General features: G+C 46.3%; 4 protein-coding genes across 7 annotated transcripts; 3 read left to right on the top strand and 1 right to left on the bottom strand.

Annotated features, from left to right (window-relative positions):
* The first annotated feature begins 464 nt into the window (after positions 1-464).
* On the top strand, positions 465-6,315 carry LOC121535474 (titin). The gene is made up of 9 exons (XM_041842582.1): positions 465-1,239; positions 1,319-1,437; positions 1,519-4,888; positions 4,972-5,090; positions 5,175-5,278; positions 5,348-5,525; positions 5,610-5,813; positions 5,887-5,978; positions 6,048-6,315. The coding sequence occupies exons 1-9, from the start codon at positions 478-480 to the stop codon at positions 6,098-6,100; spliced, it is 5,001 nt and encodes a 1,666-aa protein (XP_041698516.1). The 5' UTR covers positions 465-477; the 3' UTR covers positions 6,101-6,315.
* A 7,317-nt stretch (positions 6,316-13,632) lies between these two features.
* On the top strand, positions 13,633-17,870 carry LOC121535476. Its single transcript, XM_041842583.1, has 9 exons — positions 13,633-14,299; positions 14,379-14,497; positions 14,579-16,604; positions 16,688-16,806; positions 16,892-16,995; positions 17,065-17,242; positions 17,327-17,530; positions 17,607-17,698; positions 17,768-17,870. The coding sequence occupies exons 1-9, from the start codon at positions 13,655-13,657 to the stop codon at positions 17,818-17,820; spliced, it is 3,540 nt and encodes a 1,179-aa protein (XP_041698517.1). The 5' UTR covers positions 13,633-13,654; the 3' UTR covers positions 17,821-17,870.
* Positions 17,871-19,214: 1,344 nt separating this feature from the next.
* On the bottom strand, positions 19,215-27,188 carry LOC121535480 (midnolin). 3 transcript variants are annotated; one of them, XM_041842600.2, is made up of 7 exons: positions 26,424-27,184; positions 25,984-26,074; positions 24,821-24,883; positions 23,809-23,957; positions 23,619-23,697; positions 22,929-23,355; positions 19,215-20,272 (listed from the first exon to the last, which is right to left on the bottom strand). In XM_041842600.2, the coding sequence occupies exons 1-7, from the start codon at positions 26,645-26,647 to the stop codon at positions 19,983-19,985; spliced, it is 1,323 nt and encodes a 440-aa protein (XP_041698534.1). In that variant the 5' UTR covers positions 26,648-27,184; the 3' UTR covers positions 19,215-19,982. The 3 variants fall into 3 exon arrangements, with proteins under 3 accessions (XP_041698534.1, XP_041698533.1, XP_041698532.1); XM_041842599.2 differs by having other exon boundaries at positions 19,215-20,269; positions 23,619-23,957; positions 26,424-27,188; XM_041842598.2 differs by having other exon boundaries at positions 23,619-23,957; positions 26,424-27,185.
* A 6,679-nt stretch (positions 27,189-33,867) lies between these two features.
* Positions 33,868-68,472, top strand: LOC121535477. Of its 2 annotated transcripts, XM_045205893.1 has the most exons (10): positions 33,868-33,993; positions 58,238-58,309; positions 62,028-62,173; positions 62,524-62,585; positions 62,834-62,996; positions 63,212-63,395; positions 63,780-63,923; positions 64,139-64,352; positions 64,642-64,846; positions 65,398-68,472. In XM_045205893.1, exons 2-10 carry the CDS (start codon positions 58,262-58,264, stop codon positions 67,718-67,720), a joined length of 3,489 nt encoding a protein of 1,162 aa, XP_045061828.1. In that variant the 5' UTR covers positions 33,868-33,993; positions 58,238-58,261; the 3' UTR covers positions 67,721-68,472. The 2 variants fall into 2 exon arrangements, with proteins under 2 accessions (XP_045061828.1, XP_041698518.2); XM_041842584.2 differs by lacking the exons at positions 33,868-33,993; positions 62,028-62,173 and having other exon boundaries at positions 58,239-58,309.
* The last annotated feature ends 1,832 nt before the right edge of the window (positions 68,473-70,304 follow it).

Below are 70,304 nucleotides of genomic sequence, written 5' to 3'. Positions count from 1 at the left end.
CAGGAATGTAAACGCCTGCTAGCTGTGCGCCCACTATCTGAGTCCTTGGATCCATCTGTGAAAATGCATAAAAACTTCTACCAATGTTGTTGTCAACCAGTTTCCCTATATCACTGACTTCTGACCAATCTTTATTTTTCTCTACCAAGGTTAGAACAATAACAGGATCTGGGAGTAACATCCACTATAGAAAAGTATGACTGTTCTACATAACACATTTCTATCAATGCTCTCTAAAGTTGAGGCCTCCTCAATAAAGCTCCAGGTGTACGTGATTTTGCCTGCACAAAGGCAACCAATGGTACGTAAATGACAATCAACTTCACATTCCTCAGCACCTGTATAATTAATCAGGTCTGGACAATAATCAAGCTGATTGCTGAAGGGGTGGGGTCTATGTCAGACATTGTGGCTATAAAATGGTTTGACAGACTCTGTGAATGTATTGACAAGAATAACTAATATCTAATTGCAGTGATGGGGTTCAGGCAAGTGTCTGCAGTGCTTCTTTTGGTCATGGCTTTTGGCTGTGTTGTTAGTGATGCTTGGGACTCTAGACGGTTTTATCCGAGATCGGGGTTTCTGCATGACGATGAAGTCCCAGCCCAGTTTGACTCTCAGAAGCCAGTGCAGGAAGAGCCTGTGGGAGAGGACCCTGTTGAGCCTGTTGTCGAGCCAGTGGGACAAGAACCTAGCGGCGAGCCAGTGGGACAGGAACCTAGTGAGCCTGTTGTCGAGCCAGTGGGACAGGACCCTAGCGGCGAGCCAGTGGGACAGGACCCTAGCGGCGAGCCAGTGGGACAGGACCCTAGCGGCGAGCCAGTGGGACAGGACCCTAGCGGCGAGCCAGTGGGACAGGAACCTAGCGGCGAGCCAGTGGAACAGGAACCTAGCGGTGAGCCAGTGGGACAGGAACCTAGCCAGGATGAGGACCCTGAGAGCTTCCAGTCCAAGCAGATCTTTGAGAACCCTCTGACTTGGCGCTATCCTAAGGTTGAAATGCATGACCGCAATTCTACTGTGTTTGAGAGTCTAAAACAAGTGGCGGTCAACAGTGTGGTAGCTCGGTGTGGGGAGAGCGTGGTCCGTGTGGAGGTGAAGCAGGATCTTCTGGGGATTGGCCGGCTCATCCAGCCAGAGCGTATCACTTTAGGAGGCTGTGCTGCCGCTGAGGAGGACTCTGAAACTCATGTGCTCACCTTTGAATCAGAGCTGCATGGCTGTGGCAGTGAGCTGACGGTATGTTACGTTGGTTAACTTCGTGAAGAATGGGACTCATTATTCTAGTCTGATACATGATTTGTGACTCTCTTCCTAGATGACGGAGGGCGTGCTGATCTACACCTTCACTCTTGTCTATGAGCCAAAACCTCTTGCTAACACTTCTATAGTGAAGACCAGTGCACCTATGGTTGACATTGAGTGCCACTACTTGAGGTAACTTGTTGCCTTTCGTCACTTTGACAACACCTATAATTCTGAGGTTTGAGTAATGCCATATTCCATGTATGTTTCTAGGAAACACGATGTGAGCAACAATGCCCTGAAGTCTGGAGTGCCTGTGGGACAGGAACCTAGCCAGGTTGTTGTGGGCCTGGAACCTAGCAAGCCTGTGGGACAGGGACCTAGCAAGCCTGTTGGAGAGCCTGTGGGCCAGGAGCCTAGCAAGCCTATTGGAGAGCCTGTAGGCCAGGAACCTAGCAAGCCTGTAGGCCAGGGAACTAGCAAGCCTGTTGGAGAGCATGTGGGCCAGGAACCTAGCAAGCCTGTAGGCCAGGGACCTAGCAAGCCTGTTGGAGAGCCTGTGGGCCAGGAGCCTAGCAAGCCTGTTGGAGAGCCTGTAGGCCAGGAACCTAGCAAGCCTGTAGGCCAGGGAACTAGCAAGCCTGTTGGAGAGCATGTGGGCCAGGAACCTAGTGTGACTGTGGGCCAGGAGCCTAGCAAGCCTGTTGGAGAGCCTGTGGGCCATGGACCTAGCGAGCATGTGGGCCAGGGAACTAGCAAGCCTGTTGGAGAGCATGTGGGCCAGGAACCTAGCGTGACTGTGGGCCAGGAGCCTAGCAAGCCTGTTGGAGTGCCTGTTGGCCAGGAACCTAGCAAGCCTGTGGGCCAGGAGCCTAGCAAGCCTGTTGGCGTGACTGTGGGCCAGGAACCTAGCGTGCCTGTGGGCCAGGAGCCTAGCAAGCCTGTTGGAGAGCCTGTGGGCCAGGAGCCTAGCAAGCCTGTTGGAGAGCCTGTTGGCCAGGAACCTAGCAAGCCCGTAGGCCAGTTGCCGAGCAAGCCTGTTGGCGTGACTGTGGGCCTGGAACATAGCGTGACTGTGGGCCCGGGACCTAGCAAGCCTGTTGGCGTGACTGTGGGCCAGGAGCCTAGCAAGCCTGTTGGAGAGCCTGTTGGCCAGGAACCTAGCAAGCCTGTTGGAGAGCCTGTAGCACAGGAACCTAGCAAGCCTTTTGGCGTGACTGTGGGCCTGGAACCTAGCAAGCCTGTAGGCCAGGGAACTAGCAAGCCTGTTGGCGTGACTGTGGGCCAGGAACCTAGCGTGACTGTGTGCCAGGAACCTAGTGTGCCTGTGGGCCAGGAGCCTAGCAAGCCTGTTGGCGTGACTGTGGGCCAGGAGCCTAGCAAGCCTGTTGGCGTGACTGTGGGCCAGGAACCTAGAAAGCCTGTTGGAGAGCCTGTGGGCCAGGAACTTAGCAAGCCTGTTGGAGAGCCTGTAGCACAGGAACCTAGCAAGCCTTTTGGCGTGACTGTGGGCCTGGAACCTAGCAAGCCTGTAGGCCAGGGAACTAGCAAGCCTGTTGGCATGACTGTGGGCCAGGAACCTAGCGTGCCTGTGGGCCAGGAGCCTAGCAAGCCTGTTGGCGTGACTGTGGGCCAGGAACCTAGCAAGCCTGTTGGAGAGCCTGTGGGCCAGGAACCTAGCAAGCCTGTTGGAGAGCCTGTAGCACAGGAACCTAGCAAGCCTGTTGGCGTGACTGTGGGCCTGGAACCTAGCAAGCCTGTAGGCCAGGGAACTAGCAAGCCTGTTGGCGTGACTGTGGGCCAGGAACCTAGCGTGACTGTGTGCCAGGAACCTAGCGTGCCTGTGGGCCAGGAGCCTAGCAAGCCTGTTGGAGAGCCTGTGGGCCAGGAACCTAGCAAGCCTGTTGGAGAGCCTGTAGCACAGGAACCTAGCAAGCCTGTTGGCGTGACTGTGGGCCTGGAACCTAGCAAGCCTGTAGGCCAGGGAACTAGCAAGCCTGTTGGCGTGACTGTGGGCCAGGAACCTAGCGTGACTGTGTGCCAGGAACCTAGTGTGCCTGTGGGCCAGGAGCCTAGCAAGCCTGTTGGAGAGCCTGTGGGCCAGGAGCCTAGCAAGCCTGTTGGCGTGACTGTGGGCCAGGAACCTAGAAAGCCTGTTGGAGAGCCTGTGGGCCAGGAACTTAGCAAGCCTGTTGGAGAGCCTGTAGCACAGGAACCTAGCAAGCCTTTTGGCGTGACTGTGGGCCTGGAACCTAGCAAGCCTGTAGGCCAGGGAACTAGCAAGCCTGTTGGCATGACTGTGGGCCAGGAACCTAAAGTGCCTGTGGGCCAGGAGCCTAGCAAGCCTGTTGGCGTGACTGTGGGCCAGGAACCTAGCAAGCCTGTTGGAGAGCCTGTGGGCCAGGAACCTAGCAAGCCTGTTGGAGAGCCTGTAGCACAGGAACCTAGCAAGCCTGTTTGCGTGACTGTGGGCCTGGAACCTAGCAAGCCTGTAGGCCAGGGAACTAGCAAGCCTGTTGGCGTGACTGTGGGCCAGGAACCTAGCGTGACTGTGTGCCAGGAACCTAGCGTGCCTGTGGGCCAGGAACCTAGCAAGCCTGTTGGAGAGCCTGTAGCACAGGAACCTAGCAAGCCTGTTGGCGTGACTGTGGGCCTGGAACCTAGCAAGCCTGTAGGCCAGGGAACTAGCAAGCCTGTTGGCGTGACTGTGTGCCAGGAACCTAGCGTGCCTGTGGGCCAGGAGCCTAGCAAGCCTGTTGGAGAGCCTGTGGGCCAGGAGCCTAGCAAGCCTGTTGGTGTGACTGTGGGCCAGGAACCTAGAAAGCCTGTTGGAGAGCCTGTGGGCCAGGAACCTAGCAAGTCTGTTGGAGAGCCTGTAGCACAGGAACCTAGCAAGCCTGTTGGCGTGACTTTGGGCCTGGAACCTAGCAAGCCTGTAGGCCAGGGAACTAGCAAGCCTGTTGGTGTGACTGTGGGCCAGGAACCTAGCGTGACTGTGTGCCAGGAACCTAGCGTGCCTGTGGGCCAGGAGCCTAGCAAGCCTGTTGGAGAGCCTGTGGGCCAGGAGCCTAGAAAGCCTGTTGGAGAGCCTGTGGGCCAGGAGCCTAGCAAGCCTGTTGGAGAGCCTGTTGGCCAGGAACCTAGAAAGCCTGTAGGCCAGGTGCCGAGCAAGCCTGTTGGAGAGCCTGTAGAACAGGAACCAAGCAAGCCTGTTGGCGTGACTCTGGGCCTGGGAACTAGCAAGCCTGTTGGCGTGCCTGTGGGCCAGGAACCTAGCAAGCCTGTGAGCCAGGTACTTTGCAAGCCTGTGGGACAGGAACCTAACCAGGCTTTAGAGTTTGAGAGCTCCCAGTCCAAGCAGACCTCTGAGAACCCTTTGACTTGGAGATTTCCTTACGTTGAAAAGCCTGAGCGCAAGTCTACTGTATTTGAGCGGCTGAAGCAGGTGGCTGCTAACAGTGTGGCGGCTTGGTGTGGGGAGAGTGTGGTCCGTGTGGAGGTGAAGCAGGACCTGCTGGGCATTGGCCGGCTCATCCAGCCAGAGCGTATCACTCTAGGAGGCTGTGCTGCCACTGAGGAGGACGCTGACGCTCATGTGCTCACCTTTGAATCAGAGCTGCATGGCTGTGGCAGTGAGCTGACGGTATGTCACTTCTGCTGTTCAACTTCCTGAAGAATGGGAATCGTTATTCTTGTCTCAGACATAATTTGTGATCCTGTTCCTAGATGACGGAGGATGTGCTGATCTACACCTTCACTCTTGTCCATGAGCCAAAACCTCTTGCTAACACTTCTATAGTGAAGACCAGTGCAGCTATGGTTGATATTGAGTGCCACTACTTGAGGTAACTATTGTTGCCATTCTTCACTTTGACAACACCTATAATTCTGAGGTTTGAGTAATGCCATATTCCATGTTTTTTTTCTAGGAATCACGATGTGAGCAGCAATGCCCTGAAGCCGACCTGGATCCCCTACACCTCCAACATGGTGGCAGAGGAGCTCCTCTACTTCTCTCTGAGGTTAATGACTGGTGGGTAAACCTGACTGGAAGCCTCTTCCTCTGTGTAAACCACCACTAACATGCTACTTGTCTTTCCAGCTGACTGGCAGTTTGAGAGGCCCTCCAACCATTACTATCTTGGTGACATCATCAACATGGAAGCTTCGGTCATGCCCTACCACCACGTTCCCCTCCGTGTCTTTGTGGACCGCTGTGTCGCCACCTTGGCGCCTGATGTCAACACTGTCCCTAGATACTCTTTCATTGAGGACCATGGGTGAGTTTAGTTGTCAGTTTGACACCTCTTATGTTACCATAAATGTGACCCCTGAAGCCTAACTTTGACCCTTGGTCTCCTCAGATGTCTGGTTGATGCCAAGCTGACCGGCTCCAGCTCCCAGTTCCTGTCCAGATCCAAGGATGACAAGATCCAGTTTCAGCTGGAGTCCTTCAGGTTCCAACCACAGAATGATTCCCAACAGCTCTACATAACATGTCATCTGAAAGCAACTGCAGCCTCTTCCCCCATTGATGCTGAGAACAAGGCCTGCTCCTTCACAGATGGGTATGTAAGCTGAGTTGTGGGAATATTACGTTTATATGCTGCTATATGAACTAACCTTCATATTTATCTGTAGGTGGAAGGCTGCAGGTGGGGATGACGAGGTTTGTGGCTGCTGTGACTCCAGCTGTGCTGCGAGCAAGGCTAGAGATCTGGACAGTAATTCAGGTAGGTGTCAATCAGAGCTTTATCTTCATCACACAGTTTTATCTTATCACTGTTCTCTACTCTCCTCAGATGTGCAGAAGGAAGGTGACGCTACCATGGGCCCTATCATAGTCCAAGAGTAATCTTGCTTTTTTAAACTTTTTTTTTGGGAGAATAAACAAATTACAATGTTCACATCTGACTGGATTTATTTAGAATGGGGTTAATTCAGGAACGCAATCAACCATTCAAATCGGAAAACGATGTGTACAGCTGATCACTCTTTATCCACAGAACTTTGTCATGAGCTACATTTCTCAGGTATTAACATTGCTACCATACTGAATTGTTACCCTGGGCCCCATACATTTCCAGGAGTGGTTTGACTTTTGGAAAATAAACATTTGAATGTGATTTTGTTTCTTCTATTTGGATTCAAGTGAGGGGAAGAGATCCACCATTTTGGGTTTCACCTGTCCAATATGTCAGATTAGGAAGGAGGCATTCTTTAATTAACAGGCCTTGGAACCATCGCAGCTATAACAGAAGCTCGGGGTGGACAAGAGACATGATGGGTAGTGTTGTGAAACGGCCTGAGCATCAATATTAGTGTAAATGTACTACGAAGTCTATGCATATTCACTAGGTCTGTAAACAGACATTGTCATCAACCGATGGATGGACACTTTCAGAGCAAAGGTAGCTCGTGAAAAATGTGGGAATCTCCCTGGGGTAGCTGTACGGACCTGAATTTTGAAAACCTACAATCCAGCTGCAGTGAAGCCGCTCAACATTTACATTACAATTCCAGTCATTTAACAGACGCTCCCATCCAGAGCAACCCACTGGCGCAATCAGGGTCAAGCTCCCGCCCGGCTTGTTAGTAGAAATGATTTATTGTGCATTGGGGGAAAATAAGCTACAGCTAGCACTAAAGTTAGCGTTCCTCAACTCTCTGACAGTCAATTACCTAGCAAGTTCATCTGAAGAGAAATATCGTAAGGGGGAAATTACTATATATAGCTGACTTTGCTATTGAATGACTACTAAATGAACGACTGACTTACCTTTCCAAGAAATTGTCGTTCTCACTTTCTCGATTAATTTGAAATGCCTTAGATTTCAGGCGGTTGACAACACCCCTCATTGAATATTCAAAGGAAGTTCAAATAAGGGTATGTATCCAAAAGGAGGAATAGGCGACGCTTGACAGCTCGCCGTTCCGAATTTGTGGGCAACAATCCCCATTGTTAGGGCGGAGACAAGACCATCTCATCATTATATAGAGTATCTCTGGTAATAGTGAGAAAGTTGTAAGAACAAAATGGTACCGACGCACTTTGCCACTAGCCAGTGACTTGATAAGCTTATTTAACTAACGTGGCCTGCCTGCCCTGGGACTAAACTCCTCCCTCTGCAACTGGAACCTAGACTTCCTGACGGGCCGCCCCCAGGTGGTGAGGGTAGACAACGCATCCGCCACGGGGGCCCCTCAAGGGTGCGTGCTTAGTCCCCTCCTGCACTCCCTGTTCACCCACGACTCCAACACCATTAAGTTTGCCGACGGTGGTAGGCCTGATCACCGACGACGATGAGACAGCGTATAGGGAGAAGGTCAGAGACCTAGCAGTGTGGTGCCAGGACAACATCCTCTCCCTCAACGTCAGTAAAACAATGCCGCTGATTGTGGACTACAGGAAACAGAAGGCCGTGCACGCCCAATTCACATCGACGGGACTGTAGTGGAGCGGGTCGAGAGCTTCAAGTTCCTCAGTGTCCACATCACTAAGGATCTATCATGGTCCAAACACACCACACAGTTGTGAAGAAAACGCCTCTTCCCACTCAGGAGGATGAAAAGATTTGGCATGGGCCCTCAGATTTTGGTAAATGTCTACAGCTGCACCATCGAGAGCATCTGGACTGGCTGCTTCACCGCTTGATATGGCAACTGCTTGGCATCTGACCGCAAGGAGCTACAGAGGGTAGTGCGTATGACCCAGTACATCACTGGGGTCGAGCTCCCTGCCATCCAGAACCTCTATACTAGGCGGTGTCAAAGGCCAGAAAATTGTCAGACTCCAGCCACCCAAGCCACAGACTGTTCTCTCTGTTACCGCACGGCAAGTGGTACCAAGTCTGGAACCAGCAGGACCATGAACAGTTTCTACATCCAAGCCATTAGACTTCTAAACAAGACTGCTAAATAGCTAATCAAATGGCTACACGGACTACCTGCATTGACCCTTTTATTGCACTAACCCACTATGCACACACACTGGACTCTACCCACACATACTTACACCCCAACACACACACACATTATATGCACACACATGCATACTGACGCCACACACGCTACTGTCTATCTATCCTGTTGCCTAGTTACTTTACCCCTACCTATATGTACAGCACATAGCTACCTCAATTAACTTGTACCCATGCACATCGACTCGGTACTGGTACTCCCTGTATGTAGCCATGTTATTTTCTACTCCCTATATATAGCCATGTTATTTTTACTCGTTATTTTTGTTATTCACTGTGTATTTATTCTTATGTCACTATTTCTATTTCTTAACTCTGCATTATTGGAAATGGACCTGTAAGTAATAATTTCACTGTTGTCTGTGAATCATACGACAAATACAATTATATATTTTTTGTTGCTATTAGCTAGCTTAATTTACAAACCCAGAGATGGAACTTAGCTAGCTAGTGATAAACCGAGTGTAGCTTGTGCTTTATTTCCAATAGTTTGACAGCTTGCTGATGAAGTTGTAGACATGTTCTCAGAAATCAGTCCTGCGCAGCAGCAGCTGACTCAATACTGTCTGCAGTGTGCTACTAGATTTCAGGCACATTTTTTTACTTGAGAAATACTGCACCAAACACCTTGACTAGATGTAAAATTGCGTGACTAAGACCTCCTTGGCAAAAACATCCAAATTACAGATTTCTTGATTTTTAAGATTAACTGACTATTGAGGGTGACATTTTGCTACCGTGACTCGAGGGACAAACAACAACTGCCAGTGTATGATATACCGAACATAACACCCCGAAGACACAAATCCGTTTTTTAAATTAGCAGCAGAAAAATATATGCGTAATTGGTGAGTTCAGCCGCTCTTGAAAGTGCACGGTCGCGTTCCCCTGCTCAGACTTTGCAAGCATCAACCAATGGTTGAATGCCACGTCATCAATTGTGCAGTCGGGACCAGGTTGCTATAACACACATGTGTTCCACGGAGGGCTGAGTGTCTGCGGGTTTTTGCTCCTCCCTTGTACTTGATTGATGAATTAAGGAAACTGATTAGTAAGGAACTACCCTCACATGGTTGTCTAGATCTTAATGGAAAGGAAAAACCAGCAGACACTAGGCCCTCCATGGAATGAGTTTGACACACCTGCTATAACATATGACGTGGTTAGCGGATACGTAACCTATCAAAGATTTGGCATTGGTCAGCAGCGACTGGGCAGTTATTCTTCTTCTGTGAGGTTTAGGTTCCGTTACCGCTCCCAACTGAAATATATTATAGATCCGTTACATTTTGTGATTTTTTTATTTATATATTTTTTCACCTTTATTTAACCAGGTAAGCCAGTTGAGAACAAGTTCTCATTTACAACTGCGACCTGGCCAAGATAAAGCAAAACAGTGCGATAAAAACAACAACACAGAGTTACATATGGGGTAAACAAAACATAAAGTCAAAAATACAACAGAAAATATATATACAGTGTGTGCGAATGTAGTAAATTATGGAGGTAAGGCAATAAATAGGCATAGTGCAAAAGAGTTACAATTTCGTATTAACACTGGAATGATAGATGTGCAAAAGATGATGTGCAAATAGAGATACTGGGGTGCGAATTAGCAAAATAAATAACAATATGGGGATGAGGTAGTTGGGTGGGCTAATTTCAGAATGGCTGTGTACAGGTGCAGTGATCGGTAAGCTGCTCTGACAACTAATGCTTAAAGTTAGTGAGGGAGCTAAGAGTCTCCAGCTTCAGAGATTTTTGCAGTTCGTTCCAGTCATTGGCAGCAGAGAATTGGAAGGAATGGCGGACAAAGGAGGTGTTGGCTTTGGGGATGACCAATGAGATATACCTGCTGGAGCGTATCCTACGGGTGGGTGTTGCTATGGTGAGCAATGAGCTAAAATAAGGCAGGGATTTGCCTAGAAGTGATTTATAGATGACCTGGAGCCAGTGGGTTTGGCGACGAATATGTAGTGAGGGCCAGCCAACGAGAGAGTACAGGTCACAATGGTGGGTAGTATATGGGGCTTTGGTGACAAAGCAGATGGCACTGTGATAGACTATGTAGTATCTGAGGTTTTCATATTGTTGGTTAGATGAACTTTACTCTGCTTTGCTGAAACATCTGGAAAGTGTTACTATAGGGCCCCCCTAAAACAGTGGAGATTTGGATATGTGGAGGCCAGGGATTGGTCTATTCAAATCACGCCATCTTATGTTACATAAAGCATAGAATATATATACCATGTTTTAACAAAAGGACAAGGAGAGCGATCATATTTGGGATTGGTTTCGTTGCTCTCCAGATTCTGCAGAGTCTGTAAATTGATGCTGAAATCTTTTATATAATAAACCTTTGTAATCAAAGTACAGTGTCAGCGGATTTCTTATCAACACATCATCGCAGCATCGTTGTTCGGACACCACAACTACATCCAATTTGCTTAGTAGAGTGTTGGAGGCTAGGATCGGTAGGATAGTCCGTTTTACGAGGGCATGTTTGGCAGCATGAGTGAAGGAGGCTTTGTTGCGAAATAGGAAGCCGTTCCTAGATCTAACTTTGGATTGGAGATGCTTAATGTGAGTCTGGAAGGAGAGTTTACAGTCTAAACCAGACACCTAGGTATTTGTAGTTGTCCACATATTCTAAGTCAGACCCACCGAGAGTAGTGATTCTAGTCGGAGGGGGCGGGTGCAAGCAGCGTTTTGGTTGAAGAGCATGCATTTAGTTTTACTAGTGTTTAAGAGCAGTTGGATGCTACGGAAGGAGTGTTGTATGGCGTTGAAGCTCGTTTGGAGGTTTGTTAACACAGTGTCCAATGAAGGGCCAGATGTATACAAAATGGTGTCGTCCGCATAGAGGTGGATCCGAGCGTCACCAGCAGCAAGAGCGACATCATTGATATACACAGAGAATAGAGTCGGCCCGAGAATTGAACCCTGTGGCACCACCATAGAGACGGCCAGAGGTCCAGACAACAGGCCCTCCGATTTGACACATTGAACTCTATCTGAGAAGTAGTTGGTGAACCAGGCGAGGCAGTCATTAGAGAAACCAAGGCTATTTAGTCTGCCAATAAGAATCCGGTGGTTGACAGAGTCGAAAGCCTTGGCCAGGTCGATGAAGATGGCTGCGCAGTACTGTCTTTTATCGATCACGGTTATAATATCGTATAGGACCTTGAGCGTGGCTGAGGTGAACCCATGACCAGCTCGGAAACCGGATTGCATAGAGGAGAAGGTACGGTGGGATTCGAAATGGTCGGTGATCTGTTTGTTAACTTGACATTCAAATACTTTCGAAAGGCAGGGCAGGATGGATATAGGTCTGTAACAGTTTGGATCTAGAGTGTCACCCCCTTTGAAGATGGGGATGACCGTGGCAGCTTTCCAATCTCTGGGGATCTCAGACGTTACGAAAGAGAGGTTGAACAGGCTAGTAATAGGGGTAGCGACAATTTCGACGGCTAATTTCAGAAAGAAAGGGTCCAGATTGTCTAGCCTAGCTGATTTGTAGGGGTCCATATTTTTCACCTCTTTCAGAACATAAGCTGTCTGAATTTGTGTGAAGGAGAAGCGGGGGGAGGGGGGCATGGGCAAGTTGCAGCGGAGGGTGCAGAGCTGGTGGCCGGGGTAGTGGTAGCCAGGTGGAAAGCATGGCCAGCCGTAGCAAAATGCTTGTTGAAATTCTCAATTATTGTAGATTTATCGGTGGTGACAGTGTTTCCTAGCCTCAGTGCAGTGGGCAGTTGGGAGGAGGTGCTCTTATTTTCCATGGACTTCACAGTGTCCCAAAACTACAGGAAATGATGTATATATATATACATATAAATACACACACACACTTTATATTACCCTACCAACTAACCCTATACTCATTAAAACCCATCACTTTATTCCACTACGTTCATCCTGTCTGATCCTACCCCAGGCCAACGACCTGAGAGGACAGGACACTATCACATAACACACGCTGTAACTCTTCTGAAGTCAAATCTCTGCTACTGCCACCACAACATCTATTTTCTGTGATTTACGTTCCAGTTCTGCAGTACAGTTGATAACCATTGCAATGAACACTAAAAAGCCAACCTTACTCAAGCATATATTCTCGCCCCTGGTGCAACACAAGGCGTGTGGTTAAATTACAATCAACTTCATTATTGTGAGCACCTGTGTGATCCTATAGCAATATAATATATAGAGCTCACATTATTACAGAAAAGAAAGTCTTCTTCTTCCTCCATGATATAATGGTGGTCCGCAAACAGATGTTAAAGGTGCATGCCGCCACCTACTGTGCTGGAGTTTGTGGGCAATCACGGTTTACAACAATAGCTCCACATTTCTAAGTCCTCCTACCTAACTCAGTATAACAACACATGCTCCACCGTTTCATCGACCATACATTCCAGACACAAACCATTGCCAACCAGATGTGATGACGAGTTCAATGTACAATGTCCTAGGCGCAATTGAGCAAACACCACCTCATCCTTCCTAATCTGATATTTGGATATTGGTCCGCCAACCTTTCTTTGGAGGGCATATAAATGCCGGCCCTTGGGCTCAGAGTCCCATCTCTTCTGCCACACATCCATCAAAATGGCTCTGATCTTACATTTGGCCTCACCTCTACCCATTGGAACATTAATATCAATTATATCTCGTTTTAAAGCTCTTTTGGCTAACTGGTCTACAATTTCATTCCCTTCCACAACCAAATAGGCTGGGACCCAGTAGAACCACAACACTGCACACTGTCTCTCAATTCTCCATAATAATATTAATACCTCCAATAGTATATCACTCCTATTAGATTAGCCAGATGATAAACTATTCAATACAGACAGGGAATCTGAACATACTATAATTCTGACAGGTTGTACGTCCTCCACCCACTGGAGGGCAACTGCTATCGCCAACAGTTCAGCTGTTAGTCTTCTACATATCTGCACATCAAATTCAGGAACGTAAACGCCTGCTAGCTGTGCGCCCACTATCTGAGTCCTTGGATCCATCTGTGAAAATGCATAAAAACTTCTACCAATTTTATTGTAAACCAGTTTCTGACCAATCTTTCTTTTTCTCTACCAAGGTTAGATCAACAACAGGATCTGGGAGTAACATCCACTATAGAAATGTATGACTGTTCTACATAACACATTTCTATCAACGCTCTCTAAAGTTGAGGCCTCCTCAATAAAGCTCCAGGTGTACGTGATTTTGCCTGCACAAAGGCAACCAATGGTACGTAAATGACAATCAACTTCACATTCCTCAGCACCTGTATAATTAATCAGGTCTGGACAATAATCAAGCTGATTGCTGAAGGGGTGGGGTCTATGGCAGACATTGTGGCTATAAAATGGTTTGACAGACTCTGTGAACGTATTGACAAGAATAACTAATATCTAATTGCAGTGATGGGGTTCAGGCAAGTGTCTGCAGTGCTTCTTTTGGTCATGGCTTTTGGCTGTGTTGTTAGTGATGCTTGGGACTCCAGATGGTTTTATCCGAGATCGGGGTTTCTGCATGACGATCAAGTCCCAGCCCAGTTTGACTCTCAGAAGCCAGTGCAGGAAGAGCCTGTGGGAGAAGACCCTGTTGAGCCTGTGGGAGAAGACCCTGTTGAGCCTGTGGGAGAAGACCCTGTTGAGCCTGTGGGAGAAGACCCTGTTGAGCCTGTGGGAGAAGACCCTGTTGAGCCAGTGGGACAAGAACCTAGTGAGCCAGTGGGACAAGAACCTAGCCAGGATGAGGACCCTGAAGGCTTCCAGTCCAAGCAGACCTTTGAGAACCTTCTGACTTGGCGCTATCCTAAGGTTGAAATGCATGACCGCAATTCTACTGTGTTTGAAAATCTAAAACAAGTGGCGGCCAACAGTGTGGTAGCTCGGTGTGGGGAGAGCGTGGTCCGTGTGGAGGTGAAGCAGGATCTTCTGGGGATTGGCCGGCTCATCCAGCCAGAGCGTATCACTTTAGGAGGCTGTGCTGCCACTAAGGAGGACTCTGAAACTCATGTGCTCACCTTTGAATCAGAGCTGCATGGCTGTGGCAGTGAGCTGACGGTATGTTACGTTGGTTAACTTCCTGAAGAATGGGACTCATTATTCTAGTCTGATACATGATTTGTGACTCTCTTCCTAGATGACGGAGGGCGTGCTGATCTACACCTTCACTCTTGTCTATGAGCCAAAACCTCTTGCTAACACTTCTATAGTGAAGCCCAGTGCAGCTATGGTTGATATTGAGTGCCACTACTTGAGGTAACTTGTTGCCTTTCTTCACTTTGACAACGCCTATAATTCTGATGTTTGAGTAATGCCATATTCCATGTATGTTTCTAGGAAACACGATGTGAGCAACAATGCCCTGAAGTCTGGAGAGCCTGTGGGACAAGAACCTAGCAAGCCTGTGGGACAGGAACCTAGCCAGGTTGTTGTGGGCCTGGAACCTAGCAAGCCTGTGGGACAGGGACCTAGCAAGCCTGTTGGAGAGCCTGTGGGCCAGGAACCTAGCAAGCCGGTGGGCCAGGAGCCTAGCAAGCCTGTTGGAGAGCCTGTGGGCCAGGAACCTAGCAAGCCTGTTGGAGAGCCTGTGGGCCAGGAACCTAGAAAGCCTGTAGGCCAGGTGCCGAGCAAGCCTGTTGGAGAGCCTGTAGAACAGGAACCTAGCAAGCCTGTTGGCGTGACTGTGGGCCTGGAACCTAGCGTGACTGTGGGCCCGGGACCTATCATGCCTGTAGGCCAGGGAACTAGCAAGCCTGTTGGCGTGACTGTGGGCCAGGAACCTAGCAAGCCTGTTGGCCAGGTGCCGAGCAAGCCTGTTGGCGTGACTGTGGGCCAGGAGCCTAGCAAGCCTGTTGGAGAGCCTGTAGCACAGGAACCTAGCAAGCCTGTTGGCGTGACTGTGGGCCTGGAACCTAGCAAGCCTGTAGGCCAGGGAACTAGCAAGCCTGTTGGAGAGCCTGTAGGCCAGGAACCTAGCAAGCCTGTTGGCGTGACTGTGGGCCAGGAGCCTAGCAAGCCTGTTGGAGAGCCTGTAGCACAGGAACCTAGCATGCCTGTTGGCGTGACTGTGGGCCTGGAACCTAGCGTGACTGTGGGCCAGGAGCCTAGCAAGCCTGTTGGCGTGACTGTGGGCCTGGAACCTAGCAAGTCTGTAGGCCAGGGAACTAGCAAGCCTGTTGGCATGACTGTGGGCCCGGAACCTAGCGTGACTGTGGGCCAGGAGCCTAGCAAGCCTGTTGGAGAGCCTGTAGGCCAGGAACCTAGCAAGCCTGTAGGCCAGGGAACTAGCAAGCCTGTTGGAGAGCATGTGGGCCAGGAACCTAGCGTGCCTGTGGGCCAGGAGCCTAGCAAGCCTGTTGGCGTGACTGTGGGCCAGGAACCTAGCAAGCCTGTTGGAGAGCCTGTAGCACAGGAACCTAGCAAGCCTGTTGGCGTGACTGTAGGCCAGGAACCTGGTGTGACTGTGGGCCAGGAGCCTAGCAAGCCTGTTGGAGAGCCTGTAGCACAGGAACCTAGCAAGCCTGTTGGCGTGACTGTGGGCCTGGAACCTAGCAAGCCTGTAGGCCAGGGAACTAGCAAGCCTGTTGGCGTGACTGTGGGCCAGGAACCTGGCGTGCCTGTGGGCCAGGAGCCTAGCAAGCCTGTTGGAGAGCCTGTGGGCCAGGAGCCTAGCAAGCCTGTTGGTGTGACTGTGGGCCTGGAACCTAGCAAGCCTGTAGGCCAGGGAACTAGCAAGCCTGCTGGCATGACTGTGGGCCAGGAACCTAGCATGACTGTGTGCCAGGAACCTAGCATGCCTGTGGGCCAGGAGCCTAGCAAGCCTGTTGGAGAGCCTGTGGGCCAGGAGCCTAGAAAGCCTGTTGGAGAGCCTGTGGGCCAGGAGCCTAGCAAGCCTGTTGGAGAGCCTGTTGGCCAGGAACCTAGAAAGCCTGTTGGAGAGCCTGTAGAACAGGAACCAAGCAAGCCTGTTGGCGTGTCTGTGGGCCAGGAACCTAGCAAGCCTGTGGGCCAGGTACTTTGCAAGCCTGTGGGACAGGAACCTAACCAGGCTTTAGAGTTTGAGAGCTCCCAGTCCAAGCAGACCTCTGAGAACCCTTTGACTTGGAGATTTCCTTACGTTGAAAAGCCTGAGCGCAAGTCTACTGTATTTGAGGGGCTGAAGCAGGTGGCTGCTAACAGTGTGGCGGCTTGGTGTGGGGAGAGTGTGGTCCGTGTGGAGGTGAAGCAGGACTTGCTGGGCATTGGCCGGCTCATCCAGCCAGAGCGTATCACTCTAGGAGGCTGTGCTGCCACTGAGGAGGACGCTGACGCTCATGTGCTCACCTTTGAATCAGAGCTGCATGGCTGTGGCAGTGAGCTGACGGTATGTCACTTCTGCTGTTCAACTTCCTGAAGAATGGGAATCGTTATTCTTGTCTCAGACATAATTTGTGATCCTGTTCCTAGATGACGGAGGATGTGCTGATCTACACCTTCACGCTTGTCCATGAGCCAAAACCTCTTGCTAACACTTCTATAGTGAAGACCAGTGCAGCTATGGTTGATATTGAGTGCCACTACTTGAGGTAACTATTGTTGCCATTCTTCACTTTGACAACACCTATAATTTTGAGGTTTGAGTAATGCCATATTCCATGTTTTTTTTTCTAGGAATCACGATGTGAGCAGCAATGCCCTGAAGCCGACCTGGATCCCCTACACCTCCAACATGGTGGCAGAGGAGCTCCTCTACTTCTCTCTGAGGTTAATGACTGGTGGGTAAACCTGACTGGAAGCCTCTTCCTCTGTGTAAACCACCACTAACATGCTACTTGTCTTTCCAGCTGACTGGCAGTTTGAGAGGCCCTCCAACCATTACTATCTTGGTGACGTCATCAACATGGAAGCTTCGGTCATGCCCTACCACCACGTTCCCCTCCGTATCTTTGTGGACCGCTGTGTCGCCACCTTGGCGCCTGATGTCAACACTGTCCCTAGATACTCTTTCATTGAGGACCATGGGTGAGTTTAGTTGTCAGTTTGACACCTCTTATGTTACCATAAATGTGACCCCTGAAGCCTAACGTTGACCCTTGGTCTCCTCAGATGTCTGGTTGACGCCAAGCTGACCGGCTCCAGCTCCCAGTTCCTGTCCAGATCCAAGGATGACAAGATCCAGTTTCAGCTGGAGTCCTTCAGGTTCCAACCACAGAATGATTCCCAACAGCTCTACATAACATGTCATCTGAAAGCAACTGCAGCCTCTTCCCCCATTGATGCTGAGAACAAGGCCTGCTCCTTCACAGATGGGTATGTAAGCTGAGTTGTGGGAATATTACGTTTATGACATGCTGCTATATGAACTAACCTTCATATTTATCTGTAGGTGGAAGGCTGCAGATGGGGATGACGAGGTTTGTGGCTGCTGTGACTCCAGCTGTGCTGCGAGCAAGGCTAGAGATCTGGACAGTAATTCAGGTAGGTGTCAATCAGAGCTTTATCTTCATCACACAGTTTTATCTTATCACTGTTCTCTACTCTCCTCAGATGTGCAGAAGGAAGGTGACGCTACCATGGGCCCTATCATAGTCCAAGAGTAATCTTGCTTTTTTAAACTTTTTTTGGGAGAATAAACAAATTACAATGTTCACATCTGACTGAATTTATTTAGAATGTAATATTCAATGTCTGCTGGGGTTAATTCAGGAATGCAGTGATATCAACCATTCAATTAGGAAAATTATGTGTTCAGCTGATCACTATTCACAGGACATTGCCATGAGCTACATTTCTCAGGTATTCTTGACATTGCTACCATACTGAATTCTTACCCCAGGCCCCATCAATTTCCAGGAGTGATTTGTCAATTGAGTAGATTTTTTGGGAAATAAACATTTGCAAGTGATTTTTGTTTCATTTGGATTCAAGTGAGGGCAAGATCCACCATTTTGGGTTTCACCAGTCCAATATGTCAGATTAGGAAGGAGGCATTTTTAAATGTCTTAATGGGCCTTGGAACCATCACATCTGTAACAGAAGATCGGGGAGTACATGAGAATGAGTGTCGAACATCTGAACCCTCACATCTAATCACCAGTAACTAACCTGAACACAGGAACTGCCTTTACTATTCTGATGCTTGTCCATTTGACTTCCTGTATTTGTAAGATGGATGATTCAACAGCCCTCTTCTGTTTTTGCTTTTATAATGGCTGAAGTTCAATTTCCTCTTGACACTTGTGTAAGGAACTGCAACTGTCGCGGCCAACCTCATAGTTGCGCTGGTGGTGACCGCAACATCTCTTACACACCTTGGGTGTATTCATTCTGTTGCAGAATGCTTAAGTCCATCCCATTTAAGAAACATTCAGCAAATAGTGTTTAGAAAAATTAAAGTCCCTCCCATTATCTGAATTTGTCCAATAAATACTTTAGTTTCAGAACGTTTGGCAGCTGTTTAGATGAATGACTACACCCTCTTGTATCAAGCGTCTCAGTAAGCGTGCTAACTTTTAGGATAGTTTGTCTTGGATCTCAATTTTACATGGACGGAGGGACCTGATCCTAGATCTTCACACCACACTGGGTGGGACCTACCGGATTTGTCCAATAGAAACTAGCTTTTCGTTGACCAAGGGCTTGCGTTCAGTACAAAAACGTACTGCAAAGTTCAATTAAACAGTGCTGTTCTGAACGACCAGTTAACTGGGAGGGGTTGTGGGTTAGGGAACACTCCGCTGCTCTTTAAATACATTACTAATTTAAGTTACACCCACCAAACTGAGCAAACGTACCTCAGTCTGTTCATGAACATTGAACGTTTGTGAAACTTGTCCTTCAGTACAAACGTTTAATCGAACTGAACACACCCCAGCACTCACTCTGGATACATACAGGCGTTGGGATAAGAGGCCTAGGGTTGGAGTATCCTATTATGTCAATCAAACAAATGGATGTCAGGACTATATGTAATGGAACAAATGAGGCAAATTACTGACTTTTTAGAATAATTTATATTTCCTAGAAAAAAGAAACTTTCCACTGCATTGACAAACGGAAAAGTATTGCTTCAGAAAAACTATTTGAAACAGTCTACATAATATCTACAAAGGTTAAGAAACACATGTCATCCATTGTATCCTTTACATGCATGCTGCTTAAGGCATCAATCAGAACATACTGTATACACAAAGACAAAAGTATAATTTCGCTCACTCTTGAGCGACCGCAAAACATTGCAAAAACAAAGCTGTCAAGAAAACTAATGTGCAGAAACGTGTCTTTATTTGATAACCTCAAACGCTACATAGTTCTGACAATGCTAACAACGACAGCAACTGAAGATGTGGTGAGTCAAATGAGAGTTTAAAATGGTAGACAAAGCTTAGTCCCTCTGAAAACATTAGTCACAGTCAGAAAGACAGTCCGGTTCCAACAGACTCCGGGAAAATAGACAAAGAATGATGACAGTAAAGAGGTGTCATATGATCTGCAGAAAGCTCAGTCAAGGGAGTATAAACTAAGTTGAAAAAAATGTATTTACCTAAGCAATTATATACACAATATACTACTGAAGTTTTGTTTGAATGTCCAGTTTCAAGAAAGCAGGACACAGTCGTCTTTTTGAAGAGTCCTTGTGCAGCCTGATCAAGTGAGTCCCAAAATGGACAGCTTATTTCTCCTATTCAGCCATTCAGAAAGACAGCCAATGACACAGGTCCAATTGGGAGCCAGAAACATATTGTCATCTCTCGCTCTCTTTCTACGCCATCACAAGGTCGGATGGCAGCTCCGGTTTCCATGGCAACTCCAGGTCATCCAGGGAAGAGCCCTCGCTGCTGGACAGGCTGCCGTTGCTATGGCGGCTGGTGTTGGCTTTGTCTCGTCCGGGCGACCAGGGCTGACGGTGGTGAGGAGGGTAGGGGTGTGAGGTGCGTGTGTACCTGCGAGCCCGCCTGCGCAGGCGTCTCTGGTGCATCAACATCTGAAGGCGCTCCAGTTTACAACGCAACGACTGGTTCTCCTCCTCGGACTGACTGGAACACAGGCCTGCTGAGAGAGGAGGAGAAGGGAGAGAGACAGGGAGGATGGAAGGGAATAGAGAAAAGAGGTGGGAGGAAGAAGACGGGAAGAGTCATGACCAGTGGAGGAAGAAGTACCCAATTGTCATACTTGAGTAAAAGGAAAGATACCTTAATCGAAAATGACAAGTAAAAGTGAAAGTCGCACAGTAAAATACTAATTGAGTAAAAGTCTAAAAGTATTTGGTTTTAAATATACTTAAATATAACAAAAGTAATGTAATTGCTAAAATATACTTAAATATCAAAAGTAAAAGTATAAATCATTTCAAATTCCTTATATTAAGTAAACCAGACTGCACCATTTTTTATTTATTACTTTTTTTTTACGGATAGGCAGCGGCACACTCCAACACTAAGACAATCATTTATAAACGAAGCATGTGTTTTTAGTGAGTCTGCCAGATCAGAGGCAGTAGGGATGACCAGGGATGTTCTCTTGATAAGTGCAAGGTTTTGACAAATTTCCTGTCCTGCTAAGCATTCAAAATGTAACGAGTACTTTTGGGGTGTCAATGAAAATGTATGGAGTAAAAAGTGCATTATTTTCTTTAGGAATGTAGTGGAGTGAAAGTAAAAGTTGTCAAAAATTGAAATAGTAAAGAACAGATACCCCAAAAAACTACTTAAGTAGTACTTTAAAGTAGTTTTACTTAAGTACTTTACACCACTGGTCATGAGGAAGAATGTTATTGCAGGAATTCAGGAAGTATATACATATACACTACATGACCATAAGTATGTGGACACCTGCTCGTCAAACATCTCATTCCAAAATCATGGGCATTAATATGGAGATGGTCCCCCCTTTGCTGCTATAACAGCCTCCACTCTTCTGGGAAGGCTTTCCACTAGATGTTGGAACATTGCTGCGGGGACTTGCTTTCATTCAGCCACAAGAGCATTAGTGAGGTCGGGCACTTTTGTTAGGCGATTAGGCCTGGCTCGCAGTCGGTGTTCCAATTCATCCCAAAGGTGTTCGATGGGGTTGAGGTTAGGGCTCTGTGCAGGCCAGTCAAGTTCTTGCACACCGGTCTCGACAAACCATTTCTGTATGGACCTCGCTTTGTGCACGGGGGCATTGTCATGCTGAAACAGGAAAGGGCCTTCCCCAAACTGTTACCACAAAGTTGGAAGCACAGAATCATCTAGAATGTAATTGTATGCTGTAGCATTAAGATTTCCCTTCACTGGAACTAAGGGGCCTAGCCCGAACCATGAAAAACAGCCCCAGACCATTATTCCTCCTCCACCAAACTGGAGCAGTTTGGAACTCAGTTTTGAGTGTTGCCACCGAGGACAGATGATTTTTACGCACCATGCGCTTCAGCACTCGGCGGTCCCGTTCTGTGAGCTTGTGTGGCCTACCATTTCGCGGCTGAGCCGTTGTTGCTCCTAGATGTTTCCACTTCACAGTAACAGCACTTACAGTTGACCTGGGCAGCTCTAGCAGGGCAGAAATGTGACTGACTTGTTGGAAAGGTGGCATCCTATGACGGTGCTACGTTGAAAGTCACTGAGCTCTTCATTAAGGTCATTCTACTGCCAATGTTTGTCTATGGAGATTGCATGGCGGTGTGCTCGATTTTATACACCTGTCAGCAACGGTGTGGCTGAAATAGCCGAATCCACTAATTTGAAGGGGTGTCCACATACTTTCGTATATATAGTGTACATTGTGCCATACTCATATAATCAGCCTAGCATTGTTCACTGAACACAGAATTCGACGGATGGAACCATGAACAACATTGAATGGATTCTAATTCTAAGAATGGAGCAGTGCCGTTTCCCTGACAACGTGACCAAGAGCTGCCACTGTCGCCAATGATTATGTGTTCATTAGTATGTTTCCGGTGCTAGGGTGAAAAGGTGCTAGTAAGATACAATAGTTCACACACTCAGGTTAAAAGGTTAAGGTCCTGTTGACTAAAAATGTAAATGTAAACGTGTGTGTGACGGAGTGTTCGTTCCTGTCACTAACTGACCCCTGAGGGCCATGCTCTCTCTGAACCAAAACACTCACAAAACTACACACACACACACACACACACACACACACACACACACACACACACACACACACACACAGACACACGATTTTCTAATTCATTGCAGACTGGGGAACAAATGAATGCATAGGCCGTGAGGTAACGGATATAAACAGCCCTAGTTCATTAATAGGGGGCACAGAAACCACTTCCTCCTTTCTAACAATACCCTCACAACCAGTGTTCTCTGCTGTACAGCTGCTACTTTCTGTACAGCTGCTACTTTCTAAACTTTCTAAAAACTGAGAAGGTTGGACTGGTTTCCAAACATGACGCTAGGGTTCCGGAATGCAGGAGCGAGAACTAAGTGACAGACCACTGACAGGGAATACTTCAAGGCTAAACATTCATTGAATGCACATACGGTACATACGTTTTCAATAAAGACAATAAAGAGAATCTCTATCTCATTAATTTGGTTCTTTAGTTGTGTTATGAAGAGTCGAATAAAGACAGCATGGTATAACAAAACCTAAAACATCCTTTGTCTCAGCATATTGTTGTACTTTGTTTTGCCTATAATCAGCTACACACAGCATTGACAGGTTTTGCTTATTCTGTGGGACCTCAACTCACCAGTAGGTTTACATGAGCGGCTCTGTTCCTGGCTGATGTGGTCTATAAGTGGTCCTGAGGTAGCAGTGCTGACGGGGTCAGGGGTGAGAGGTGAGGGCGGCGGGGAGGGCGAGGTTGGGGTACTCGGGGTGCTGCTGGCTGGGGTGATGGGAGGGCGGCAGAGGAGCTGGGAGAGGGACAGTGGAGCCCCCTGGTACTGGCGAGTGGCACTGAGAAGGTCGTTGAGGATCTGGAGGATTGTGTTGATGCCTTGCCTGGATGACCTGGCACTGGTACTGGTGCTGTCCTGGCCGGCTGGGGGCAGAGTGCCTGAAAAGGTCCCTGAGAAGACTCCTGGGGCATGGCTCACAAAGCTCTCTATGACAGCACCTGGTTCCCCGGCAGCTGGTTTCTTAGAGGTGGGAGTACCAGCCACACTGCAGTCACCCTGTGATAAAGACAGCGAAAGGGTTGTATATAAGATACTCCCTCTCTAGTCAAAAGCCTGTATAATGATAATAGCAGTAGACTACCTGTCATTTAATAATATTACAATAAATCTGCAACTACATTATATTGAAAAGTTATTCCCTGCCTTAGTAACAGGATGAGGCTTTGAAGTATTGAACTAACATTAGCATATGATAATACACACATAATATTCACATAATAATAATAATATTCATAATCTGTGCAAAATCTGAGTCTCACCTCTGGGTAGGTGGCAGCAGGGGTTGGGCTCTGGGGTCCAGGGCTGGAGCAGGTGGGGTTGGTGTAGCGGAGGGGGGCACTAGGTGAGGGAGAGGAGTAGGTGACGTGAGAGGTTGAGGAGGGGGTTTGAGGGGAGAGAGGGGTGTTGGAGGAGAGGTGGGCTGGGGGGGGGTAAGGGAACCTGGTGGACCTGCCTGTGCGCCGGGCGATGAGGTGCCTCTGCTGCTGCTGCTGCCCAGTGGCGCTCTGGGGGGTCAGTTGGAGCTGGACGAACATCATGTGATCACCGATCCTGAGGGCAAGGGTCAGGGGTGAACGGCCAGACAGGAAGTCACTGACCTGCAGACACAGAAAGGGAGGAATAGCTTGATTAATATATTTACAGCACTTATTAATTTACTGCTGCCTCTCTCCATTACAAGGGTCCTGAATGATCCAAGATATAATAAGCTTAAACAGACAAGTCATATTGATACCCTCTCACTAGTGTTATGGCCCCAGACATTCAGAGCTATTTACTGAGAACTAACTGCTTGCTATGGACACAGAGGCATTACAATTGAGGTTATTTGTTATTATCAGTCTGGTGTCTCCATTTAGCCCAGTCACGAAGCAGAACACTTCAATGACAAAGAGGCCATCAGGCCTAAAGACGGCAGGTCACGACACAACAGACAACAGTCTTGTTGAACCGCTCACCTCTCCACTGTAATATATGATGTGAGGGGAGCATTCGGGTACAAAATGGCTTCTGATATTTGGTGTAAATATAACCAATATACTGTATATAGCGGTGATTGTTTCATCTTGTGGTGGAGGCTAGGTCACTGCGCGCGCATGTGTGTGTGTGTGTGTGTGTGTGTGTATGTGTGTGCGTGTGCATGAGGCGCAGTCAGGGGCGGGGGCAGTCAGACTGTAGTGAGAACTACCATTTCTTAGAAAACTGTTCTTTGTTGAGTTGAGTCACTCCTTCCAAGCTCAACCACACACACACACACACATATGCAGACACACAACCACAAAAGCACAACCTTGCTGTTTCATGAAAATAACCCAGCCGTACTGAGCTGGTACGGATGAAGACAGAAAGAAAATGCCACTTATTTATTTACATAGGCCTTCAATCGCACCACATTGAGACAACAGTGTCACAGCCATCTTATCTTATGACACAGACGTCCAGTGAAAGATCAGAGACCTACCTGAGTTTCAGTTAAACTCTCCAAAGCCTGCATGATGGTCTGCTCTCTTCTGGATAGTTGGGACTAAGGAAGCAAAGAAAACAAAAATAGGCATATATTTATAGAGAGAGAGATAGAGAGATAGAGAGAGAGATAGAGAGATAGAGAGAATTTATATATATATATATATAGAGAGAGATAGAGATTATATATAGAGAGAGAGATAGAGAGAGAGATTGAGAGATAGAGAGAGATAGAGAGATAGATAGATAGAGAGAGAGAGAGAGATAGAGAGAGATAGATAGATAGAGATTATATATATATATATAGAGAGAGAGAGAGAGAGAGAGAGAGAGAGAGAGATAGAGATTATATATATAGAGAGAGATAGAGAGAGATAGAGAGATAGAGAGAGCGATATATAGAGATTATATATATAGAGAGAGATAGAGAGAGAGAGATAGATAGAGATTATCTATATAGAGAGAGAGATAGAGAGAGAGATAGAGAGATAGAGAGAGAGAGAGAGAGAGAGATAGAGATTATATATAGAGAGAGAGAAAGAGAGAGAGCTAGAGAGAGAGATAGATAGAGATTATATATATATATAGAGAGAGAGATAGATAGAGAGATAGATAGATATTATATATATATATATATATATATATAGAGAGAGAGAGATAGATAGAGATTATATATAGAGAGAGAGATAGAGAGAGAGATAGAGAGAGATTATATATAGAGAGAGATAGAGAGATAGAGATAGATAGAGATTATATATATAGAGAGATAGAGAGAGATAGAGATAGATAGAGATTATATATATAGAGAGAGAGAGATAGAGAGCGAGAGAGAGAGAGAGAGAGAGAGAGAGAGAGAGAGAGAGAGAGAGAGATTCTAACCGCTAACAACATGGAATAAATGTATTGATTAAGATCACATATGATAGATCAATGCCGATAGAAGCTGGCAAGTACATCCCCAGACAGACACATGGTTCTGTTGTAAAAGTGGTTCAGGGAGAACTGCCAGAGCACCAGTAGTAATATCACCTGTGCTATAAGGATCCAGACCACTTGGCTGAAGTTTATACATTATAAATAACATTACGGACATATTTCCTTTACTCAATACCTGGTGTTAACATTGTTTACCATTTGTGGACTGTACAATATATGACTTACTGATAACAAGCCTGCTTCAATAGTTGGGACCAGTGTCAGTTTACTCCCATCAACTATGCCCAGGTCATGGAGTGTCCCTGTACTCAACCGCCTGTGGGCACATAAGAGGACATGATCATTACTACATGTATACACATGAGAGATTAAAATTATATTTGACAAAGAACACCTGCACTTAAATGCATCTCATTTATGATTTAGGCCTGTTTGACAATGAAGTTATAGGCTCATGCAGAACCAGAAATAAAATACATTACATGATATTGCATCCAATATGTATTACAAAAGCCTACATCAGAACTGTTATTTGGTCCCCAAGAAATCATACGCAATGTACTGAATCAACGTTGATTCAACGTCTTTTCAATGAAATTACGTTGAACCAACGTGGAATAGACGTTGAAATGGACGTATGTGCCCAGTGGGGTTAGGCTACTCACGTTTCCTTATGCAGCAAGACGAATCTTTCTTTCGGTACTCTGAGCTTTTGGGAAAGTCGTCTCCTCAGCACCTCCACGGTCTCTCCCTGATGGACAGAGAGCTCGAAGCGGCTGCCTGTGGTCGAGCTGATGGACAAGCGCATGAATGGTTCAGTAGGTCCAGTAACGCAGACTGGAGCCGCACAAGGAATGAAGCTACGTGTGCGGAGTTGATGATGGTCCATTCGCTGAGCTGCGCTTTATTTTGCACTTTATTTGGGTCGGAGTATCAGAGAGTCGCTAGTGTCCTCTTGTCTAAATGTAGGCTATTTGGAACTGACCGCACAACTCCGATACTCTTCTGCCGTTTTCCAGAAGACGAAATATAAATAATTATTTGTCTTTATTGATCAATGGAGCCAAGTACAGTAGCCTATGAGTTGAACTGTGTGTTCCAAATATGTAACTGAGTGATAACTGAAGATAGATAATCACAATAGACTGCCCTATAGTGCCTATTCTTGGCTATCCCGTCTTCCTCAGACTCAAACCTACACATTGAACTGTACAATGCGTAAAAGCGTCTCTATTTGATGACTGTTAAATCCTCCCACTGTCCCTACTAGCCAATCAATTGTGAGTGCCTAGTGTTGGACTAAATGGTCCTATCAGCTCTACTTGCTACCCACGTGTAGACAGGACTCGCTCTCGTTCTTGTAGCCTACCCCCAAGCACTGTGCCATTCATAAAGGTGGTGATGTAATCGGAAAAGCAACAATGTTGCCTGTTGAAAATTTTTTTTTCACATATACAAACTATCATTTATACTGACAAAAGAAGATATGACCTCCGTGCTGGCACACTGATTTTATTTGAGAATGAGCTCATTTAGAATGCTGTAACTCTGATATGTAATGTAGGAGATTTGCTCACACATTTCTGTTTATGCTTTGTCTATCCACATTATGACTATAATAGAATGCGCATGCACTAAGCTAAGGTCCAAGCATTTCACATATCAGGAATTTAATAAGCAAATTAATCAATAATCAGTGACCCTATTCTATAATTTTCTGTTCTATTGTATTCGACAGTATATTCAAATCGTTATTTTAAGTTATTGTATCCTGTACTGTCCACAGCATCAGGTCTTTCTCTGCTCCTCTGCTTAGTATTCTAGTCCAGTCTCCTCATTGATAAAGAACAGCGTGCTGTCACCTGTCACATGGTAACGCCCAGAGGGCCAGCATAGAATCGGTGACGTGGACAGGCAGAGAAAAGCCAGAACCTCTCCCATCGGGTGCTAAATATAGCACCGCCCCCCTCCGCCCCCCTCCGCCCCCGCTTCATCCAGACTGCGTCAGACCTTTCCCGGCCCACCTGCCTGCCTCCATCCACCCACTCATGCACTCGCTCACTCCATCTTCTCTTCTCTGCAAGTGCAACTATCCTTCCTCCGCCCACTCATTCTATCCCTTCCTTTTCAGCTTCTGTCGTCCTCTTTCTCCTGTCCTCTTCCTAATAACAATAGGGATATTTGGGGATAGGGACAACGCTCTCTGTCTGAGTCTCTCTTTTTGTCTTTGTCTGTTTTTGTTTCTCTCTCTCTCTCTCTCTCTCTCTCTCTCTCTCTCTCTCTCTCTTTCTTTTATTCTCTCTCTTTTATTCTCTCTCTCTCTCTCTCGCTCTCTCTCTCTCTCTCTCTTTCTCTCTCTCTCTCTCTCTCTCTCTCTCTCTCTCTCTCTCTCTGTGAATCTCTCTCTGTGAATCTCTCTCTCAAATGCTCAAATGGAAATCCCACAGTGTTTGAGAGAGACAGCAGAGCAGAAGCGAGAGGGTGTTATTGTTGAATGTTGTTGCAGAGAGAATAACCCCCACTCACCACAGCCTCGATCTCAGCATGAATCGCAACCTCCCTCCCTGTGTAACTTGGATCTTATTCAGAATATTATTGTCCTTTAACGCACATTGCTACACCTCTTTTCTGTATATAACCTGACCAATAGTTCTCTTGAACTTTGGACCTGTAAGAGAGACATCAACAAGGGAAAAGCATGACGCATTTGCAGTTCAAGTTCAAGTTTTTATGACCATTTGTAATACATTAGAAACCTTACCTAAAGCTTCACAACGCAATACACAATACAGAAAATACAATTCATAGATGCATAACTGACATACATTTCAGTGGTTTGGGGTATTCTTCATTGAAGGTTGAATAAAAAGCCCTGTTGAGATAAAAACTTAGCCAGAAAAGTAGCTGATAATAGGTTCAATTTTTTGGAGGTTCTATGTCTAGCCTCATGTGGAGGAATCCATGTCCTCCATGGAATCCAGCAAGATTCCAGCAAGACACCAACAAGAACAATCCCAATATTCCAAAGTGGCTTCCTCTTCTCCTCTCATTCCCTGCATCTGTACTGATCTAGCAACCCAGGATAGATGAAAGTAGACCCCAACGAGACATTTTCCCCATTATACTCTATTGCTTTCATCCCCCCAATGTTTCCAGATCAGTGCAGATGAAGTAAAGGAGACGAGGAGAGGAAGCCAGTTTAGACTGTTGGGATGAACCCCGACCCGCAGGATGTCCTGTTCCCTGGAGCATGACAGCAGAGATGTTACATTGACGTCAGAAGACATGGAACACACTCCAAATTCCTCCTCTCCTCTCCAAATTTACCCTCCGTCCTCACATTCCTCCTCCCCCCTCCGTGGCCTTTCCTGGCTTCCCCCCTTTGTGGCCTTTCCCGGCACAGTTTTCCCAATGTCTCACCAGTCTGGAATGTTACCCCTCTCTCCTCGGAATTCCAGAATGCTGAGCTGACTTTTCAAGGAATTTTGTTTGTATAAGGCGGGTGGTCAGACAGACAGTATTTCTAACATAGACATTTATGTAGGCTATATGATTGTTTTCTTTAGTATATTCTGCAATTCCTAGAAAGAAAAGTAGTAACCTGCCATTCGATAGTATTGTCTATAGCCAGAACTCTGTCTATTCATCCCGTCCTGTAAGTCATTAAACACGTGTACAGTGCATTCGGAAAGTATTCAGACCCCTTGACTTTTTCCACATTTTGTTACGTTACAGCGTTATTCTAAAATTCATTAAATTGTTTTTCCCCCTCATCAACCTACACACATACCCCATAATGACAAAGTGAAAACAGGTTTTTAGACATTTTTGCAAATTATTCAAAAAGAAAAAACTTCAATATTACATTTACATAAGTATTCAGACCCTTTACTCAGTACTTTGTTGAAGCACCTTTGGCAGCGGCTACAGCCTCGATAATTATTGGGTATGACGCTACAAGCTTGGCACATCTGTATTTGGGGAGTTTCTCCCATTCTTTTCTGCAGATCCTCTCAAGCTCTGTCAGGTTGGATGGGGAGCATCACTGCAAAGCTATTTTCAGGTCTCTCCAGAGATGTTCGATCGGGTTCAAGTCCGGGCTCTGGCTGGGCCACTCAAGGACATTCAGAGACTTGTCCCGAAGCCACTCCTGCATTGTCTGGCTGTGCGCTTAGGGTCATTGTCCTGTTGGAAGGTGAACCTTCACCCCAGTCTGAGGTCCTGAGCACTCTGGAGCAGGTTTTCATCAAGGATCTGTCTGTACTTTGCTCCGTTCATCTTTCCCTAGATCCTGACACTTCTCCCAGTCCCTGCCGCTGAAAAACATCCCCACAGCATGATGCTGCCACCACCATGCTTCACCGTACGGATGGTGCCAGGTTTCCTCCAGACGTGACGCTTAGCATTCAGGCCAAATAGTTAAATCTTGGTTTCATCAGACCAGAGAATCTTGTTTCTCATGGTCTGAGAGTCCTTTAGGTGCCTTTTGGCAAACTCCAAGCGGGCTGTCATGTGCCTTTTACTGAGGAGTGGCTTCCGTCTGGCCACTCTACCATAAAGGCCTGATTGGTGGAGTGATGTAGAGATGGATGTCCTTCTGGAAGGTTCTCCCATCTCCACAAAGAAACTCTGAAGCTCTGTAAGAGTGACCATCGGGTTCTTGGTCACCTCCCTGACCAAGGCCCTTCTCCAGCAATTGCTCAGTTTGGCCTGGCAGCCAGCTCTAGGAAGAGTCTGGGTGGTTCCAAACTTCTTCAATTTAAGAATGATGGAGGCCACTGTGTTCTTGGGGACCTTCAATGCTGCAGACAGTTTTTGGTAGCCTTCCCTAGATCTGTGCCTCGACATAATCCTGTCTCTGAGCTTTACAGACAATTCCTTCAACCTCATGGCTTGGTTTTTGCTCTGACATGCACTGTCTACTGTGGGACCTTATATAGACATTTGTGGGCCTTTCCAAATCATGTCCAGTCAATTGAATTTACCACAGGTGGACTCCAATCAAGTTGTAGAAACATCTCAAGGATGATCAATTGAAACAGGATGCACATGAGCTCAATTTTTGACTCTCAAAGCAAAGGGTCTGAATACTTATGTAAATAAGGTATTATTTTATTGTTTTATTTTATACATTTGCTCAAATGTATAAAAACCTGTTTTTGCTTTGTCATTATGGGGTATAGTGTGGATTTTTTATTTATTTAATCAATTTTAGAATAAGGCTGTACCGTAACAAAATGTGGAAAAAGTCAAGTGGTCTGAATACTTTCCGAATGCACTGTAAACTCCTGAACTTCCAGTTCTTAAGCCATGTTGAGGAAAGTATATGAGTGAAGGAATGGCTTTCTTTCTATGGAAGATCTGAAAATAGACTGAATTTGGCAGCCCTTTGTTGAGTTATAGCATCGTTGTTCGAGTTATTTTGGGATGAAGGTACAGAAGTCCTTTTCTTTTTCTTTTTGGGGGGGATATATTTTTATACATTGCTTTTGGGTCAACCATCTGTTCTGAGTCACATGATCTACTGGTGAAACAGACGGCATGCCCACAAATACAACCCACACATTTACACCAACACAGAGGAACTCTCACACACACACTCACACACGCACGCACACAAAACATGATTATTGCATGGTATCTGAATGTATGACTTATGACTGATGATGACTTGACAGCCAAACATCCACAGGAAACTCTGCTGACTGGCAGACAAGCCAATTCCCCAGAATGCATGACTGATTGATCAACAACAGGAAGTGAGATGTGACTGCGTGTGCCCAAAGTCACCATTCTGAGAGAGGGAGGAAGTTCTTTCCCAACACTCTTACTAAACAGTCCTGTGCACTCTCTTTATCTCTCCCGCTTCATATTTCCACACAATGTCCTGGTTTTGGTCACTCATGAAACAATTAATGTGTAATATGTGTAATTTAGATGTCCTTTTAGAACGTCATGCATGACATAAAAAACTAGTTACAAACAATCCCCTCAGACATTTTTATGCCTCAGAAGTGGTCTAAAAACTCTCTCATGATCATTGATTTGGGGATGAACTATCCCTTTAAACCCAGTGTGTAGGCAAAACATTTCTACTGTGGGTGTTTTCATCCAGCCTGTGTGAAGCGTAGGAAGCTTTGATTGAATACGAAGGATGTGCTATTTGCAGAATTGAGATTCACAGTTGTTGCTATATTTAAACTAATTTCCATACAGTCTAAACATAACATTTTTATTCTTCCAGTGTTTTATGCTGAATAAAAATATAAATGCAACATGCATCAATTTCAACGATTTTACTGAGTTACAGTTCATATAAGAAAATCAGTCAATTAAAATAAATAAATTAGGCCCTAATCTATGGATTTCACATGACTGGGAATCCAGATATGCATCTTTGTCACAGATACCTTTAAAACAAGGTAAGGCGGGGATCAGAAAACCAGTCAGTATCTGGTGTGACCACCAGACCACTTGGGAGCCAGGTCCACCCACTGGGGAGCCAGGCCCAGCCAATCAGAATGTGTTTTCCCCCACAAAAGGGCTTTATTACATACAGAAATATTCCTCAGTTTCATCACCTGTCCGGGTGGCTGGTCTCAGACGATCCCGCAGGTGAAGAAGCCGGATGTGGAGGTCCTGGGCTGGCTTGGTTACACGTGGTCTGCGGTTGTGAGGCTGGTTGGACGTACTGCCAAATTCTCTAAAACGACATAGAGAAATGGTAGAGAAATGAACATTCAATTATCTGGCAACAGCTCTGGTGGACATTCCTGCAGTTAGCATGCCAATGGCACGCTCCCTCAAAACTTGAGACATCTATGGCATTGTGTTGTGTGACAAAACTGCACATTTTAGAGTAGCTTTTTATTGTCCCCAGCACAAGGTGCATCTATGCAATGATTATGCTTTAATCAACTGCTTGATATGCCACACCTGTCAGGTGGAAGGATTATCATGGCAAAGGAGAAATGATCACTAACAAATTTGTGCACAACATTTTAGAGAAATAAGCTTTTTGTGCTTATGGAACATTTCTGGGACATTTTATTTCAGTTCATGAAACATGGGAACAACACTTTAAATGTTGCTTTTATCTTTTTGCTCAGTATGTGTTCCCATTGTTCAGGTAAAGGTTTTGGAGCGACACATCCTTTGGCTTTCGTAAAAAAGTGCTGTCGTTGAGCAAACAGAATAAACCTTGGCCTAGTCCCCCATTGACATCAATAAATGACAACAAATTCATCTGAATTGCAAGTTAGGATTCTCCCTACCCTAAACCCTAACCTTAACCTTAACCTTAACCTTAACCTTAACCATAACCATATCCATAACCTTAACCTTAACCTTAACCTTAACCTTAACCTTAACCTTAACCTTAACCTTAACCATTACAGTAAGCATTTTACATTTCAACTTCAACGGTTTATGGACGTCCCAAGGATCCCAAATAGCACGGACCCTATCAGGAACGAGCCTGGCCCTTGACTAGTCAACACAGATGTTGAAGTATCTCAAATTCATATGGATTACAGTTCCCATTCATACTGAGATTGTTGTGAGGTCAAGACGTAGCAATGTTCTGTGTAAGCCATCTTATCGTTTTATAGAAAGTAAACTGGACCTCAATTCAAGTGTTGTTGGCCGGTCCACAATTGCGCTATGGTGCAACAATACCACCATGTGGGTATAAGACGAAACTGCATGAGGTGAATATATGCAACATCTCAATTGGTTCATGAACTTTCTATCATGGTTATGATATTATCACGGGCATTAATTACCTCCGTTATAGGTGTGTCATGAGTAATCAAGACAGGTAATGAAATGAACTATCAAAAATATTTCACCTGCAAATCTCACTGACTGTGCTTGCTGATCTTTGTTTTTCGTTTAGCAAAAGAAGATCAATGATATCATTAAATCAATAAAACAATGATATCAAAATCTTTGTTTTACATCTTTGTGCGAGGGCTATTATGAATAGAATACATTATTCCCACGCGCCTCGCGTAAAAGTGCACGGACCACCAGTGTCTGTTCCATCTCACATCTTCGCCGTCTTCGTCACGTGGTGTTTTCAGGAGCGGGCTGTGGGTGTGTCTTATCGCGTGCGGTTTCATTCATAACTAAAATCGGCATTTAACGCCCAAATTAAACTATGCGGGGAAGGCTGACGCTATTTGCGTGTGATGGACAGCGTCAAATGGACCACATTAAGTAGCCTAGAATAAGGTAAGTGCGTCTCCATAGTGCGCTTTCGCTTTTATCCATACAGACAATCCATCTGTTGCCTTTGATTTATGATTGAATTATGTATTCTAGAAGAATGGATGGATAGTGAACACTACAGATTGTAGCCTACTCTGAAACAGTTTACATTTAGTTATTCCAGCACTGCCCTATATATCAAGTAGGCTAGACGAATTTGGGGTAGTAGGGGATGTGATGTGGATAGGGATAGCGATCCATACTGTAGAATACAATTTACCACACATATTGCTGATAAATCTCGGTATGTCGCCACACCATTGCGATGAAAATGATACAGCGATGTGAGGAGAGCACACGTCTGATTGTGAAGTTTTCCATAGCCTATGCAGTGCAATAATCACTTTTGTTACGTAAAAGGCTACAATCATTGCCGATGATGGTCAAATATATTCGATATGATATTTTGCTGATAATTCACACCGCTTGGCTGTTTTCTGTAAGATGTGTGTCAAATATAAGATGGTGCATAAATGTGCAACGATTTCCTTGATCAGCGGTTTATCGGAAGAAAGGATGCTGAGATGAGCGCTGTCTCAGCACCAACCGGAGGAGAGCTAGCGCGCTTCGGTTATCATCAAGACAAGAGGGAAAGAAACTGGGGGGTTGCTTCAATGCATGACAAGACATGATGTGACGTTATTTCAAATGTTTCATATGTAGAATGTGCTAGAATATCCACTGACTTTCTTCTTGTTGCCTTGCCAATATTTCTGATGCCCAGAAAGCATGATATTATATGTATATTATAGGGAGGAACATTACATTAGTTCAGTAATAATTAAAAAGTTAGAACAAAGCCTTTAATTAGGCCTTGTCCAAGGATCTGGATCACATCATGCCACTTTCACCTGCTGTGACACATTAGCCCTCATCTCTGATGTGGCAGGCTTCACTCACAGCAAGTGTGCTAGACTTCTGCTGTTTCCGCAAGTACAGGCATATCTCTGATTATTTCAGGGGCAATCTATAGTCTTACAATGGTATGATTCCCCCAGAGGGGAATAAGGGAGGAGAAAGCTGCACTCACTAGATCACTTTGCCTTGAAGAAGTGTTAATTTTGGCACCATTTTTTAGATTTAGCCAAAAATAGAATTATGTCTTAGTCACATTTTTGTCATTTGAATAATAATTTAGTCTAGTTATTGTCAAAATGACGAAAACAGTGGGCCATTTTAGTCAACTAAACGTCCTTTCATTTTAGTCACATTTGAGTCACATCACATTTGTATTGCCTCTAACCTATAGTAAACATAAATCACTGACTTCCATGTGCTCAAACATACATAGCCTTGTCAACATATATTTCTACATAACGGCCCCCAGTAGCTCAGTTGGTAGAGCATGGCGTTTGCAACGCCAGGGTTGTGGGTTCGATTCCCACGGGGGGCCAGTATGAAAATGTAAGTCGTTCTGGATAAGAGCGTCTGCTAAAATGTAAATGTAATAACAACATATCGCATGATTCTCTTCCCAACAGCCAAATTGGCAGAAGAACACATTACTCAGCAGCAGATAGAAAATCACACGTCTCCAGACTAACATTTCTCCTGGTGGCACTAGTGCCGCTAACATCTGAAGTTGGTGGCACCAGCCCATGATTTGGTAGCACCATTTCCCCCCCTCGGCATCACGCAATAGAAAACATTTGTAATCACCTTATAAAGTCATTCACAGTGCTGTAGACTGTGTAATGGACTACTGAGATGGTAGGCTATTCATTTACATTTACGTCATTTAGCAGACACTCTTATCCAGAGCGACTTACAAATTGGTGCATTCAACTTATGATAGCCAGTGGGACAACCACTTTTTTTTTTTTTATTGGGGGTTGGGGTAGAAGTATTACTTTTATACTATTCCAGGTATTCCTTAAAGAGGTAGGGTTTCAAGTGTCTCCGGAAGGTAGGGTTTCAAGTGTCTCCGGAAGGTGGTCAGTGACTCCGCTGTCCTGGCGTCGTGGGGGAGCTTGTTCCACCATTGGGGTGCCAGAGCAGCGAATAGCTTTGACTGGGCTGAGCGGGAACTGTGCTTCCGTAGAGGTAGGGGGGCTAGCAGGCCAGAGGTGGATGAAAGTAGTGCCCTCGTTTGGGTGTAGGGTCTGATCAGAGCCTGAAGGTAAAGAGGTGCCGTTCCCCTCACAGCTCCGTAGGCAAGCACCATGGTCTTGTAGTAGATGCGAGCCTCAACTGGAAGCCAGTGGAGTGTGCGGAGGAGCGGGGTGACATGAGAGAACTTGGGAAGGTTGAACACCAGAAAGTTGTATTTTTTAGTGATCCAATTGACATTTTAGTCCTTTAGCAGACACTCTTATCCAGAGCGACTTACAATTAGTGAGTGCATACATTTTCCATACTGGCCCCCCGTGGGAATCGAACCCACAACCCTTGTGTTATTGAATACATAATGTATGTTGTTTCATCTAACATGTCCAAGCAGGAATGCAATATAATTTTATGTGCAAGTGCAACCTAATCCAGTGATAGTCATGAATTGTGGGTTGACAATAGGATATTGTTGTTCTATTTTACTGTTAAAATAGGGCTCCAGAATTTTCTGAATTTTGTTGTTCAATAGAGTTGAATTTACCTGCATCTTTATGTGCTCTAATATCATAGGCTAATTTATTTTGGGTCTAATTCACCAAGAGGAAGTGAAAACTCAAAACACATTAGCTAGATCGCTAAGACTAAATATAATACCCACTGCTACTAGTCATGTATTAATCTAACAGTAAATGTCCTAAACAAAATGTTGCAGTTGTAGCCTGCTACCCTATGCACTCTGACTGCATCGATTGTTGTTTTTATATAATTAGAAACATGAATGTGTTGGTAATTCCAAATTGTTTGCAAAGTCAATTTACACACAGCACTGACACTCACACTTACCCCACCAGACATGCCACCTTTTCACAGTCCCCATTCCAGATCAATTTCAAGGAAACGTACAGTATTATACAGAGCCATGATTGCATGGAACTCCCTTCAATCTTATATAGCGCAAGTGAACAGCAAACCTGGTTTCAAAAAACAAATAAAGCAACACCTCACTGCCTCTCCCCAACGTGACCTACTTTTTGTGTGTGTAATTGATAGATGCACACATACGCCCAATCACACACTACATTTTAGTCATTTAGCAGACGCTCTTATCCAGAGCGACTTACAGTTAGTGAGTGCATACATTATTTTATTTTTTCATACCCCCCGTGGGAATCGAACCCACAACCCTGGCGTTGCAAACGCCAAACTCTACCAACTGAGCTACATCCCTGCCGGCCATTCCCTCCCCTACTCTAGACAACGCTGGGTCAATTGTGCGCCGCCCCATGGGTCTCCCGGTCGCGGCCGGCTACGACATAGACCACTGCGCCACTCGGAAGGCGTTAATGTTTTTAATTTCTGTAAATTGTAAAGTATTTTGTCTGTAATGTCTTTTCCGTTGTGTCTGTCCCCAGTAAGACTAGCTTTCACCATTGGCATCTGCTAATGGGGATCCTAATAAAATACAATAAAACAAATAAAAATCACTCACAATGGCGGATGCGTAATTCCGCATTTCGCGCTTTGTATCTTAAAGGCATATCAAATATCTTGGTTGTAAAATAGTTGCTATATGAGCTCAATATTAAGAGATGACAAATAAAACATACACCGACAGAAAACTGAGAACAACAGTATTTGCATCTAAGGTTTGTGTTTCCAGTGATTGGATTTTGAAATGTAATAAAATCAGAAGCCTTTTTTTTATCTCTCCCGGAGCTCACATTGGGGGAGAGGGAGAGAGAGTGGCTCGCTCATTACAGCAGCAGGCCCCATAAAAAGATAAGTAAAGTGGCTCCAAACGTTGCCCCTTTTTCTACTGGGAGCTTGTACCACCAGGAGAGTATGGTGTGTGCCTTATTTACATCAATGATGTGTTGCTGCCAGATTGGAAACAGTTCCATTTCTCCAAAAACTCTTGTCCAGTCAATTTACTAGTCAGATTTTAGGGACAGATCGAAATTTACTGGTGGTTCAAAATAGGGGAGGGTTGTCAAAGTTATATGTTTTCTTTGGGGAGGGTTGTGTGTTTTTTTGGGGGGGCACAGGGGAGGGTAGTCAAACAATGGCTTGACTTCCTTTTGATATTACCCTAATAAAGCTTAGAAACGTTTGTGAAGGTTTGGTAGGGTGTGGTTATTATTAAGCTTTAGCTACTGCAGGCCTATGATATGAAGGCAGTGCACCCCGGGGCTCCAACTGACTCCAACAGTTGAACTTGAGGTGAGGAAGACTGTTTCAGGCCCACCAGAGTTACACCTATAATCTAACAATATAATGCTTATCTTTATACAAAATATTAGGGATAGAAAATTTACGAATTACCCTCTTTCTGTACGTCTATATCTGTATCTGTAAACGCAGTAGCCATCTGACATAAATAAATACATGTTGGTGTCATAGCATGTCACCGGCATACAGTGCATTTGGAAAGTATTCAGACCCCTTCACTTTTTCCACATTTTGTTACCTTACAGCCTTATTCTAAAATTGATCAAATTGGTTTTCCCCTCATCAATCTACACACAATACCCCATGATGACAAAGCAAAAACAGGTTTTTAGACATTTAGTGCTGCACAGCTATTTTCAGGTCTCGCTAGAGATGTTCGATCAGGTTCAAGTCCGGGCTCCGGCTGGGCCACTAAAGGACATTCAGAGACTTGTCCCGAAGCCACTCCTGCGTTGTCTTGGCTGTGTGCTTAGGGTCATTGTCCTGTTGGAAGGGGAACCTTCGCCCCAGTCTGAGGTTCTGAGCGCTCTGGAGCAGGTTTTCATCAAGGATCTCTCTGTACTTTGCTCTTTTCATCTTTCCCTCGTTCCTGACTCCCAGTCGCTACCGCTGAAAAACATCCCCACAGCATGATGCTGCCACAACCATGCTTCACCGTAGGGATGGTGCCATGTTCTTCAAGTGGTGTCACAAACCGTGCTAGAACTCCGGTCTCAGATGTGGAGAGCTGGGGGTAATACCCATTAGCCACAGAGGAGGTGTAGTAGGACCCAAATGAAACACCCAAGGCAATACTCCAGGCCAGTAGATTTAATGTAAAAACAAAGGTTCTTCGCCATTCACAAATAGTCCAACAAAAGTTCTTCTCAGAAAGAGGTATGTTAACAAAACAGGAGGCAAAACAAAATAACTCCACGAGGGGAGAAAAACAAACTAAAGATAACTTAGAAAACCTTACTTGGAAAGACACGGTGGAACAAAGCAGGAGACACATAGCCAGGACTCAATAACCAAGTGAGAAACAAGGGGAAAACACACAGCTAAAATACACAAGGGGAAACAAGGCACAGGTGACCTGGATCAAGCTAATTAGGACACACGAGGAAGAACTAAGGCAGAGGGGAACACAGATGACCTCTAGAGGCCCGGAGACAAACAGGAGGCAGGAAGCTGACAAGTGGAGTCACAAAAACCATCAAGCGCTATGGTGAAACTGGCTCTCATGAGGACCACCACAGGAATGGAAGACCCAGAATTACCTCTGCTGCAGAGGATAAGTTCATTAGAGTTACCAGCCTCAGAAACTGCAGCCCAAATAAATGCTTCACAGAGTTCAAGTAACAGACACATGTCAACATCAACTGTTCAGAGTAGACTGTGTGAATCAGGCCTTCATGGTCGAATTGCTGCAAAGAAACCACTACTAAAGGACACCAACAAGAAGAAGAGACCTGCTTGGGCCAAGAAACACAAGCAATGGACATTAGACCTGTGGAAATATGTTTTTTTTGTATTTTTGGTTCCAACCGCCGTGTCTTTGTGAGACGCGGTGTGGGTGAACGGATGATCTCTGCATGTGTAGTTCCCACAGTAAAGCATGGAGGAGGAGGTGTTTTGGTGTGGGGGTGATTTGCTGGTGACACTGTCTGTGATTTATTTATATTTCAAGGCACGCTTAACCAGCATGGCTACCACAGCATTCTGCAGCGACACGCCATCCCATCTGGTTTGGGCTTAGTGGGACTATCATTTGTTTTTCAACAGGACAATGACCCAACACACCTCCAGGCTGGGTAAGGGCTATTTTACCAAGAAGGAGAGTGATAGATGACCTGGCCTCCACAATCCCCCGACCTCAACCCAATTGAGATGGTTTGAGATGAGTCGGACGGCAGAGTGAAGGAAAAGCAGTCAACAAGTGCTAAGCATATGTGGGAACTCCTTCAAGACTGTTGGAAAAGCATTTCAGTTGAAGCTGGTTGAGAGAATGCCAAGAGTGTGCAAATCTGTCATCAAGGCAAAGGGTGGCTATTTGAAGAATCTCAAATAAAAAATATATTTAGATTTGTTTAAAAAAAATTTGGTTACTACATTATTCCATATGTGTTATTTCATAGTTTTGATATCTTCACTATTATTCTACAATGTAGAAAATAGTAAAAATAAAGAAAAACCTTTGAATGAGTAGGTGTGTCCAAACTTTTGACTGGTACTGTAGGTAAATAATGAATTTCATTTTTTCATTTTTAATAAATTAGCAAAAGACGCTGAGGTATTGTGTGTAGATTGATGAGGGAATTTTTTTATCGATATTAGAATTCTGCTGTAATGTATTCAAAATGTGGAAAAAGTGAAGTGGTCTGAATACTTTCCGAATGCACTGTATATTTATTTCTGGGGTTAGGCCTAAGCTTCTCTTCCTTTGTGTGTGTGTGTATACATATATATATATATATATATATATATATATATATATATATATATATTGAAAATATGAATATTATACAGTGGACAGCTACGCCTATAGGTCTTTGCATGCAATGCCCTGATACATTTAGTGCTCAAATCTCTGACAGTTTAACCGTGAAGTGGACCGTTATTGTTTTAGGAAAGTAGCCAATATATATATATATATACATACAGTGAGGGAAAAAAGTATTTGATCCCCTGCTGATTTTGTACGCTTGCCCACTGACAAAGAAATGATCAGTCTATAATTTTAATGGTAGGTTTATTTGAACAGTGAGAGACAGAATAACAACAAAATAATCCAGAAAAACGCATGTCAAAAATGTTATAAATTGATTTGCATTTTAATGAGGGAAATAAGTATTTGACCCCCTCTCAATCAGAAAGATTTCTGGCACCCAGGTGTCTTTTATACAGGTAACGAGCTGAGATTAGGAGCACACTCTTAAAGGGAGTGCTCCTAATCTCAGCTTGTTACCTGTATAAAAGACACCTGTCCACAGAAGCAATCAATCAATCAGATTCCAAACTCTCCACCATGGCCAAGACAAAATAGCTCTCCAAGGATGTCAGGGACAATATTGTAGACCTACACAAGGCTGGAATGGGCTACAAGACCATCGCCAAGCAGCTTGGTGAGAAGGTGACAACAGTTGGTGCGATTATTCGCAAATGGAAGAAACACAAAATAACTGTCAATCTCCCTCGGCCTGAGGCTCCATGCAAGATCTCACCTCGTGGAGTTGCAATGATCATGAGAATGGTGAGGAATCAGCCCAGAACTACACGGGAGGATCTTGTCAATGATCTCAAGGGAGCTGGGACCATAGTCACCAAGAAAACAATTGGTAACACACTACGCCGTGAAGGACTGAAATCCTGCAGCGCCCGCAAGGTCCCCCTGCTCAAGAAACACATATACAGGCCCGTCTGAAGTTTGCCAATGAACATCTGAATGATTCAGAGGAGAACTGGGTGAAAGTGTTGTGGTCAGATGAGACCAAAATAGAGCTCTTTGGCATCAACTCAACTCGCCGTGTTTGGAGGAGAAGGAATGCTGCCTATGACCCCAAGAACACCATCCCCACCGGAAAACATGGAGGTGGAAACATTATGCTTTGGGGGTGTTTTTCTGCTAAGGGGACAGGGCAACTTCACCGCATCAAAGGGATGATGGACGGGGCCATGTACCGTCAAATCTTGGGTGAGAACCTCCATCCCTCAGCCAGGGCATTGAAAATGGGTCGTGGATGGGTATTCCAGCATGACAATAACCCAAAACACACGGCCAAGGCAACAAAGGAGTGGCTCAAGAAAAAAGCACATTAAGGTCCTGGAGTGGCCTAGCCAGTCTCCAGACCTTAATCCCATAGAAAATCTGTGGAGGGAGCTGAAGGTTTGAGTTGCCAAACGTCAGCCCCGAAACCTTAATGACTTGGAGAAGATCTGCAAAGAGGAGTGGGACAAAATCCCTCCTGAGATGTGTGAAAACCTGGTGGGCAACTACAAGAAACGTCTGACCTCTGTGATTGCCAACAAGGGTTTTGCCACCAAGGACTAAGTCATTTTTTGCAGAGGGGTCAAATACTTATTTCCCTCATTAAAATGCAAATCAATTCATAACATTTTTGACATGCGTTTTTATGGATTTTTTTGTTGTTATTCTGTCTCTCACTGTTCAAATAAATCTACCATTAAAATTATAGACTGATCATGTCTTTATCAGTGGGCAAACGTACAAAATCAGCAGGGGATCAAATACTTTTTTCCCTCACTGTATATATATATATAAAGTTCTGCATATGCTACACATCGAAACACAAGGAATAGTGTTTTTGTAATTTCTGTATCTACAGTTGAAGTCGGAAGTTTACATACACTTAGGTTGGAGTCATTAAAACTTGTTTTTCAACCACTCCACAAATTTCTTTTTATCAAACTATAGTTTTCTACTTTGTGCATGACACAAGTAATTTTTCCAACAATTGTTTACAGACAGATTATTTCACTTATAATTCACTGTATCACAATTCCAGTGGATCAGAAGTTTACATACACTAAGTTGACTGTGCCTTTAAACAGCTTGGAAAATTCCAGAAAATGATGTCATGGCTTTAGAAGCTTCTGGTAGGCTAATTTACATAATTTGAGTCAATTGGAGGTGTACCTGTGGATGTATTTCAAGGCCTACCTTCAAACTCAGTGCCTCTTTGCTTGTCATCATGGGAAAATCAAAAGAAATCAGCCAAGACCTCATAAATTATTTTGTAGACCTCCACAAGTCTGGTACATCCTTGGGAGCAATTTCCAAACGCCTGAAGGTACCACGTTCATCTGTACAAACAATAGTACGCAAGTATAAACACCTTGGGACCACACAGCCGTCATACCGCTCAGGAAGGGGACACGTACTGTCTCCTAGAGATGAACGTACTTTGGTGCGAAACGTGCAAATCAATCCCAGAACAACAGCAAAGGACCTTGTGAAGATGCTGGAGGAAACAGGTACAAAAGTATCTATATCCACAGTAAAACGAGTCCTATATCGACATAACCTGAAAGGCCGCTCAGCAAGGAAGAAGCCACTGCTCCAAAACCGCCATAAAAAAGCCAGACTAAGGTTTGCAACTGCACATGGGGACAAAGATCTTACTTTTTGGAGAAATATCCTCTGGTCTGATGAAACAAAAATAGAACTGTTTGGCCATAATGACCATCGTTATGTTTGGAGGAAAAAGGGGGTTCCTTGCAAGCCGAAGAACACCATCCCAACCGTGAAGTATGGGGGTGGCAGCATCATGCTGTGAGGGTGCTTCGCTGCAGGAGGGACTGGTGCACTTCACAAAATAGATGGCATCATGAAGAAGGAAAATTATGTGGATATATTGAAGCAACATCTGAAGACATCAGTCAGGAAGTTAAAGCTTGGTTGCAAATGGGTCTTCCAAATGAACAATGACCCCAAGCATACTTCCAAAGTTGTGGCAAAATGGCTTAAGGACAACAAAGTCAAGGTATTGGAGTGGCCATCATAAAGCCCTGACCTCAATCGTATAGAACATTTGTGGGCAGAACTGAAAAAGCATGTGCGAGCAAGGAGGCCTACAAACCTGACTCAGTTACACCAGCTCTGTCAGGAGGAATGGGCCAAAATTCACCCAACTTATTGTGGGAAGCTTGTGGAAGGCTAACCGAAACGTTTGACCCAAGTTAAACAATTTAAAGGCAATGCTACCAAATACTAATTGAGTGTATGTAAACTTCTTGTAACGATCCCGGCAGTCTGAGTCGGGTCCTGTCTGTGGACTAGTTTTTCTGCTCGTGATCTCCAGTTTCCCGAGGGTTCTGGAACGCTCCGGGGAGCTCTCTTGATTTCCGCACCTGCATCCCATCAGCAATCTGCACACCTGGTCCTGATCATCACCCTTCTTAGGCTCTGGCCTAACATCCATTCCCTGCCGGATCGTTAGCCATGAACAGTAGGTTTACCAGAGTATCAGTCTTAGAGCTTCTAGCGTTAGTTTTGTTGTTTTGCACCTTGTTGGTTTGTTGTTTACTTACCTCCGTTTTTGTTCCATCTGCAGTCACTCGTCCGGAACCTTCATCCAACCTCTGCCTGGTGGTCGGCGGCTGCCGAGCCATGATTGGATCAACCACTGCACCCCCAACAACTAATCAACGCCGCCCGCTCTGTTCCCTGGATTATTCAGCATCACTCTTGACTTTGTAAATAAACACTCACCTTCGTTTCAACTTACCTTGTCCTGGTCTGCTTCTGGGTTCTGGCTTTGTAACTCGTGACAGAACGATCCGGCCAGTAATGAACCCAGCGGACCTGGACTCTGTTCGCCATGCCATTACCCATCAGGAGAAGATGTTGGGCCATCATAGCACGGAGCTACAGGAGATCGCGTTGGCAGTTCGGAACCTTTCTACCGGTCTGACGGAGGTCCAGAACCAGCGCAAGTTTCCGGTGGAGGATCCACTACCGGTTTCACCCATCTCGCCTGCCGCGTCTGGAGCGGTGTCCTTCCGTGAGCCCAAGGTTCCGACGCCGGATAAATATGAGGGGGAGCTGGGAAGATGCCGTTCTTTCCTTATGCAGTGTGGGTTAGTGTTCGATCTACAGCCCTACTCTTATGCCACAGACCAGGCTAGGATAGCCTTTGTGATTGAGTTGCTGCGTGGTCGAGCGCTGGAGTGGGCTTCAGCCGTTTGGGAACGACAAGACCCCTGCATGGCTTCATACCAGGGGTTCACGGCCGAGCTGAGGAAGCTTTTCGACCATTCCGTCCGAGGGAGGGACGCAGCTAGGCGCCTGTTTTCGCTTCACCAAGGAACTCGCAGCGTGGCCGACTTCGTGATCGAGTTCAAGACGTTGGCTGTGGAGAGTGGGTGGAATGAGGAGTCTCTGCAAGCGGCCTTTTACCAGGGTCTGTCGGAGCAGCTCAAGGATGAGTTGATCTCCTATCCGGAGCCCTAGTGACCTGGACAGCTTGGTAGCCTTGTCTATTCGGGTGGATAATCGAGTCCGAGAGCGAAGGAGGGGAGAAGCAATGGGGTCCGTCCAATCGATCAGCTTCTCAGGTTCCAGTCGGGTCGGGATTGGACCAGAATACGTCGATCATCGTCCACCACACAGGATTAGTGGAGAGGTCCTGTCTCCCGATTCGGAACCAATGCAAGTAGGGCGGCACGGGTTAACCAAGGAGGAACGCCAACTCAGACGTAGGGACTAACTGTTGCCTCTACTGTGGTGGTTCGGGACATTACCCGCCACCTGTTCCCGGCGGTCGTCAAACTGCGCGCTCGCTAAAGTTGGGAGGACTTTTAGCGAGCCAGTTTCGACCTCTCAATACCTCTGTCAGACCCCCGTTTCCGGCTACCCTTGTGAACAGGAATCAGAGCTTAGCGATTAACGCTTTATCGATTCAGGTGCCGATGGAAGCTTTCTTGATGCCGAGTTGGTGGAACAGCTGGGGCTTTCCAAGGAGCAATTGCCGGAAGCCATTGAAGCGACCACTCTGAACGGCAGTAGTCTGGCACGTATCACGATGAGGACTGAACCGGTTAAGATGCTGTTGTCGGGGAATCATTCGGAGATGATTTCATTCTTCATTCTGCCGTCTTCCCATGTTCCTCTGGTCCTTGGATACCCCTGGCTGAAGGAACACAATCCCACGTTCGATTGGGTGACGGGCAAGGTAACGAGTTGGAGCCTTGATTGTCATGCTAACTGTCTCAAGACTGCCTGTCCCCATTCGGTTCCCAGTCAGGTGATTGAGGCTAAACCCCCAGATTTGTCCCTGGTCCCCGAGACATATCACGATTTGGGGGAAGTGTTCAGTAAGCAGAAGGCTCTGTCACTCCCTCCCCACCGACCATATGATTGTGCCATCAACCTGTTCCCTGGAGCTGTCTACCCCAAGGGAAGGTTATACAGTATCTCCCGCCCTGAACGTGAGGCTTTGGAGACCTACATCAAGGAGTCCCTAGCTGCTGGTCTCGTTCGTCCCTCGTCATCACCCCTGGGGGCAGGATTCTTCTTTGTGGGTAAGAAGGATGGCTCTCTTCGACCGTGTATTGATTATCGGGGTTGAATGACATCACGGTCAAGAACAAGTATCCCCTGCCCTTGATGAGTTCTGCCTTCGACTCCTTACAGGGTGCTACGGTGTTCACCAAGCTAGACCTACGCAATGCGTATCACATGGTCCGGATCAGAGAGGGAGACGAGTGGTTGACGGGTTTCAATACACCGATGGGTCACTTCGAGTATCAGGTGATGCCGTTTGGACTGACCAATGCTCCAGCGGTATTCCAGAGTATGGTGAACGACGTCCTGAGAGATATGACCGGTCTCTTTGTGTTTGTTTATCTGGATGACATTCTGATCTTCTCGAAGGAACCTTCCGACCACGTCCAGCATGTCCGGCAGGTTCTGCAGCGATTGTTGGAGAATCGCCTGTTCGTGAAGGCCGAGAAGTGCGAGTTTCACGCCCACACGACATCCTTTCTCTGGTACATCATCTCCAGGGGAGAGATTAGGATGGACCAGGAGAAGGTTAGAGCGGTTCTGGAATGGGCCCAGCCCGGTACGAGATTGCAGCTCCAGAGATTTTTGGGGTTTGCGAATTTCTACCGCAGATTCATCCGGGATTACAGCCGTGTGGCCGCTCCGTTAACTGCCTTGACTTCCAGTATCAGGAGCTTCAAGTGGAATCCGGAGGCGGATCGAGCGTTTCTGGATTTGAAGAGGCGATTCACCAACGCACCGATTCTCTCTCAACCGGACACGGCCCGTCAGTTCGCCGTTGAAGTGGACGCGTCTGATGTGGGAGTTGGCGCCATCCTGTCGCAGCGATGCTCCACGGACAGTAAACTCCATCCCTGCGCCTACTACTCGTCGCCTTTCGCCTGCGGAGAGGAATTACGATGTGGGTAACCGGGAGCTTCTCGCGGTGAAACTTGCCTTGGAGGAGTGGCGCCACTGGTTGGAGGGGGCGGAGCAACCGTTTATTGTCTGGACTGACCACAAGAATCTTGCTTACGTGCAATCGGCTAGACGTCCTCAACTCCCGTCAGGCCAGGTGGTCGTTGTTTTTCGGACGATTCAATTTTTCCCTGACGTTCCGACCTGGATCTAAGAACGGCAAGGCGGACGCCTTGTCTCGGATGTTCTCCAAGACGGAGGAGAGTGGGTCCAAGACCGAGACAATTCTCCCCCCGGAACTGCGTCGTGGGAGCTGTTAGGTGGAAGATTGAGGAGGAGGTGATGGCGGCCCTTCGGACGCAGCCCGGTCCCGGTAACGGTCCACCCGGGTCGGTTGTTTGTGCCTGAGTCGGTTCGTCCTGCGGTCCTCAAATGGTCCCACGCCAGCAAGATGGCTTGTCACCCTGGCGTGGCTCGGACGATGGCGTTTCTTCGCAGACGCTTTTTGGTGGCCTGCCATGGCCGAGGATACTCTGGGTTATGTTGCTGCCTGTCCAGTGTGTGCGCAGAATAAGAGTACCAATCGGCCCAGCTCTGGACTACTTCACCCCTTCCTATTCCCCGGCGACCATGGTCGCATCTGGCCCTGGACTTTGTCACTGGGTTGCCCGCTTCTGAGGGGAACACGGTCGTTCTGACTATCGTGGACAGATTCAGCAAGTTCGCCCACTTTGTGCCAATTGCCAAGCTTCCCTCTGCCTCGGAGACGTCCGAGATCCTGGTTAGGGAGGTTTTCAGGGTCCACGGTTTGCCCAGTGATATCGTTTCCGACCGTGGCCCTCAGTTTACCTCTGCTGTCTGGAAGTCCTTCTGTTTGGCCATTGGAGCGACAGTCAGTCTCACATCTGGTTTTCACCCCCAATCTAATGGTCAGGCGGAGAGAGCCAACCAGAAGATGGAATCCACGCTACGCTGCCTGGCCTCTTCCAACCCCACCTCCTGGGTCTCTCAGTTGCCTTGGGTTGAGTATGCCCACAATACTCTCCCCTACATCTGCCACTGGGATGTCTCCCTTCCAGTGCCTGTATGGCTACCAACCTCCCTTGTTCCCTTCTCAGGAGAAGGAGCTCTCAGTGCCTTCTGTTCAGGCCCATATTCGTCGTTGCCACCGGACCTGGCATCGGGCCAGAAAGGCACTCCTTAGAGTTTCGGACCGGTATCAGCTCCAGGCGAATCGTCGCCGGATCCCCGCTCCCACCTATACCATCGGAGATAGGGTCTGGTTGGCTACACGGGATCTTCCTTTACGGACTGAGTCTAGGAAGTTGTTACCGAAGTTCATTGGTCCGTTTGTGGTGGAGAAGGTGATCAATCCGGTGGCAGTTCGACTCAAACTCCCGAGGACGCTCAGAGTCCATCCCACCTTTCATGTCTCCTGCCTCAAGCCTGTTTTCCTCAGTCCTCTGTTGCCTCCTCCGCCTCCTCCTCCTCCTCCTCGGATGATCGGAGGCGGTCCTGCCTACACGGTGCGACGCATCATGGATTCCAGACGGCGGGGCCGGGGTTTCCAGTATCTCGTGGACTGGGAGGGGTATGGTCCTGAAGAGAGGAGTTGGATTCCGCGGCGACAGATCCTAGATGCTGACCTCATCCGTGACTTCTACCGCCTCCATCCTGGCGCTCCGGGGAGTCCGCCCGGTGGCGTTCGTCGGAGGGGGGTACTGTAACGATCCCGGCAGTCTGAGTCGGGTCCTGTCTGTGGACTAGTTTTTCTGCTCGTGATCTCCAGTTTCCCGAGGGTTCTGGAACGCTCCGGGGAGCTCTCTTGATTTCCGCACCTGCATCCCATCAGCAATCTGCACACCTGGTCCTGATCATCACCCTTCTTAGGCTCTGGCCTAACATCCATTCCCCTGCCGGATCGGTAGCCATGAACAGTAGGTTTACCAGAGTATCAGTCTTAGAGCTTCTAGCGTTAGTTTTGTTGTTTTGCACCTTGTTGGTTTGTTGTTTACTTACCTCCGTTTTGTTCCATCTGCAGTCACTCGTCCGGAACCTTCATCCAACCTCTGCCTGGTGGTCGGCGGCTGCCGAGCCATGATTGGATCAACCACTGCACCCCCCAACAACTAATCAACGCCGCCCGCTCTGTTCCCTGGATTATTCAGCATCACTCTTGACTTTGTAAATAAACACTCACCTTCGTTTCAACTTACCTTGTCCTGGTCTGCTTCTGGGTTCTGGCTTTGTAACTCGTGACACTTCTGACCCACTGGGAATGTGATGAAAGAAATGAATGCTGAAATAAATAATTCTCTCTACTATTATTCTGACATTTCACATTCTTAAAATAAAGTGGTGATCCTAACTGACCTAAAACAGGGAATTTTTACTCAGATTAAATGTCAGGAATTGTGAAAAACTGAGTTTAAATGTATTTGGCTAAGGTGTATGTAAACTTCCGACTTCAACTGTATGTAATTGTATATGTATTTACGTAAATAAAAAAAGGGACCACAATGGAAATACGTCCCCGACTTTATTGTGCAATCCCGGTTACTTTAAAAAGTATTTGTGTTTAAACTTTTTTTTTTTACTGACAAATAAAATCAATCAATCAATCCAAACTGTGCAGTGGGAAATTGATGAATGGAAAGAGACATCTGTTACAAAACATCAACAAGTTAAATGACATTCGGAGATTGTCAAGCCAAGCCTTCAATACTGGGAAGCCTACAAAGTAGAGAGGGATGTATTTTCTGTTTGTTGAGATTTACATAGTCTATTTATTGTGGTGTTGAAAACACAAACCATGATATTGAAGTTCCCGAAGTCAATATGCTTTGTTTATTGGTTGTATGGTGCATTGGCACAGAAACCTGTTGGTGGAAAAATTGTTGCATATATTTTATTTTATGGCATCAAAATGTTGAAAAATCTGATTTCCCCTAGCTGATCATTGTTTGCAGCTGGCTATGATCGTAGAGTAATGAAACAGGCAGGGAGAGTGAGCTCGTCTGTGGTGGCCGGTGAAACCTCAACCTTCTGATCCGTAGCCCTGCGTGGCATTGACTGTGCCACAAAAGCATGCTGAAGTGGCAAAGTCCATATCCACGCTTATTTGTATTTTGTATTTTATTAGGGATCCCCATTAGCTGCTGGACTTGGGGATTGTGAAGAGACCTCTGGTGGCATGTCTTGTGGGGTATGCATGAGTGTCCGAGCTGTGTACTACTAGTTTAAACAGACAGCTCAGTGCATGTCAACACCTCTAACAAAAACAAGTAGTGATGAAGTCAGTCTCTCCTCCACTTTGAGCCATGAGAGATTGACATGCATATCAATAATGTTAGCTCTCCGTATACATTTAAGGGCCAGCCGCGCTGCCCTGTTCTGAGACGATTGCAATTTTCCTAAGTCTCTCTTTGTGGCACCTGACCACACGACTGAACAGTAGTCCAGGTGTGACAAAACTAGGGCCTGTAGGACCTTTATTATGGACAGACTTCTCCCCATCTTAGCTACTGTTGTATCAACATGTTTTGATCATGACAGTTTACAATCCAGGGTTACTCCAAGCAGTTTAGTCTCCTCAACTTGCTCAATTTCCACATTATTCATTACAAGATTTAGTTGAGGTTTACGGTTTAGTGAATTATTTGTCCCAAATACAATGCCTTTAGTTTTTGAAATATTTAGGACTAACTTATTCCTTGCCACCCATTCAGAAACTAACTGTAGCTCTTTGTTAAGTGTTGCAGTCATTTCAGTCGCTGTAGCAGCTGACGTTTATAGTGTTGAGTCATCCGCATACATAGACACACTGGCTTTACTCAAAGCCAGTGGCATGTCGTTAGTAAAGTTTGAAAAAAGGAAGGGGCTTAAACAGCTGCCCTGGGGAATTCCGGATTCTACCTGGATGATGTTGGAGAGGCTTCCATTAAACAACACCCTTTGTGTTTTGTTAGACAGGTAACAACTTTTTATCCAGAATATAGCAGGGGGTGTAAAGCCATAACACTACATTTTTCCAGCAGCAGACTATGATCGATAATGTCAAAAGCCACACTGAAGTCTAACAAAACAGCCCCCACAATATTTGTATTATAAATTTCTCTCAACCAGTTATTTGTGTAATTGCTGTGCTTGTTGAATGTCCTTCCCTATAAGTGTGCTGAAAGTCTGTTGTCAATTTGTTTACAGTAAAATAGCATTGTATCTGGTCAAACACAATTTTTTTTCCAAAAGTTTACTAAGGGTTAGTAACAGGCTGATTGGTCAGCTATTTGAGCCAGTAAGGGGGCTTTACTATTCTTGGGTAGCGGAATTACTTTTGCTTCCCTCTAGACCTGAGGGAACACACATTCTATTAGGCTTAGATTGAAGATACAGTGAGGGAAAAAAGTATGTGATCCCCTGCTGATTTTGTACGTTTGCCCACTGACAAAGACATGATCATTCTATAATTTTAATGGTATGTTTATTTGAACAGTGAGAGACAGAATAACAACAAAAAAATCCAGAAAAAACGCATGTCAAAAATGTTATAAATTGATTTGCATTTTAATGAGGGAAATAAGTATTTGACCCCTCTGCAAAACATGATTTAGTACTTGGTGGCAAAACCCTTGTTGGCAATCACAGAGGTCAGACGTTTCTTGTAGTTGGCCACCAGGTTTGCACACATCTCAGGAGGAATTTTGTCCCACTCCACTTTGCAGATCTTCTCCAAGTCATTAAGGTTTCGAGCCTGATGTTTGGCAACTCGAACCTTCAGCTCCCTCTACAGATTTTCTATGGGATTAAGGTCTGGAGACTGGCTAGGCCACTCCAGGACCTTAATGTGCTTCTTCTTGAGCCACTCCTTTGTTGCCAGGGCCGTGTGTTTTGGGTCATTGTCATGCTGGAATACCCATCCACGACCCATTTTCAATGCCCTGGCTGAGGGAAGGAGGTTCTCACCCAGGATTTGACGGTACATGGCCCCGTCCATCGTCCCTTTGATGCGATGAAGTTGTCCTGTCCCCTTAGCAGAAAACCCCCCCCAAAACATAATGCTTTAACCTCCATGTTTGACGGTGGGGATGGTGTTCTTGGGGTCATAGGCAGCATTCCTCCTCCTCCAAACACGGCGAGTTGAGTTGATGCCAAAGAGCTCGATTTTGGTCTCATCTGACCACAACACTTTCACCCAGTTCTCCTCTGAATCATTCATATGTTCATTGGCAAACTTCAGACGGGCCTGTATATGTGCTTTCTTGAGCAGGGGGACCTTGCAGGCGCTGCAGGATTTCAGTCCTTCACGGCGTAGTGTGTTACCAATTGTTTTCTTGGTGACTATGGTCCCAGCAGCCTTGAGATCATTGACAAGATCCTCCTGTGTAGTTCTGGGCTGATTCCTCACCGTTCTCATGATCATTGCAACTCCACGAGGTGAGATCTTGCATGGAGCCCCAGGCTGAGGGAGATTGACAGTTATTTTGTGTTTCTTCCATTTGCGAATAATCGCACCAACTGTTGTCCACCTTCTTACCAAGCTGCTTGGCGATGGTCTTGTAGCCCATTCCTTCTTTCATAATTTGATCAGTTATACTTGGATGTAGTGTCAGTGTTTGTGCTGGCATGTCATGCCTAAGTTCGCTCTTCTTGCCAATGCAAAAATCATTAAAGTAGTTGGCAATATCAGTGGGTTTTGTGATGAATGAGCCATCTGATTCAATGAATTTGTAGTACGTTTGCCAATCGGTTGTGCAGCCAGACTTATTTGCCATTCCTTTTGCCTCATCCCGCTCAACCATACAATTTTTCAATTCCTCTTCAATCCACTGGGATTTAACAGTTTTTACAGTCATTTTCTTAATGGGTGCATGCTTATTAGTAACTGGGATAAGCAATTTCATAAATGTGTCTGGTTGCTCCTCATTACCTTGAGGAGCAACCATAAATAGCCTTGGTTTCTCAAATGACTGCCTCGCCTGGTTCACCAACTACTTCTCAGATAGAGTTCAATATGTGAAATCGGAGGGCCTGTTGTCTGGACCTATGGCAGTCTCTATGGGGGTGCCACAGGGTTCAATTCTTGGGCCGACTCTTTTCTCCGTGTATATCAATGATGTCGCTCTTGCTGCTGGTGACTCTCAGATCCACCTCTACGCAGACGACACCATTTTGTATACATCTGGCCCTTCTTTGGACACTGTGTTAACAAACCTCCAAACGAGCTTCAATGCCATACAACACTCCTTCAGTAGCCTCCAACTGCTCTTAAACACTAGTAAAACTAAATGCATGCTCTTCAATCGAACGCTGCTGGCACCCGCCCACCCGACTAGAATCACCACTCTCGACGGGTCTGACCTAGAGTATGTGGACAACTACAAATACCTAGGTGTCTGGTTAGACTGTAAACTCTCCTTCCAGACTCACATTAAGAATCTCCAATCCAAAGTTAAATCTAGAATCGGCTTCCTATTTCGCAACAAAGCCTCCTTCACTCATGCTGCCAAACATGCCCTCGTAAAACTGGCTATCCTACCGATCCTTGACTTCGACGATGTCATTTACAAAACAGCCTCCAACACTCTACTCAGCAAATTGGATGTAGTCTATCACAGTGCCATCCGTTTTGTCTCCAAAGCCCCATACACTACCCACCACTGTGACCTGTACGCTCTTGTTGGCTGGTCCTCACTACATGTTCGTCGTCAAACCCACTGGCTCCAGGCCATCTATAAATCACTGCTAGGCAAATCCCCGCCTTATCTTAGCTCATTGGTCACCATAGCAGCACCCACCCGTAGTCTGCGCTCCAGCAGGTATATCTCACTGGTCATTCCCAAAGCCAACACCTCCTTTGGCCGCCATTCCTTCCAGTTCTCTGCTGCCAATGACTGGAACGAATTGCAAAAATCTCTGAAGCTGGAGACTCTTATCTCCCTCACTAACTTTAAGCATCAGTTGTCAGAGCACCTTACCGATCACTGCACATGTACACAGCCCATCTGAAATTAGCCCACCCAACTACCTCATCCCTATATTGTTATTTATTTTGCTCTTTTGCACCCCCAGTATCTCTATTTGCACATAATCTCTTGCACATCTAGCATTCCAGTGTTAATACTAATTGTAATTATTTTGCACTATAGCCTATTTATTGCCTTACCTCCATAACTTGCTACATTTGCACACACTGTATATATATTTTCTGTTGTATTTTATGACCTTATGTTTTTTTTACCCCATATGTAACTCTGTGTTGTTGTTTTTATCGCACTGCTTTGCTTTATCTTGGCCAGGTCGCAGTTGTAAATGAGAACTTGTTCTCAACTGGCTTACCTGGTTAAATAAAGGTGAAATATATATATATTTTTTTATTACCAACCACAGACCAACAAATATTATTTACATCAACAACATAGGAATCACTACAAAACGTATTGTATGACCTCTTATACACTATATTAGGCCCAGCCTTTGGAACTTTGGTTTTCTTAGATATGGCTACTATATTGTGATCACTACATCCGATGCATTTGGATACTGCTTTAAAGCACATTTCTGCAGCATTAGTAAAGATGTGATCAATACATGTTGATGATTTAATTCCTGTGCTGATTGTAGCTACCCTGGTAGGTTGACTGATAACCTGAACCAGGTTGCAGGCACTAGTTACAGTTTGAAGCTTTCTCTTGAGTGGGCAGCCTGATGAAAGTCAGTCAATATTTAAATCACCCAGAAAATATACCTCTCTGTTGATATCACATACATGAGCAAGCATTTCACACGTTATCCAGATACTGCCTGTTAGCACTTTGTGATCTGTAGCAGCTTCCCACCAGAATGGGCTATAGGTGAGGCAGATGAACCTGTAGTCAAATTACTTCAACAGTATTTAACATGAGATCCTCTCTAAGCTTTACTGGAATGTGGTTCTGAATATAAACGGCAACACCTCCACCTTTGGCATTTCTGTATTTTCTATAGATGTTATAACCATGTATTGCTACCACTGTATCATCAAAGGTATTATCTAAGTGAATTTCAGAGATTGTCAGAATATGAATGTCATCTGTTACTAGCAAATTATTGATTTCATGAACCTTGTTTCTTAAGCTACATATGTTAACGTGGGCTATTTTTAGCATTTTTCTGAAATGCTTGATTGTTTCCATTGCTTTACTGTAAAGCGTAGCAGAAGTAGACATGCTAATGTTATTTATGTTAGTGCAAGGTAAACACAGGGTCGCTACAGTTATTGTTATTTGTGGTCGTAAACATTATTTTGAGTTAATTCTATGAGGGGGGAGGGTGTTCCATTTATTTTACAGTACAAGGGGAGGGTCATGTGAAAATATTTGTAACTTTGGGGAGGAGGGTGCATTCTTTTTAAATGACACCTTGAGTTGGACCAGCCCCTCCCTCTCAGTACATTTCGATCTGTCCCTTAGTCACAGAGATAATTTAGTCTCGTCTGGTTTTCGTCAACTGAAATGAAAAATAATTTTTGTTTAATTATAGTTTTTTTCAGGGTCTATTTAGTCCAGGGCTATTCAACTATATTCTTACTGGGGCCAGATGTAAAAAAGGTTAATTGCAGAGGGGCCGGACATTTTCCACATGTGATTATGTGGAAAACTGTATAAAAGAAGAACTGTATAAAAAAGCAATGAACACACATCAATAAAGCACTTTTCTTAAAATGAAAGGTTGCTAAAAGTAATTAGGAAAGAAGTGGAGGAGGTCAACCAACCTGAGTCAAGGTGCAACCAATTATTTTAATCATCATTGAAAAGAAAAAGGTGCTTGCTCACCATTATTTATTTTAATTTAAACAACTATTAAAAGCTTCTTAAGAGTAATTAGGTCATTTTAAAATCATCTGAAAACTATCATACCCCCAAGACATGCTAACCTCTCACCATTATAATAACAGGGGAGGTTATCATTTTTGGGGGGTATGATATTTTGGTCCCCTAAAATGGTGGGACTATGTACAAAAAGAGCTGTATTTCTGAACGGCTCACCCAATATAGATGACAATAACCTCAAATTAAAGCTGACAGTCTGCTATTTAACCTCATAGTCATTGTATCATTTCAAATTCAAAGTGCTGGACTACAGAGCAAAACAATAACAAAAGAGTCACTGTCCCAATACTTTTGGAGCTCACTGTATGTCAAATCAGGCAATGCCAAATTCCAGTCTGAAGGAAGTATGCATTGAATTCATTTCCCTTAGTCATTAGGTGATTTTTTTTGTCACCTTCCCTTCTAACGAGTCCTCGTGAGCATAAGAGAGGGAAACAGTAGGCACGTATGTGTTCCTGGGAGTCGTAGCTTTCAGGAATGGGGTCATAATATTTTGTAGCTTAAACTGTTCAAACGCTAGAGCCAAAATAATCAACATGCCACATGGGCGCAAGAAACCACTAAAAACAACTAGAAACCACACAATAGACAACCATCATAGTGCTTGTCATTTTGGCACTGAATGTCGGATTTTGGCAGGGAATTTTTTGCAGTTCTTTTATTCATGTTCAGAATTGATCAAAGGGCCAGTCTAAGTTAATAAACGGGCTGGTTTTGGCCCGCGGGCCACCAGTTGAATAGCCCTGATTTAGTCAGTTATTGTCTCATCAATTGCCATTGAAAAATAGGTGTTTGACGTTCTCCCCTCAGCAGCCTCCACTGATACGCACACACGCACACACACACACACAGCTGCCTCAGTTCTGTCCATGAGTACAGCATGACCTGCGGCGACCGAGGCAACGTGTGTAAATCATCACAGGGACTCAGTACATATGTGGCTAATGAGGGTTTTATGCATGAGGAATGTGAGCTGGTGTGTGTGTGAGTCTGAGAGTAACATGAGCTGGTATGTCCCGTCCATTAACAAGTAATAGGGTTTACGACTTTGCTGTTTGAAACATTTTAACTGGGCTGGTGGTTTTAGAAAGCTCCTCGCTCTACAAAAGGACTGAGCAGGTTGTATGAGATTTTGCATAAAATAAGGTGCCCATATGGTGTGGGGATGTGACAAAGTTTTCCTGAGCATGAATCAAAGTTTTGCATACACACATTCATGCCAAAGAGATTATGTGGTAATCTCTGATGAGAGTAGTGTATAGAGCAGATTATTGTATTGTAATACAATCAGAAGAACAAGTGAGGCATGGGATTAGCCATCGCACGCACCCACACGCACAAACGCACGCACACCTGGTACACAATTTATACTGTTTATGAGTTCAGTGCTGTCTCACTGCTAATGAATTCCGTTTACATGTAATACACAAGATTCTAAGCAGAACACAGTAGTACTTTGTTGTAGTAGTACCATGGTGCTTGCCTACTGAGCAGCAAGGGGAACTGCCCCTCCCTACCTTCAGGCTATGCTCAAACCCTACACCCCAACCCGAGCACTCCGTTCTGCCACCTCTGGTCTCTTGGCCGTCCCACCCCTACGGAGCCCAGTCAAAGCTTTTATCTGTCCTGGCACTCCAATGGTGGAATGAGCTTCCCCCTGAAGCTAGGACAGCAGAGTCCCTGCCCATTTTCTGAATACAACTGAAACCCTGCCTCTTCAAAGAGTATCTTAAATAAGACGTCTCAGCACTGTCTATTCCTATTAGCACTGACTTTGCTCATAACTTCCGTAGAGGAAAAATGTATTTACTACGACTATGTGGGTTTCTCACCTAGCTATGTTAAGATAAATGCATTTACTGTAAGTTGCTTTAGATAAGTGGAGCACATGTTAAATCAGGCTCCAGACAGTAGCAGGGCAGCCTGCGTGCAATAAAGAACTAGACTGGATAGTTTATGAGTATCTCTCCTCTCCTCTCCTCTCCTCTCCTCTCCTCTCCTCTCCTCTCCTCTCCTCTCCTCTCCTCTCCTCTCCCTCTCCTCTCCTCTCTCCTCTCCTCCTCCTCTCCTCTCCTCTCCTCTCCTCTCCTCTCCCTCTCCTCTCCTTTCCTCTCCTCTCCTCTCCTCTCCTCTCCTCTCCTCTCCTCTCTGTCGTCCTCAGGGTTCACTCTCTTTGACCTGGACCATGAGCAATGACTCGCCTGTACTGACAAGCCTGACGGAGAACTCCACCGTAAGTACTGCAGCTCTCTACCTCCTATCCTCTCTCCATCCATCTTGTGCTCTCCTACTCTTTCTATAATCTCTCCGCCTTCTCTTCATCCATCTCTCTCTATGCTTTCTTCATCCTCTCTCCTCCCTCTTTTCTCACACTTCTCCCTCTCTCTTTCTCTCCCCACAATCTCCATTCGGTCTCCTCCCTCCATCCTCTCTCTCCATCCTGTTTATTCTCTCCATTGAGCCAGTCTTTTGGGCTGCCTCTTTGTGACCGTATCCCAGAAGCAGACATTGGGTTCAGTGACTGGCTGCAGACTGTCATGTTAGATTAGTCCAGTGGGTTTCAATGGGTTAGTAATATGGTCTGCAGGTAGCCGGCCAGGGATTTAGCTGCTCCCACGATTGATTGTGTTGTTCTTACTGTTGGGCTGAGTTTGTAAAAACAGCAGATTGCATTACACTACAGTCACTCTGGCAGTGGAGAATGTGTGTGTGTGGGTCACAGTGTATGTGTGTGTGTGTGTGTGTGTGTGTGTGTGTGTGTGTGTGTATGATGTTTCCTGTAATGATAACTGAGACCCAGCAGGTAATCGTGCTGCCTGTGAGGCTTTCCCTGAAGGACCTAGCCTGGCGGGTAGGAGCGTTGGGCCAATAACCAAAGGTTGCTGGATCAAATCCCTGAGCCGACAAGGTAGAAATCTGTCGTGCTGCCCCTGAGCAAGGCAGCTAACCCCCAACAACTGCTCCCCGAGCGCCAATGATGTTGATTAAGGTAGCCCCCCGCACCTCTCTTATTCAGAGGGGTTGGGTTAAATGCAGAAGACGCATTCAGTTGTGCAACTGACTAGGTATCCTCCTTTCCCTGTTACTACGCCGTAACACACTGTACTCATCCCTACCTCACTGTGTAGACCTACACACACTCTTTACATGAGTCCCCTTCCTGCTGAACCTATATACTAATGGATGAACCCTGTGTGATAGGTTATTCATTAATACACTTCTGTAGCCCAGTACGTGACAGGAAGAGGATGAAGACAGAGGAAAAATGAATACGCTGATGATCATTTATTTAAATGTAAAACAATAGGCCCGCTATTCTTTTTGTTTCATTAGCGAATCTAGCGATGCTTTGATCCGAGGCCTGGTTATGCTAGCAGCTAACCTGACACCAGCTGTTTTGATTCTCAGAAGGGCATTCAATTGGAAACCATGGCTCCCTCTCCCTCCCAGTCATTCCTCGTAGAATAACCGCTCAGTTGCTGGATTGTGTGTGTGATTGGAGTTAACAGGTTGACAATGTTTGATTGATGGGTGGCGTTCTGGAACTTTCCCCAGAAGCTCATTCCGAGGGTTCCAAACTCCTCTGAGGGAAATGCAGAGTTGCAGACTAGAGGGTGGATTTTACTCAGATCATTCCCCTATCTCTACATGATTTCTTCTCTGGCTGTCTCTCACTCTTCTGTCTCACTCTCTCCATCTCTCTCCATATCTTTCTCTCTTTCTCTCTCTCTCTCTCTCCCCCCAGTAATACTGTGTGGAATTTCTAGGTTGACCTTGTTGTTCCCTCAGTCAAGGTTATGAAGCAAGTAGACTCTTGTGATCTAGAGGGCTTCCCCATCCATAGTATGGAGTGTTCTGTCTTTCACCCAATTACCAAATCTTAGCATGACTCATAGCACATTTGATATCACAGCCAATCCATTACTGTCCTCTCTGTCTTAATCATAGCGTAATTAGAGTAGAGGGGTGTGTTAACTGATATTCAATATAGAACTGCTTCGTCATTGGCTTTTAATGGCCCTCCATTATCAGAATCAGTCGATAATATAACATAAGCAGGTTCTCACTGCTTACGACAGTCTGACTGCATCCTCCTGATGATGCCACTCTGTCGCCCCTCCTCTCTCCTCCTCTCTCTCCTCTCCTCCTCTCACCCTCTCTCCTCCTCTCTACCGCTCTCCTCCTCTCCCCCTCTCTCCTCCTCTCTTCTCCTCTCTCCCTCTCTCCTCCTCTCTCCTCTACCCCTCTCTCCTCCTCTCCCCCTCTCCTCCTCTCTCCTCCGCTCTTCTCCTCTCTCCTCCACTCTCCTCCTCATCTCCCCTCTCTCCTCCACTCTCCCCCTCTCCTCCTCTCTCCTCCGCTCTCCTCCTCTCTCCTCCTCTCCCCTCTCTCTCTCTCCCCTCTCTCCTCTCCCCCTCTTTCTTCCTCTCCTCCCCCATCTTCCCTCCTTTTCTCCTCCCATCTCCATTTTTAGCCTGCTGAGGCCTAATTTTCTCCTCAGTCAGATGAGCAGGGAAATTGAATTAAGGGTCTCATTGACGTTTCGATTATAATCCAGAGGATCACTTAGGGAAGACAGAGCATGTTAATCACAAAGCACAGAGAATATTACTGTGTGTGTACGTGTGTGGCTTACAACATCTCTCTGAATCAACGCGACTCCTTATTAAATATTACACTGCTGAGCTGACACTGTAATGGGACAAAAATATAGACTTCAAAAGGAAATTAATATTTATTCCCAGCAGCACTACTCATGTAGCTAAGATGTTAGCTTGGCACAATAGATAACCGCATTCACACAAACATGGTGTGAAAACATAATGCATTTCTGAAGAATAATGTACTGCAGGCTATCTATTCAATCATTGATTTACAATACAATACATTATGACGCACAACAATAATACAAACAATAGATTGCAAGGCAAAACCCCTTCATGTGATACAAAGTATGTAATACAATAGATTTTCTATCATATTTCTGTCACCTATCCAGTCATTTCAGATCTGTGAACACTGAAAGTGTTAACCACCAGGGTAAGCTGCTAGGCTAAATAAAACCTGAAGAGTCTTACCCAGTTTCTCCAGATAGAAGTTCCCTTAACCAAATATCTATTTGGGAAACTTCTACTGACTCCCGTTGGTTCAAAGGGGTAGTGTCTAGGGTAAGGTACTAAGAGCGGAAATGGTACTAGGTCTCTGACCCTCTGTATAGGAGGTGCCACTGTCGGCAGGGTGGGAGGCCTCTGACCCTTATGGTCCCTCCCTCTATACAGGAGGTGCCACTGTCGGCAGGGTGGGAGGCCTCTGACCCTTATGGTCCCTCCCTCTATACAGGAGGTGCCAGTGTCGGCAGGGTGGGAGGCCTCTGACCCCTTATGGTCCCTCCCTCTATACAGGAGGTGCCACTGTCGGCAGGGTGGGAGGCCTCTGACCCTTATGGTCCCTCCCTCTATACAGGAGGTGCCAGTGTCGGCAGGGTGGGAGGCCTCTGACCCTTATGGTCCCTCCCTCTATACAGGAGGTGCCAGTGTCGGCAGGGTGGGAGGCCTCTGACCCTTATGGTCCCTCCCTCTATACAGGAGGTGCCAGTGTCGGCAGGGTGGGAGGCCTCTGACCCTTATGGTCCCTCCCTCTATACAGGAGGTGCCAGTGTCGGCAGGGTGGGATGCCTCTGACCCTTATGGTCCCTCCCTCTATACAGGAGGTGCCACTGTCGGCAGGGTGGGAGGCCTCTGACCCTTATGGTCCCTCCCTCTATACAGGAGGTGCCAGTGTCGGCAGGGTGGGAGGCCTCTGACCCTTATGGTCCCTCCCTCTATACAGGAGGTGCCAGTGTCGGCAGGGTGGGAGGCCTCTGACCCTTATGGTCCCTCCCTCTATACAGGAGGTGCCAGTGTCGGCAGGGTGGGAGGCCTCTGACCCTTATGGTCCCTCCCTCTATACAGGAGGTGCCAGTGTCGGCAGGGCGGGTGGAGAACTATGTGCTCCTGCTGGTCCTGCTGTGTGTGCTCGCTGGAGGCTCCCTGATCCTTCTGTCCGTGCTGCTGTTGTTCTGTCACCGCTGCTGTGTGGGCGGCCGCCGCTACTCCAGGTAACACCTCTACAGTAACCACACCTAAAGTATTATAGATCATGTCCCTGGTTCTAACTCTGATTAAGCGTATTATGTATTAACAGAACTGTGGCACGTCTGCATAGAGGGATTAGGAGACACAGTGTTGAAGTGATTATGATAGAAATGGATTACTGCTCAGTGAAATAAAAATGAGCATTAAATCTTTGATGCCTGGAGACAGTTCTATTTTTGACCACAAAGGGCAAAGAGACAGTACCAATAACACTCTCTTTCTCCCTCTCTCATCCCTCTCTTCTCCCTCTCTCCTCCCTCTCTCCTCTCTCCTCCCTCTCTCTTCTCCCTCTCTTTCTGTCCTCTGTGTGCAGGGCCAGTGATGATCCAGAGAAGACTAATACCACCTATGTGGAGGATTCACAGCCCACACAAGGTAAGGAGGATTCACAGCCCACACAAGGTAAGGAGGATTCACAGCCCACACAAGGTAAGGAGGATGTACATTCTACTTCAGTTTAGTCGCAGAATATTTGTATTAAAACCATAGAAACTGACACTTCCTCCTTTAATTTTTTTCTCTCCTCTCCTCTCCTCTCCTCTCCTCTCCTCTCCTCTCCCTCTCCTCTCCTCTCTCCTCTCCTCTCCTCTCCTCTCCTCTCCCCTCCCCCCCCCTCTCTCCAGACATCACTATCAGGCTAGATGAGTCAGATGCACTCTCGGCGTCTTGCTGCCATGATGAAGAGACAGACAGGTTCATGTCCACTTGCGCTACTGGCCGCCGGGTCTCCTTCAATGAGTCAGCTCTTTACGAAAAGGAGAGCAAGACTCAGGACAAAGGACGCAGGTACAGGGCAATGTTATTCACAAAATGGCTGCCGTGTATCACTCAGGTTGATGTTGCAACACAAGCACAGATTGGTGGTGGAAGTGGCGCGTCGTCTCCATACAATATTAAGTCCTTTGAAGCAAGGTCTCCTTGAAAAACAATCTCTTTATCTCAATGGAAACTCACGACTGAATTAAAATTAGATACCATTTCCTTCCTCTCCTCCTACTCAGGTACACCCTCACAGAAGGAGACTTCCATCACCTGAAGAAGGCCCGTCTGACCCACCTCCCCCTGGCCCCCCCCCCCTCCACCCTGAAAATCCTCACCATCATGGAGTGTGAGTCTACAGAGAGCAGCAGCCTCAACGTCAACGAACCGCCCGCTCCCAAACTCCCCCTCTATCCCCTCTACCAGGTAAACCTTCACATTTTACATTTAGCATGATTACTTTTCCATGGTAAAAAAAACATAGCATTTATTGGTTAGGTGCATTAAAACTTCAGGTGTCTGGGAAGGTAGATAAATATCTAGCTGACTCAACTACTCAACCAGAGGTTGTTGGTAGGATGGTGGGAGGATCTATAGGAAGACTCATTGTAATGGCTGGAAGGGAATCGATGGAACGGAGTCAATATGTTTGATGTGTTTGATACCTGTTCCATTTATTCCATTCCAACCATTACAATGAGCCTGTCCTCCTATAGGTCCTCCCACCAGCCTCCTCTGTACTCAATATACAACACAACCTTGGCATTGCTTTTCCCTGATCATCCTAACTTGAGCTGGTGTTTTGTCTAGTCTTCTGAGAGGTCTGCGCCTGCCTGGTTGGGCCAAAGCTCTAGTAATACCCTCCCTGGAGACATCCACCACAACATCCTGCTGGACTCCAGACTCAGCCACAGTCCACCAATCCTGTGCCCCCCGACCCCCCGCTCCAGAACCGTGAGTGTTATACATTACTTTATACACACGCTACTACAGACTCTGATGAAGTGGTAACGCTCTCGATTTCGCACCACGCATGCCCCTTGGTGAAGGGGGTTCGAGCCCCCACTTGACTGTCCTTAAATTCCTTTCTGTGACCTTCTCTATATGTACATTATCTCTACATCTACATTATCTACCGATCTCTACTTATACTCTATCTGCTTTGACAGACGGAGGCCGTAGGGGACGGGGCGTGGGTCAGGACGGAAGGAGAGGTAGAGATGAGAGGAGTGAGGGGAAAGTCTCTGGCCCCCGGACACCAGGGTTCCGTTCTGCAGTTCTTCTGCAAACTGAGACGGCATGCCAGCTTGGAGGGGGCGGGTCCTTACTTCAGGAAGTGGAAGTTTGACAGCAGCCATCGTGCCGCCAGTCTAGATGCCAAAGGTGAGAGGTCATGTAGCGAGGCTAGAGGCATGTGTCTGGTTTTATTAAGTTAAACCTTTTGGACTATTATGAAATGTAAAGGTCATTTCCAATTGAGCCGACATATGCAGCGTTTACCGTGAATGCAGTCTCCGCAAATGCGGAAACATTGCCTTTAAATGTCAGTGGCACCATAACGCTGATCTTCTGCGCTACTGATTGAATCGAGCCCTGAACTTCTTATGGCTGAAAATATAGAAGAGAGTAATAACACTGTGTGTGTGTGTTTGTGTGTGTGTGTTTCCCCCAGGCTCTCCTAAGAGGCGTCCGTTCCAGAGACAGAGAGCAGCCAGTGATAACGCAGACCCAACTGAAGAGGATTCACCCCCTCTCCCTTTCCGCTGTGACATCATCCAGCCCCTCCCACACACACACAGCCAGAGCAACGGCCTCCAGCGTCTCTCTGCAGGGTCGCTATCGCCCCCCACCTGCCCACCCTCACCCTGTCTCAGCAGGTACCATTCACAGACTAACTTCTAACAAACAGTATTATATTTATATCGGTTATAGGGGTACCTATTGAATCTGAATACATCATATGATCAATTCCGTAACTTAACTACTTTTGATAAGTGCAGTGTGTGAAGACAGATGATAGACAGGCAGGTGATAAATAAAACATGTAGGTGTTGTTTGATGGTGAATCTACCTGACGTCTGTCTCTGTCTCTCTGTTTCTGTCTGTGTCTCTTACTCTCTGTTTCTCTGTCTCTCTCTGTCTCTCTCTGTCTCTCTCTCTCTCTCTGTCTGTCTGTCTGTCTGTCTGTCTGTCTGTCTGTCTGTCTGTCTGTCTGTGTCTCTGTCTCTGTCTCTGTCTCTGTCTCTGTCTCTGTCTCTGTCTCTCTCTCTCTCTCTCTCTCTCTCTCTCTCTCTCTGTCTGTCTGTCTGTCTGTCTGTCTGTCTGTCTGTCTGTCTGTCTGTCTGTCTGTCTCTCTCTCTCTCTCTCTCTCTCTCTCTCTTTGTCTCTCTCTCTTTGTCTCTCTCGCTCTCTCTCTGTCTCTCTGCAGGTTAGAGGTGGAGGCGGTGGTGGAGGCTGCCAGCAGCAGCAGCAGCAGGACAGAGAGAAACGCGACTCACCCACCACCAGAGCCCCCTGAGACCCAAGAGAGAGAGCAGGAGCCTGAGGAGGAAGCGACAGGAACAGGGTTATGGAGAGAAGAAGCTGGGGCAGTGACAAGAACAGAAGCAGGAGAGGAGGTCAATGTATGGGTTGGGCCAGGAGAAGAGTCAGATGAAGAGGAAGAGGCAGATATTTTAGGGACAGAACAAAGGGTGGGTATGGGATCAGAGATAATGGAATGTATGTGTGCAGACCAAGCTCAGGAGGGAGGAGATTGTTTCCAGGCAGAACTAGGAGCTGAGGCAAGGATAAGGGCAAGGACTGCGGATGGGTTGGGGGACACTCCAAAGACAGAAGCAGGGGTGGGGGTAAGAGCCAAGACAAGGGTAGGGGCTATTCTGGGAACAGAAAGAGAGCCCGAGACAGCAGTCAGGCTTGAGTCAACGATAGAGGTGGGGGAAACACCAGGGGCAGAATTAGAAGTTGAGGCAGGGCTAGGGACATCAGGGGTAAGGATAAAGGCAGATTCAGGATCAGGGTTAGAAGGGGTGCTAGGTGCTGGAGCAGGGCCAGGGATATGGGAAGATCCAGGGCCTCGATCAAGGTCTGGGTCTGGGGTGTGTATCAGTCGACAGGAGAGCACTGAGACCCAGCCCTCTCTGTACAGAGACATCTGGAGCCTGCGAGCCTCTCTGGAGCAGTATGCCTCCTCGGATCAGAGCAGTACGGACAGGGAGTCCATACGCAGCGACGCCGACAGCGTGTGTTCGCTAGGAGGCGCCGCAGCCCGGTCCAGCTTCACCGCCTGCCTCTCCCAGGACCTTGGTGACGAACTGGAGGGAGAATGGGAGTATGGGGACACGGGAAGGGAGGGGGGAGACAGGGGACAGAGGGAGACAGAGGGGGAGGCGGAATACAGGGACACTGGAAAAAAGATTGGGCACAGGGGGGTCCAGAGGAGAGATAGTGAGGGAGGAGGAGGAGAAGGGGGAACCGGGGAAACCGGGGGAGGAGGAGGGGAGGCGGGCAGCCGGAAGCTCCTACAGATGGACAGCGGGTACACGTCCATTGAGGCTCCGATGCGGGCCACTGAGGAGCTGAGGCTGTTCGGGGCCCCTGGAGGCCCCCGGGGAAAGACGGCATCGGAAAGAAGGCTGTTCTTCACCAGCTCTGGGAGGAAGGGCACCGTGTGTGAGAGCTTAGAGGCCAAGGTGTTCCAGGAGGAGCTGGAGGATGAGATGGGAAAGAATACTGAGGGGGAAGAGAAACCTGTAAAGAGGTCCCCAAGGTCCCCTAATGGAGGAAAGACGCTTATCCTCAAAGAACCACCACAATCGGTATCACCGCTAAAATCGCTACAATTGCAACAACCGCCGCTACAGTCACCCCAACCCCAAGCCATGCCCTCGCCACGGCCCGTACGCCTACGTCGGCGTGACTACAGCATTGACGAGAAGACGGACGCACTGTTCAACGAGTTCCTGCGTCACGATCCCCGCTTCGACCAGCAGGAGTCGCCACTGCGCTCCCGGCACCGCTCGCGCATCCACCTTCGCAAGCAGTGGCAGCGCCACAAGCAGTACAGCGACCCAGGGTCTGGTGCTGGGGGGCGCTATTCGCCCTCTCTGGAGAGGCAGAGTTTCAGACCCTTACGGAGGGGCGACAGTGCGGGATACCCTCTAGATACACGCTACCATAGCACGCTGTCTCGTATAGCCAGCGCAGCCGACGAGGAGGCCAGTGAAGGGGCAGCTGGCGAGGGAGCAACCAATGAGGGTGCGGCCTGTGAGGGTGCAGTGCATGAGAGCACAGACGTTAAGGAGTCAACCAATAAGGGCACAGGGAATGAGACTGTAGCCAATCAGGACACAGCTAGTCGGTCATCTGACGTACTGAGGGCTGAGGCCAGTGGGATGGACCCGAGGGTAGACAATTACAACAACAACAGTAGCCAAGCTTTGACTCTAGCAGAGAGTTACTCCTCTGCCCCCACACAGAACCCCCCTGTGGCTCTCCCTAAGTCCCTGAAAGACTCCCTCATAGATCCCCCTATTCTCCACATTGAGGACCCTGAATCCTCAGGCTTAAATCCCCATCCTCAGCCCCAGGCTCAGGCTCCATCCCCTCGCCTGTCTGATAAGCTTTCTGTGACCATGGAGGACAGGCTCTACACTGGATTGTGGAGGACAGGGCAGGGTCAGGGAGGACCAGAGTATGTGGTGGGAGCCATCTCCCTCTCCTCTTCCCCTGAGCCCTCCAGCCCTGTGTAGCCGGCTGACTTTTCACTCCTCCAGTTAGCTTCATGTCATCTCACTTCAGTTCATTCAATGGATGATTTTGTTCAATTTCTACTATATAGCATTAAAGAAACGAAAGACCTTCCCACATATAAGTGACCCACCCTTTTCTCTGGCTTTGAGCACTTCCTCATGACTGACATCACTTCCTGTACAGGTATAGGCTCTGGTTAGTGCTATCCGGGGTCCTTGTGGCATCCCAGCCCTAACCCTAACCTTAAGCCCTACCCTAACCTAACCTTAACCGTTTTAAATTTCAACTTCAATTGGGTGACGTCAGAGTTGGGACGTCCCAAGGATACCATTTAGACTTATAGGCTCTGGTACAGGTTTCTTGACTTGATACCCAATACACATATGAAATGACAATATGGCTATTGGCCGCACTCTCGATTCTCTTCCAGTGTGATTCCCTACAGCCTTATGTTACCATGAAACTAGGTGCTGTGGCATCTTTTCTAATAGACTATGAAAGATATGCGACCTTAGATTTCCATTGTTACCGGTATATTCTTGCTTTAGATAGATATTCATCTCGGTTAACCCAGAACTAAAATCTTGCGTAAGTTGTTCAGCTTACTCGATTAAGTGCTGGGTCTATACATGTTAGAAAGGGAGAGTTCCGGTTTGCGAAGTCTCCACCCTTGCAAAAGGAAACTCTCAGCCAAAGCCCCCCCAATTTGTTTCATTAGTCCATTGCTGATATAGTCCCAAAATGTTTTGCATGTCAGCAATCAAGTTTTCAAGATATATCACCTTCAAAATATAGAAATACAGCCGGTATGATGCATTTTGAATCATACCGGCTGTATTTCTGTATTTTGAAAGTTATATATCTTAAAAACTTGATTGCTGACATGCAAAACATTTTGGGACTATATCAACAATGGACTAATGAAACAAATACCAAAATATAGTTTTTGGGTAAAATTGTCCTTTAAGCACTGCCTTCGCCCCAATCCTGATACTCCAAATAACCAGTGATGAAAACCCAAACACCAGAACTACTGCTGCTCACCATCCCACGCATCCCATCCCTTCGTGACAGATTCTACAGTTCTATGAGAGATTAGATAGATATCCTTGCTAGGAGATTAGATATCCAATTCATAGCTAGATTGTTGCTAGCATTTAAACAACTTCCCTGTTCATATCCTATTTTCTGGCATAATAGTGTAATTTACAGCATGATATGTGTGTAAACAATGTGAAAGTGAATACTGTACAGTTTTACATAATAACAAATGCACTTTGATGGGAAGGAAGATAATATGGCATGTTTGTCATCCATTTTCCTCATTCCAAAACGTCTCGTCCTCAAGTGTCCTTCTTATCATGATTATCATTGAGTATGGGTAATGGGTGTCTGTTTGTCCATAGAGATGACTGGATTCTAGTCTGGTAGTTTGTTCTGTTTATGCATTCAAAATATATTAGCACCCAGGCTAGTTGAGTAACACATGATGACAAGATTTGAATCAGGTTTTGTTTGATATTCATATTGTATCTCTATTTTGTATTTATATCATTATTTAACTATTTATTCAAATTTGCTAATTTTATGTGCTGTCCTGTCTTACATCTTCAATGGCATCATATTCAATGTAAACATTTTTTATCATTAAACGTCCTCTAGAAAATGGGCCTATTTTGGGTAAAGTTCCACCATATATAGAAAACAAATGGTTGTCTATGCTCTTCCTCGTTTGTCCTCCCTCTCCAATGTCCCAGACCTATCAGCACTAGAAACCAGTAATTATAACTACAACTCATTCCAATTCCATCCTCTCATGGTGTCTGAATATTGATTATAGAAGGAGAATCCTGAAACCTCCTTTTCAGTTCTAAAGGAATGTTTCCCCCTGGAGGCCTGAGCTGAGGGAACAGGGATGTGTCGCAGGCAGCCGTCTGCTGGATAAAGGGAACTTACCATAAGCCTGACTGACACAATACTCTAAGGCTACGTTTACACAGGCAGCCCAATTCTGAGATTTTTTTCATTCATTGGTCTTTTGACCAATCAAATCAGCTCCGAAAAAGAGCTCGTGAAAAGATCTGATGTGATTGGTCAAAAATATCAGAATTGGTCTGCCCGTGTAAACGTAGCGTACAGTGTCAGTCAGGCTGATGGTAAGTCTCCTTCATCCAGCAGACAGTTATCACCAACCTGACTGACACATGATACTCTGTCTGTCAGAGAAACCTTCACACTCTTGGTGTAGAGAGGACAGACAGAGAGCAGGGGACTGGGAGGGGAGACCTGGAGGATGTAGCTACCACAGGACTGTGAAATTGGAGTTGCATTCAGGATCATTGACTGACTGATCTAAATGCTTGGAATTGATTGTTGTTAAATGCATCCAGTACACTGGTTTGACCCAGCATACGCTGAGTGAGTGACTTCTCAGCACCCAATGACCCCTAACCCCACTGGAAGGGATATTTAATGACCCCTAACCCTACTGGAAGGGATAGTTAAGGACCCCTAACCCCACTGGAAGGGATATTTAAGGACCCCTAACCCCACTGTAAGGGAGAGAAAGAAAACACTGGAAGG

This window comes from Coregonus clupeaformis, chromosome 21 (genome assembly GCF_020615455.1).
Source record: "Coregonus clupeaformis isolate EN_2021a chromosome 21, ASM2061545v1, whole genome shotgun sequence".
Lineage (NCBI taxonomy): Eukaryota > Metazoa > Chordata > Actinopteri > Salmoniformes > Salmonidae > Coregonus > Coregonus clupeaformis.
The sequence above is the reverse complement of the archived record's forward strand: the minus strand, read 5'-3'. Positions and strand labels throughout refer to the sequence as shown.

Bases quoted from the DNA above. Each gene is read 5' to 3' on its own strand.
- LOC121535477 (XM_045205893.1), top strand. From the start codon at position 58,262: ATGAGCAATGACTCGCCTGTACTGACAAGCCTGACGGAGAACTCCACC. The intron at 63,924-64,138 runs GTGAGTGTTATA...CTGCTTTGACAG, and splicing joins CGACCCCCCGCTCCAGAACC to ACGGAGGCCGTAGGGGACGG. The intron at 64,353-64,641 runs GTGAGAGGTCAT...TGTTTCCCCCAG, and splicing joins CGCCAGTCTAGATGCCAAAG to GCTCTCCTAAGAGGCGTCCG.
- LOC121535480 (XM_041842598.2), bottom strand. From the start codon at position 26,647: ATGGACCATCATCAACTCCGCACACGTAGCTTCATTCCTTGTGCGGCT. The intron at 24,884-25,983 runs GTAAGTCATATA...TTGCTTCCTTAG, and splicing joins TTGAAGCAGGCTTGTTATCA to TCCCAACTATCCAGAAGAGA. The intron at 23,356-23,618 runs GTGAGACTCAGA...TCTTTATCACAG, and splicing joins CTGCTGCCACCTACCCAGAG to GGTGACTGCAGTGTGGCTGG.
- LOC121535476 (XM_041842583.1), top strand. From the start codon at position 13,655: ATGGGGTTCAGGCAAGTGTCTGCAGTGCTTCTTTTGGTCATGGCTTTT. The intron at 16,807-16,891 runs GTAACTATTGTT...TTTTTTTTCTAG, and splicing joins ATTGAGTGCCACTACTTGAG to GAATCACGATGTGAGCAGCA. The intron at 16,996-17,064 runs GTGGGTAAACCT...TTGTCTTTCCAG, and splicing joins CTCTCTGAGGTTAATGACTG to CTGACTGGCAGTTTGAGAGG.
- LOC121535474 (XM_041842582.1), top strand. From the start codon at position 478: ATGGGGTTCAGGCAAGTGTCTGCAGTGCTTCTTTTGGTCATGGCTTTT. The intron at 1,438-1,518 runs GTAACTTGTTGC...GTATGTTTCTAG, and splicing joins ATTGAGTGCCACTACTTGAG to GAAACACGATGTGAGCAACA. The intron at 5,814-5,886 runs GTATGTAAGCTG...ATTTATCTGTAG, and splicing joins GCCTGCTCCTTCACAGATGG to GTGGAAGGCTGCAGGTGGGG.